General features: G+C 41.3%; 1 protein-coding gene across 1 annotated transcript; it reads left to right on the top strand.

The window, feature by feature from the left end:
• The first annotated feature begins 18,606 nt into the window (after positions 1 to 18,606).
• Positions 18,607 to 50,430, top strand: LOC118361746 (inhibitory synaptic factor 2A-like). The gene is made up of 4 exons (XM_035741931.1): positions 18,607 to 19,065; positions 26,428 to 27,613; positions 33,064 to 33,135; positions 47,965 to 50,430. The coding sequence occupies exons 2-4, from the start codon at positions 26,433 to 26,435 to the stop codon at positions 48,146 to 48,148; spliced, it is 1,437 nt and encodes a 478-aa protein (XP_035597824.1). The 5' UTR covers positions 18,607 to 19,065; positions 26,428 to 26,432; the 3' UTR covers positions 48,149 to 50,430.
• Positions 50,431 to 72,089: the final 21,659 nt, after the last annotated feature.

Below are 72,089 nucleotides of genomic sequence, written 5' to 3'. Positions count from 1 at the left end.
AGGGCGCGGTACATTGTGCTGACAATGCAGCACAGATATACTACAGATTATGCACGATCTCGGCATTTGAACTTGATGTTTATTCTGTTACAGCCTGATATAAGCAGAATGCAATATAATTCCAATACAAGAGCCCCTCAAAATTGTGCCCCCTCACCGGTTTCAACTACCACCTTAGTCTTTTTATCCTGGTGCCGGGATTGTTTTTATTAACTTATTATGCTTCTCTGTAATATGTGCTAAAATCTGGGTAAAAGATTGAAAGGAATGTGCCTCCACAAATGGTTCCTGAGTTAATTAACTTCTTATGGCTGGGGGCAGTATTGAGTAGCTTGGATGAATAAGGTGCCCAGAGTAAACTGCCTGCTCCTCAGTCCCAGTTGATAATATCTGCATATTATTAGTACATTTGGATAGAAAACACTCTGGAGTTTCTAAAACGGTTTGAATGATGTCTGTGAGTATAACAGAACTCATATGGCAGGCAAAAACCTGAGAAAAAAACTAAACCGCAAGTGGGAAATCTGAGGTTGGTCGATTATCAACTCAGCCCCTATCGAATACACAGTGGAATATTGGTCAAGTTGCACTTCCTAAGGCTTCTACTAGATGTCAACCGTCTTTAAAAACTTGTTTGAGGCTTCTACTGTGAAGTGGACCCATATGATAGCTGAATGAGTCAGGTGTCTGGCAGAGTGCCACAGGCTGGTCACACACATTTCACATGAGAGGTAGCTGCTTTCCTTTGCTTTTCTGAAGACAAAGGAATTCTCCGGTTGGAACCTTATTGATGATTTATGTTAAAAACATCCTTAAGATTGATTCCATACATCGTTTGACATGTTTCTAAAGGACTGTAATGGAACTTTTTGACATTTCGTCTGCAACTAGTGAACACGCTTCGTGAGTTTTGATTTGATTACCAAATGCGATAACAAAATTAGCTATTTGGACATAAATAATGGACATTATCGAACAAATCAAACATTTATTGTGGAACTAGGAGCCCTGGGAGTGCATTCTGATGAAGATCATCAAAGGTAAGTGAATATGTGTAATGTTATTTATGGCTTCTGTTGACTCCAACATGGCGGATATATGTAAATGTTTTCTCAGATTATTGCATGGTTTGCTGACACAGCGGTTGCATTAAGGAGAAGTATATCTATAATTCCATGTATAACACTTGTATTTTCATCAACATTTATGATGAGTATTTCTGTAAATTGATGTGGCTATGCAAAATCACTGGATGTTTTTGGAACTCCTGAACATAACACGCCAATGTATACTCAGATTTTCTTTATATAAATATGAACTTTATCAAACAAAATATCCATGTATTGTGTAACATGAAGTCCTATGAGTGTCATGTGATGAAGATCATCAAAGATTAGTGATTCATTTTATCTCTATTTGTGCTTTTTGTGACTCCTCTCTTTTGCTGGAAAAATGGCTGTGTTTTTCTGTGGCTTGGTGGTAACCTAACATAATCGTTTGTGGTGCTTTCGCTGTAAAGCCTTTTTGAAATCAGACATGGTGGCTGGATTAATGAGAATTGTATCTTTTAAATGGTGTAAAATACTTATATGCTTGAGGAATTTTAATTATGAGATTTTGTTGTTTTGTTGTTTTGAATTTGGCGCCATGCACTTTCACTTGCCTTTAATCCCGTTAACGGGATTTCAGCCCTAAGTTTTTAAGCAAGCAACATCCCATCGTGCTAAGGGTCATGTATTAAAATTCTGGGCAGGCCATTATTTTGTCTACCTACTATTTTGTCTATAGCTATGCCCCATAGGATGAAAATGCACCCATTCACAGGGCACGAGTGGTCACTGAATGGTTTGATGAGCATGAAAATGATGTAAGCCATATGCAATGGTGGTCTCAGTCACCAGATCTCAACCCAATTGAACACTTATGGAAGATTTTGGAGCTATGCTCGAGACAGCATTTTCCACCACTATCAACAGAACACCAGATTATGGAATTTCGTGTGGAAGAATGGTGTTGCACCCCCGCCCCCCCCTCTGAATCAGAGAGGTTGGGTTAAATGTGGAAGAAGGCATTCAGTTATACAACTAGCTAGGTATCCCCCTTTCCCAAACTACTTTTTGGTAGATAGTTATGCGGTTGAGAGATTGGGAATTGCTTGGTGGCTGGTAGTATTACAGAGAAACAACAATGTACAGGACAAATCACATGCCCCTGTGACCCCTATGGGTATCACGCCTCTGTTTTGTCTGAGTACCATTTAACATAGAAATGCTCTTTCAAGAGGATTCCCCAAAGAGCTACATTTGAATGAAAGTGGTTTATAACTCATAGAATTTCACTATAGGAAAAATTATTCTGGTATTTGCATTGAAAGGCAATTTTCAAAACATCTGAGTGTTCCCAGGCAACTAGGACCCCAAGACCAAAGGAGGGTTTTTCTGACAGAGATTAGTTGGCTAAATATGATAGCTTTGCTTGGTGTGCATAATATTCATTAAAACTCATTAGAAGCATATTTTTCAAAATAAACTGCAATTTTTTTTAAAGAAATGGCCTGAAGGGCCTCTGTGGTTCAAAATGAATTTTCCAGATTATTATTCTTTATTCATTGTATTATCCTTATTCTTTTTAATGATGGACCATTTGAGAATGTGTGCCCTGAACAAGTTATTGCCAATGGACACACATTGTAATTTGGTGCTATGCAAATCTCTGACATCATCGTACATACCAACGTGTCTTTGATGGCAGTTTTCTATGATGCAACATCATCTGGTCCACTGAATGAAACTTTGACAATCGGTTTTAAATCAAATACACTGTGATTGCACAACTTCAAGCTGGCCACTGAATATAACATCATTTTAGAGTTTTTCATATACATGCATCACTGCTGGACAGAAAAGTGACAAAATCACATAGAACCATGCAGTCGCCATCACTTTGGTTACCATTTTGTTGCACACTGAATAATGATTATGATGTCTGAAGCCCTGAAAACATATCCCACTAGCTTGTAACATATTAAGAAAGTGCTCCCTGCCAGTGAGTGTTTAGAGAAAAATTCTGGATACTGATGTAAAAGATTGTGGGAGCTGTCCATGGTGCTAATTTGGTCAACTGATGTGTGTGTATGCTGCTTGCAGAGTTATACTTTGTGTGCATGTTGCTTGTATAGAATGTGAGGTGCTGTCTATGGTGCTGATTTTCTTAGACGAGCTAAAGAGGAATTTAGTAAACTCCTTTAAGGAAAGGCAAAACAATGGTCTTATGGATTGTTTGTCTCAACACGGATATATGTCTTATGGTTCAGTTATAAATATAGATAAGAGTCAGGAAAAGCCAAATAATGATAATGATAATTGCATATGAATCAATCCTATTTGGGGACTGCTCTGCTGTATGCATAATTCTCCTCCGATGTCACATGAAATGTGTTTTTTATTTTTTTTAACTACCGATTTCAGCACCTAAAGAATAGCCCGCAATTTCACCCAATATTGTTCATTGTAATTGCGGGCTATTCTTTGGGTGCTGACATCAGTAGTTTTTTAACAAAACGTAATTTTACGTGACTTCCCAGACTGCACACACTCGTCGCCACTCTACTTCATCATAAATCATGGAGTTGAGTTGAATCGGCTATTCGCCAATGATGATACATAATATTCTCTTGCAACTCTACCCCTTGTGTGTGATGAACTTCGTCTAATTGCTGAGCTAGGAGAACAAAGAAGCATCATCCAGCACTAATTAACTTTCATACGCAGAGTACCAGAGGAAATTACTACCAGGAAAACAGTCAGACTGCCATAACTCTACTCCACTACTTCCTTGTTGCTTCTTCTGCACGGTATACATTGAGACATATATTTGGAGAATGAGTGGAAACTCTCATCAAGGATTCTTTAGTACAATCTGTTGTTCTCAGCTGAGCTGCGCTAAGCAGATCCTCAGTGACAGGTCTTAGAACCCGTTCTACTGGATTTTGCACACATATTCCTCACAGCAGTTGTATCTTTGAGCAGATAATCAATGTTCCACAATCATTCATCTTCTACAGGAGAAGAGAAAGTGAGAGTGAGAGTAAGAGAGGGACAGAGAGTGGCAGAATGACGCAAAATCTTACTCTTCAAACAGAACCGTGATGTTTATGTGCAGATAAGTTCATAAAGTATATTGTGTAATACTACTCCAGTCACAACAGTACTGTCTAATATACATGTCTAAGACGTATCTCATTCTCGCATCATGCTCTGATGATGAAGCCGCGAGGGTCAGCTCACAACAATCATCACAAATATAACATTTGGCCCAACCAGCTGTATAGTGTAAACAGGAGTATGTTATACTGTAGATGACGATACATGCATTACAAAAAACAATGATCTGCACTCTACTTCTGCCCTTGTTTTCTTGAGATCTCTAAGTGAAAGTAAGCTGTAACATACATCTTCAGACTTTAGACAGAGAGTAAATTGGTTTGTTGGAGCTCCGCCATTATATCAACTTCACTGTGGGTCACTCCAGAAGGCCAAAAGGATGTCAGCGAGGTGGTATAGTGAGCTCACATGGATGCGCCAGATTAAGTAACAATAATTTAAATTGGATTATAGATAACATCTCTACACATGAGAAAACTACAATTCAATGATGGAGCATTGTGTGTTTGTGTGTGCTTGCATATGTACAGTATGTACATGTGTGCGTGTCTGCCCGCCTGTGTGTGTGAGATGTGCACTAGTTTGTAAAATGTCATAAAATACAAAGATATTGTGTGTGAAGATGATACAGCATCTTCTCTTGCAATTCTACCCCTGGTGTGTGATGAACTTTGTCTAATTGCTGAGCTAGGAGAACAAAGAGGTGTCATCCAGCACTAATTAACTTTCATATGCAGAGTACCAGAGGAAATGATTACCAGGAAAACAGTCAGACTTCCATACCACCACTCAAGCACACAAACTTTTCTGACAACTTTAGTTTAATTAGTTATATTTTTATGCTGAACTACATGGATTCCCTTATAATTGGAATAGTCTGAAGTGTGATCATGATCATAAATAATGGTTTGAAGGAGATTTAAAGTAGGAGCAACAGAGCAGCATCAAGTCGTGATAAATACAAAGTGCCCTGTTGTTCACAAATAACCACATACACCTTTCCTTTCTGATCTAATGTAGTCTGCAATGAGGAGAGTGGACTGATCGAATGTTGTCCTCAATGAGGATAGTGGACTGATCTAATGTAGTCCGCAATGAGGAGAGTGGACTGATCTAATGTAGTCCGCAATGAGGAGAGTGGACTGGTCTAATGTGGTCTGCAATGAGGAGAGTGGACTGATCTAATGTGGTCTGCAACGAGCAGAGTGGACTGGTCTAATGTGGTCTGCAATGAGGAGAGGACTGATCTAATGTGGTCTGCAATGAGGAGAGTGGACTGATCTAATGTAGTCTGCAATGAGGAGAGTGGACTGATCGAATGTTGTCCTCAATGAGGATAGTGGACTGATCTAATGTAGTCCGCAATGAGGAGAGTGGACTGATCTAATGTAGTCCGCAATGAGGAGAGTGGACTGGTCTAATGTAGTCCGCAATGAGGAGAGTGGACTGATCTAATGTGGTCTGCAATGAGGAGAGTGGACTGATCTAATGTGGTCTGCAATGAGGAGAGTGGACTGATCTAATGTGGTCTGCAATGAGGAGAGTGGACTGATCTAATGTGGTCTGCAATGAGGAGAGTGGACTGGTCTAATGTGGTCTGCAATGAGGAGAGTGGACTGATCGAATGTGGTCTGCAATGAGGAGAGTGGACTGATCGAATGTAGTCCTCAATGAGGAGAGTGGACTGATCTAATGTGGTCTGCAATGAGGAAAGTGAACTGATCTAATGTGGTCTGCAATGAGGAGAGTGGACTGATCGAATGTAGTCCTCAATGAGGAGAGTGGACTGATCTAATCTAGTCTGCAATGAGGAGAGTGGACTGGTCTAATGTGGTCTGCAATGAGGAGAGGACTGATCTAATGTGGTCCGCAATGAGGAGAGTGGACTGGTCTAATGTGGTCTGCAATGAGGAGAGTGGACTGATCTAATGTGGTCCGCAATGAGGAGAGTGGACTGGTCTAATGTGGTCTGCAATGAGGAGAGTGGACTGATCGAATGTGGTCTGCAATGAGGAGAGTGGACTGGTCTAATGTGGTCTGCAATGAGGAGAGTGGACTGATCGAATGTAGTCCTCAATGAGGAGAGTGGACTGATCTAATGTGGTCTGCAATGAGGAGAGTGGACTGATCTAATGTGGTCTGCAATGAGGAGAGTGGACTGATCGAATGTAGTCCTCAATGAGGAGAGTGGACTGATCTAATCTAGTCTGCAATGAGGATAGTGGACTGATCTAATGTAGTCCGCAATGAGGAGAGTGGACTGATCTAATGTGGTCTGCAATGAGGAGAGTGGACTGATCTAATGTGGTCTGCAATGAGGAGAGTGGACTGGTCTAATGTGGTCTGCAATGAGGAGAGGACTGATCCAATGTGGTCCGCAATGAGGAGAGTGGACTGGTCTAATGTGGTCTGCAATGAGGAGAGGACTGATCTAATGTGGTCCGCAATGAGGAGAGTGGACTGGTCTAATGTGGTCTGCAATGAGGAGAGTGGACTGATCTAATGTGGTCCGCAATGAGGAGAGTGGACTGATCTAATGTGGTCTGCAATGAGGAGAGTGGACTGATCTAATGTGGTCTGCAATGAGGAGAGTGGACTGATCAAATGTAGTCCTCAATGAGGAGAGTGGACTGATCAAATGTAGTCCTCAATGAGGAGAGTGGACTGATCTAATGTAGTCCGCAATGAGGAGAGTGGACTGATCTAATGTAGTCCGCAATGAGGAGAGTGGACTTGTATCTGACATAGACTACCACCATCTCACCAGTCTCCGTCAATCCAATGATGCATTCATATTCTGAGAATCAGTGGGGATGAAAGCTATTCTCCTCAACCTGTGCAGCTCTGCTATGACATTATCTCTCATAGACTCTGAAGGTAAAGTTTACTCGTAACCAGATTAGAGAAAGACGCAGGCACTCAAGTGAAGGAACATCCTGTGTTGAGAGCTTCACCTGAGAAAATTGTACAAAGCATTTCATTTCATTCAGGAAAGGTTGTGATGCTCATTCAGGCAAAAATACGTACTATATAATTCAATTAGACTGAGTTCGTGAGTTTCAGGCACACACCGTGCATTCAGAAAGTCTTCAGACCTCGTCCCTTTTTCCATGTTTTGTTTCATTACAGCCTTATTCTTTAATAGATTTAATCAATTTTTTTTACTCATCAATCTACAGACTATATCCCATAATGACAAAACAAAAACAGGTTTTCAGACATTTTAAGACCGTTCTTAAAAATAAACGACAGAAATACACAAGTATTCAGACCCTTTGCTATGAGAATCAAAATTGAGTTCAGGTGCATCCTGTTTCCATTGATCATACTTGAGATGTTTCAACAACTTGATTGGAATCCACCTTTCGTAAACTCAATTGATTGGACATGATTTGGAAAGGCACACACCTGTCTATATAAGGTCCCACAGTTGACACTGCATGTCAGAGCAAAAACCAAGCCATGTGGTCGAAGGAATTGTCCGTAGAGCTCCAGGACAGGATTGGGTTGAGGTACTGATCTGGGGAAGGGTACCAAAATATATGTGCAGCATTGAAGAACCCCAAGAACACAGCGGCCCCCATCATTCTTAAATGGATGAAGTTTGCCAAAAGGCACCTAAAGGACTCTCAGACCATGAGAAACAAGATTCTCTGGTCTGATGAAACCAAGATTGAACTCTTTGGCCTGAATGCCAAGCGTCACCTCTGGAGGAAACCTGGCACCATCCCTACGGTGAAGTATGGGGGTGGCAGCATCATTCTGTGGGGATGTTTTTCAGCGGCAGGGACTGGGAGACTAGTCAGGATAGAGGGAAAGATGAACGGAGTCAAGTACAGAGAGATCCTTGATGAAAACCTACTCCAGAGCACTCAGGACCTAAGGCTGGGGCGAAGGACAACAGGTTGTTCCAACAGGACAAAGACCCTAAGCACACAGCTAAGATAACGCAGGAGTGTCTTTGGGACAGGTATGTGAATGTCCTTGAGTGGCCCAGCCAGAGCCCGGGCTTGAACCCAATCAAATATCTCTGGAGAGACCTGAAAATAGCTTTGCAACGACTCACCCCATCCAACCTGACAGAGCTTGGGAGGATCTGCAGAGAAGAATGGATGAAACTCGCCAAATACAAGTGTGACTCGCTGCCAAAGGTGCTTCAATAACGTACTAAGTAAAGGGTCTGAATAAGGTATTGATGTTCTTTATTTTTAAGACTGTTTTGTCATTATGGGGTATTGTGTGTAGATTGAAGAGGGCATTTTTTTTTAATCAATTTTAGAATAAGGCTGTAACATAACAAAATGTGGAAGAAGGGAAGGGGTCTGAATAGATTTTCCAATTGCACTGTAATTCTTCCTGTTCTGCGAGAATTGGATTTAACAAATGAATGTTTTCACTGCTAAGCAAAAATGTACTCAGCTGCAACTCAAACATGCTCTATTTTAAATGTGTATTCATTTATAAACACAGGTTCAGAATCACCTTCAAACAAACCAAAATGTAACTTTAGTGGAAAAGTACCAAAACACCTCTGCATTCTTTATTGTGAACAACAAAAGAATCAAACAAACATTGTCCTTAAAAGCAGAGCACATTGCGATAGCTTTTGCAAAGGGAAACTATACACCGTCCCATGCCACAGAGGTTCAGATCATTTTTTAAGTGTAGAGCTAGCCAGAGACAGGAATGGCTGTTGACACAGCTGAGGTAGTAAACAATGCCGTGGTTGTAAGACTATAATGAGTCCATCTGAGGCAGAGTCTCTCACCAGAGACCATTACAGTGCTACCCCACACCCCAAGGACACCAACGCTGTCATCACTGTTGTACGTGCAGAAGAATGACTATAACATCAACAGTGATATCAGCTCCATGGCCAGGGCTATGGAGACGCGTGTCTATATGGAGGAACAGGAATTTTACCTGACCAGGAAAAGGCTTCAACTAGGGTTCAGAGTTTTTCTTATTCAGGTCCCATAGTCAGGGAACCTCTGACTGGTTTGTATCACTGCATAAATCACCATGGCAAAAAGCCATTACTATCAGATCTGAGCTTTTAATCACCAAAATGAATATTGGCCGGTAGTTCTGCAGTTTCTGATGTGCCGCAGTTTCCACAAACGAGTTACTGGGTAAGTGTTTCTTCTTGTTTGTTTAAGCAGATAATTATTCCTCAAATGTTTACTCCATAAACCTAAACACTAAGTCTGTGTTCATATTCTAATCAGCTCTTCTTGTTCTGCACTAGTGGAATCCTTTAAATGAGTCTAATAACAAAGTCCAAAAGCATACCGTGCTGGCAAAACTGAGCCTTGATCCTTACTCCTTGATGAGGAACATGACACTAACATGATGAATAGGCAGGCTGACTCCTCTGTGTGTACATTAACAGTGCCTTCAGGAAGTATTCAACCCCTCTGCCTGAATTTAAAATGTATTCAATTGAGATAATTTGGCACTGGCCTACACATAATACCCCACAATGTCATTTTTCAAAATGAGTGAATCAAGTGAGGCACCATACAGATAATTGTATGTGTGGGGTAGAGAGATAAGGTAGTCATTCAGAAATCACGTTAAAAATATCATTTCATACAGAGTGAGTCAATTCAATTTATGTGACATGTTATGATTTGTTTTACTCCTGAACTAATTTAGACTTACCATAATAAAGGTGTTGAATACTTATTGACTCAACATACGTATATCATGAACAACGCTCTGCACTTTCTGGAGGACAGAGTTTTTAAATCAAATCAAATCCAGTCAAATGTGATTTTTTCACATGCGCCAAATACAACCTTACAGTGAAATGCTTACTTACAAGCCCTAAACCAACAATGCAGTTAAGAAAATACCCCCCAAAAAGGTAAGAGATAAGAATAACAAATAATTCAAGAGCAGCAGTGAATAACAATAACGGAATATATACAGGGGGTATAGGTACAGAGTCAATGTGCCAATGTGTGTGGGCACCGGTCTCGAGATAATTGAGGTAATTATGTACATGTAGGTAGAGTTATTAGAGACTGTGTATAGATAATAACAGAGAGTAGCAGCGTGGGGGGTGGGGGCAATGCAAATAGTCTGGGTAGCCATTAGAGTCTTATGGCTTGGGGGTGGAAGCTGTTTAGAAGCCTCTTGGACCTAGACTTGGCGCTCCGGTGCCGCTTGCCATGCGGTTGCAGAGAGAACAGTCTATGACAAGGGTGGCTGGAGTCTTTGACAATTTTTAGGGCCTTCCTCTGACATCGCCTGGTATACAGGTCCTGGATAGCAGGAAGCTTGGCCCTGGTGGTGTACTGGGCAGTACGCACTACCCTTTGTTGTGCCTTGCGGTCGGAGGCCGAGCAGTTGCCATACCAGGCAGTGATGCAACCCGTCAGCAAGCCTCCGACCTGTCATTCACCTGTTTTCAGATATAGGTTTCTACATTTTTCATTAAGTTGTTTTCATTCATTAGCTGGCTGGCTCACTTACTAACATTATGTGTATGATCTGTGTAGTAATATTATTCGAATCTCAGTATCAAGGCTTAGGAGAAGACCCAGATGCAGACAGTTTTGAAGTAACAAAAGATATTTACAGAAACAGGGGGCAGGCAAATGACAGGTCAAGGGCAGGCAGAGAACAGTAGTCCAGAGCAGAGTCTGGAAGGTACAGAACGGCAGGCAGGCTCAGGGTCAGGGCAGGCAGAATGGTCAAAAACTTGGAAAGCTAGAAAACAGGAACTAGAGAAAGACAGAAGCACAGGAAAAACGCTGGTAGGCTTGACAAAACAAACAAACTGGCAACAGACAAACAGAGAACACAGATATAAGTACACTGTGGATAATGGGGAAGATGGGCAACACCTGGAGGGAGGTGGAGACAAGCACAAAGACAAGTCAAACAGATCAGGGTGTGACACTCAGAGCCATTGCTAGTTATAGCCTAATGTTATCTAACTAACATTGAATCTAGTCGGTTAGATTTAGCCTCCTGCAGATTCATGCAGGGAGGTAATGTTATACATTGAGATTATGGTTTATAGTTTAGCTTGCTACCTACCTACATGTCTAAACAAAAGACTCCAGTATGCAAGTCACCATTTCACTGTACCGTTTACACTTTCTGTATCCTGTACATCCTGCTAGGTAAAGTCCCCCCTTATCTCAGCTCACTGGTCATCATAGCAGCACCCACATGTAGCACATGCTCCAGCAGGTATATCTCTCTGGTCACCCCCAAAACCAATTCTTCCTTTGGCCGCCTCTCCTTCCAGATCTCTGCTGCCAATGACTGGAACGAACTACAAACATCTCTGAAACTGGAAACACTTATCTCCCTCACTAGCTTTAAATAAAAGTGAAATACATTTTTCAAAAAATACATGTGACAAATAAACCATGATTTTATTTTATATAGTGTGTGTTTACCAGAGACAGTAATGTGAAGAAACATGACCTGCACCAAAGTCAAATTAGGATATAATGTTAGGCCAACGAGAGGGTGTCCAAGTTCTAAAATTCTTCAATAGAATGCCCTAATTTCATTTCATCACACTCACAACTGTAAGCTATTTTCTGTAATTAGTGCTACAATTAGTGCCCCAGATTTTTCTGCCATCTCCTTAGTTATCAGACTCTGCTTCCACGGGGCATTCTACTGATTTCAAAACTCTGTCCTCCAACAACTAGAGAGAAACACTTATTTGTGATATCTTTAAAAAAAAGCCATACACATACTGAGCAGCCCTTAGTTATAGACTGAAGCTAGCTATGGCAGAGTATTCCCAACTCATCTCTCGGGATGTCCAGCCTATCCGTTATCTCAGCCAATCATGGCTAGCGAGAACGTTCCTGAATTTTCCTAAGCTCATAATTTAACAATTTTATTCGTATTTATAGACGGGATACAAGTTTGCTATTAAGGCACATGAAAGTTCACATGTTCCAGAAGGCATTTCTACCAAAAAAAACAACACCTTTTGATAAGTTCAAATGCCTTGCCTGTGAAGCAGTGATGTGTGACATATACCTTGTTTCCTGAAACGAGTCGCATATTATGAAAGGCCTTATGAATCTGTATTACTGTCACGCCTTGGTCTTAGTATTTTGTGTTTTCTTTAATTATTTGTTCAGGCCAGGGTGTGACATGGGTTTATTGTGTTGTCGTATTGTTTTTTTTGTAGGCATTGGGATTATGGCTGATTAGGGGTGTGTCTAGCATAGGCTTGGCTGCCTGAGGCGGTTCTCAATCAGTCAGGTGATTCTCGTTGTCTCTGCTTGGGAACCATATTTAGGTAGCCTGGGTTTCACTGTGTATTTTGTGGGTGATTGTTCCTGTCTCTGTGTTAGTGTTCACCAGATAGGCTGTAATAGGTTTTCGTGTTTCGTTTGTTGTTTTTGTATATTATGTTATTTCATGTATCGTCTATACTACATTAAAGAACACGAGTAACCACCACGCTGCATTTTGGTCCTCTTCTCCTTCAACTGACGAACGCCGTTACAATTACATACTTTAAAAGTTGTTTATAAATTTGTGAATAACTAGCCTACTAAACGTTAACAAAGTGGGAGTAATGATTTTTAAATGATGAATAAACTATTTACTAAACCATTAAATTATTTATTACATTGGGAAGATAAAAAATAAATAAAGTGTTACCCCCCATGGAGTGGATAGGTTGGTGTAGAAGATAACTTAAAGGAGTAGTTCACTATTTTACAACATGATGTTAGATGGTACCTCACCCTGAAAGTAGGCTATGGCCCGGGATACTAAACTGTTTGACGCAGAAACACTAGATAAAAAAAAAAAAGATCATGAAAAATATTAATTACATTCCACCCATGAGGCTACTGGGTCATTTTGACTGCAGGAAATGGCTACACAGCCACTACAATCTTCAGCTAAATTTAGCCACCGCTAGCAAAACATCTATGAAAATTATGGGGCATGTGATCCCCTGTGACCCCAAAAATGTAGAATCAACTCAAATCAACTCCTTATTTTGTTTGATGTTACTTAAAGGTGATTTGGCCATAAAAAAAAAAATGTTCACATGCTTCAAAACTTCAATTAGTTTTTAGCTAGTGGTGGCTATAGTTAACTATGTTTAGTTGTGGCTGAAAACTGAACGATGGATTCATATTTATCCTGGCTCATAGTCTATATTCAGGCTGACGAAACATCTAATATCATGTTGTAAAATAATGAACAACTCCTTTAACTTAAAAACACAATTGTTGACCTCAAATTATACACATCTACATTTTACATTTTAATAATTTACCAGACACTCTTAACAGGAGGGTAACGTGCCGTGCCTCAAGGGCACAGAAATATTTTTCACCTTGTCGGCTTGGGGATTCGAACCAGCGACCTTTCGGTTACTGGTCACTAGTCTGTTACCATAACTAAAAATTAAGTATACACTTTTTTTTTGCTCTGGTCCCATTTTTTTTTTCCTTTTAAGGATCTGACATACCCACGACATACCCAAATCTAACTGCCTGTAGCTCAGGCATTGAAGCAAGGATATGCATATTCTTGATATCATTTGAAAGGAAACACTTTGAAGTTTGTGGAAATGTGAAAGGAATGTAGGAGAATATAACACATTAGATCTGGTAAAAGAGAATACAAAAGAAAAAAAAACGTTTTTTAAATTGTTTTTGTACAACCATCTTTGAAATGCAAGAGAAAGGCCATAATGTATTATTCCAGCCCCGGCACAATTTAGATTCTGGACACTAGATGGCAGCAGTGTATGTGCAAAGTTTTAGACTGATCCAATGAACCATTGCATTTATGTTCAATATGTTGTACCATGACTGCCCAAATGTGCCTAATTTGTATATGAATACATTTTCGAGGTCATAACTGTGCACTCTCCTAAAACAATAGCATGGTATTATTTCAATTGTACAGTGCTGTTAGATTAACAAGAATTTTAGCTTTCTGCCAATATCAGATATGTCGATGTCCTGGGAAATGTTCTTGTTACTTAGAAATTCATACTAATCGCATTAGCCTACATTAGCTCAATCGTCCCGTGGGGGACCCACCGATCTTGAAGAAGTTTTTTAACAACATAGGGAAAATGAATAATTTAGATAGAATTATAATTATTTCACCTAGGGATGTACATCTGAGAGATGCACTTGACAGCATACTTCCTCTCCTCTGAGCCTTTGAAGAGCGCAAAATTAAGTGCCAAAACAAGTAGAAGAAACACAATAACGTTGGCTACTGAACCTCAACAGAGTCCTCTCGCTCCCTAACTTCCCCTTATAATGTGCAAATACATTTTCCCTATTCTCTGTAAACCAGAGCTAAATTAGATCACTTTACAGTCGGTGTTTGCAGTGGCCTCCAAAGCGCAAACAGTCTCTGTGGGAAACCGACCATGAACAGTTAAAAACTTACAGTAATCTCCAAGGATAACTCATTTGAATAAAACATACACTCACTAGCCAGCCCTTGGCAGATCAATTAGTAGAGTGGAAGAGAGAAGAAGAGAGGGATATTCCTCATTTCCTCCCGCTTGTCTTTGCATTGTTCCAATCATTAAATCTAGTCAATTTTATCTGGGCTTCAGGCTGATTGGGAGATCTGTTTCTGGGAGCGAGAGAGCAGAGCTTAACAAGCATTCCATGGTGTGGCTTAGTCAGGAAACAGACAATTAAAGTCCAGGTAGCAGATAATGGACCCTATCAGATATTTATGTAGTTGGTGCTGTATCGTAACTAATATACATGGGTTCTAACTTGAAAACCACAAAGACTGACGGAAGGCCCTAAACGCAAGATCATAATTTCTTTGACAAGGTGGAAGAACAGATTGCATGTAGTCTTCTGTACAAGGTAAACTGGTGCGCACCAGGTGGCACTTCCTTTTTAGTATGGAACTGGCTGTGGCGAATTTCGACAATATTCACAACATATTGACTCAGATACAACCTTTATAGATTAAAAAACTAATTTTATCAATTACATGTGGAAAACTTATTTGAGTGAACATTAGCAAGCCAGCAGCAGATGAAATATAAAATGAATTATCTCCTCCCTCTCTCCCTGGTTATAGTTTGCGGCTATCAGTGTCTAGCTGGCTCGGTTTATGATATTTACTAGCCCATACCAGTGAAAAACGTAGGTAGGTTATCGACATATGGCAGTACACAAACAAAATCAAGCTCACTTATTTTGCCAGCAAGAAAGAAATAGCCACACTAGCTATTATTACCAAATGCTCTTCAGGCAAATCGCGAGTGGTACCATTAGTATGACAAGATGATAATACAGATCCTTCAGAAAATATTCAGACCCCTTCAATTTGTCCACATGTTGATACTTTACTGCCTGATTCTAAAATTGATTTAATAAAACATTTTCCTCAGCAATCTACACATAATAGCCCATAATGACAAAGCAAAAACAGGATTTAGACATTTTTGCAAATATATTAAAAATAAAAAAATATAAATAACTTACTTACACAGGTATTCAGACCCTTTGCTATGAGCCAGAAAATGTTGCTCAGGTGTATCCTGTTTCCATTGATCATCCGTGAGATGTTTCTACAACTGAATTGAAGTCCACCTGTGGTATATTCTATTGATTGGACATGATTTGGAAAGGCACACACCTGTCTATATAAGGCCACACAGTTGAAAGTGTTATGTCAGAGCAAAAACCAAGCAATGAGGTCGAAGGAGTAGAGCGCTGAGACAGGATTGTTTTGTCATGACTACACATGAGGATTACATTGGGTCAGAGCAGCTTGGCAAGGGCTGACAATCACCAGACCCTCTGCCAGACCCTTTACCACCTCCACACACTGGTCAAACATTTTATGCAGCAGAGGACTCCCTGGCTCTCTAGTATTGGGATGGGATGTCTTTGTCTAGAGAGAGGTTTACCAGCCCAAAACTCTAGCATCCAAAAAGTGAACACTGGAACAATATTTCTAACATAAAGAATATGGGAAATGGTCAGTGGGGACCTAAAGAATACTAATTTTGCTTTTCATTTTGTGATATAATTAAAAACTGTATGAACCAAGTACTGTAACTTAGGAAGGGCACCCCCTCTAGCTGTCAAGTTTCCATCCAATACGATTTCTATGTGATATGACAATTAATGAAACTATTTTTTGTAAGATAAGAATGTGATTTTAGGAGTCATAAGAGATAACTTCTAATCATATCCTTTGCACATTAAGTACCCACGCCCCGAATGAGGCCAGAGAGCTTGTCAGCGTGATGGAACTGTCCTTTTCGAACATAGTGCCTGACTAAGAATTAGCAAATCATACCAGAAGATGTGAGACTGTGGTCCACATGTTGAAATGGATAGAAACTCTGAACCTCAACACTAGATGAGAAGATAACCTCACCTACCATACCAGGAAACATGGAGTGTTAGCTACATGTGGGAAATGGATAAAACAACAAAAGGTGAAAAAGATAAACTCACCAGACTATACCTGCACATGAACAGATTGCAGCTGTCCGTGTAAAGGGGTTCAAACGCTGACTATTCACACAGGTTAAGAACAAGTTCTGAACAAAAACTGCCCATTGGATACCGGACAACTAAGAAGAAGGACATTGTGACATCTGATGGAACCTCAGAGCATGTACAAGTGGCATGTACAACGGCATTCAAACACGTAAATACATTCATTGCTTCTTATTCCAAAATGGGTGGCGTTTCGCGTGCAAAGTATATGATTAATGTGACAAAAGTCCTAGAATGTATCCACAATAAATATTCCTTTTTCTCCATCTCTCTATTTTACTCACCCCCTTTTCCATCTCTGTGTAAAACGCTATCATATCTTGGTAGTCCACTAGGGACTTTTGTCTCAGACATGTCGACATTTGGTTAGTTTTATCTGTCTTACTTAGATGGAAAACATGAGCTAAATGCGGTAGCTTTATAGCTAGTTAACATTAGCATTAAGGTACCAAGCTAGTTCTTTCACTTACCCTTATCACTTCCATGCTCACTGAAGCCCGTGATAATTCTCGGTTTCTGCTGGTACAGCTGGCTGTTTGAGATGCTTTAGAAGCCCCATTGATGGTAGGGACAACATCTACTTTGAGAAGCAACTTCTTGATGAAGCCCTCCTTCCATTGTTGATGACTCAGAAAGTTCTCAGGGATGAAATGTGCCCCTCAGATTGACGAGTAGATGTCCAATTTGCCCGCCTCATTCTCACACATTTTAAAGAATCTTTTCATTCACTGTGTGACGTTCACCACGGGATATTGTGGGATTGTTTCCAGAAGTTAGTGCTGATTTGGAGAAAACCTCAAACCCAACTTTTAGAAAAAGATTACAATATTATAACAATTGATTGAAGAGTTTTATCATTTGTGAATGTTATCTTTGGGTGCCCTAAGTTACCATTATATGCATTTCTGGCATTGAGAAATAGGTGCTACACTCCCAGTCAGCAGATTACCATTCCGCCTCCCCCTCATCTCTTTGCACGACAAACGTTATTTGGAAAGCTTTTCTGCAGGTTGCTTACTCAAGCAAAGCACAGGCAAACTTTTAGTCACACTGGCTGAGAGCTCTCACAGCAGCCACTTGTGGTGCCTTAGTGTCTCATTTCTGCTGTATTTCAACCTTGTTCTGCAGTAGCTTACCCAGCAGAGGAAAAGAAAACATACAATGGTGGAGGATTTTATTGTTTTGAAGATCCTTTCCAATCACATATCATCATCTTGATATATCACATATCACCCTCATGATATGCACACCAACATTTCACTGCACAATATCTAGCGTGTATCACAGCCAACTGAGTAAAGTATTTCACAACCCACAGACAGAATGGAAGTATTGCCTGTGCACTGACCTTGAATGCAGAGAAAAATAATAGAACACTTTGCACCAATCAAGAACTCAAAGGGAGATGGGCTTTGATATACTGTAGGCATTGTTTTTCTTGCTAGTATATGCAAATCCCAGTAACATGGTAAAACGACTGCAAGTCAAGTTCTCTTTGTGAGGTCAGCGATCGGCGGTAGACATGCAGAGTTGGATACAGTTGATTAATTCTTCTTTGGTGTCCACATCTCTTCCTCTCGTTCTCTCCTTCCAGACTACATACTAATACTCTCTCAATTCCTCTCTCTCTTTTTCTTCCTTCCCCCTCTGTCTCTTCTCTTCTCCTTTCACAAACAGGGTGTCAGATATCTAAAAGTAACAAGGGAAGGAGACATCCAATTAAAAACACAATGCATTATTATTTCAGAGCCTTCCCCACAGGCAATCTGGGAAGCCGTTCAGATGATATAACAGCTCATCAGACCCTATGCCACTACACCAGCTCAGAGGACACGATAAGGAGGTTTTTACTGTTAATGCGTGAGCTCACCAGCTGTGGCAACTATGGACTTTCCCCAGCAGCTTGCGCTTTCCCCTCTCTCACCCTCCCTAGCTCTCATCCTCCCTCTTCCCCTCTGCCTTTCTCTCTCTCTCTCTCTCTCTCTCTCTTCCTCTCTCTCACTCACAAACACGCACACTCCCAAATGCACAGGGATTGCAGCAGCATGTACTGTACGAGTGCCTATTGCCGGTGAGTGCAGGAGCGGCAGAGGACGAGTGTCAGTGATGCTTGAATGAGGTGAAAGAGAGAGAGAGAGAGAGAGAGAGAGAGAGAGAGAGAAGTAGGGAGGACTTCATTGTGGACCTTACGGAGTTGGAGGCCGTTTTCTTTTCTATCCTGAACCTTTGCCGATGTGCCACAACTATCCAGCTGTCACTGCAGTGGCTGTCTCTTTGGTACCCTATCCTCTCTCTGGACGGAGCTCTCTATGCCACTACATGAATGGATATGCACCAGCTCAGTGGGAGATCTCTGCTTTCTCATCCTTTGCTCCACTGATTTGTTTCTCAAGGTAAGTGTTGAACACTTAAGTCTGTATAGTAATAATGATGGGAAGTTAATATAGAAACATAGGAGAATCTGCACTTAGTGTCAGTTTATCAGCTTTGATTTGTCAAGATACAGCAGGTGCCCGAGTGGTTTGAATGTCTTTACTGTATTTGCTCTGATATACTGTATGTCCGGTTGCTTTATTGTCTAGACGCTGATATGTGGAGGATTCAAAGGGGGCATTCTAGCCAACCAGCAATGATGTTGTCTTTATGTTATCTGTTTCACTTTTGGCTGATACTATCTAATTTCCTGTTTAGAAAGTGTAATGAACAGATTACTGAACAAGGAAATGTTAAGGTGAATATTCAGTTAGATTTTACATATTGATTTAGTCTTGTAGCATTGATCGATTGCACTTAAGGGTTGACCATTATTGCTCTTTTCAATGGGCTAACACATGTGATCATTGGCATTGTATCATTTGTAGGGATATCAATGATAGTGCTCAAGTGCTTGTGGCAGTGAGATGTAGTTGGTGTTCAGTGTTGAACACATACCATAGCTACAGTAGTGCTGCTGAAAGTACAGTGATTATTATGAGCGATAGATGTGTTCCTCAAGGCTTCATGTGACGAGGAGATGAGGATCCCACCTGGGACTCGCAACTTATCATGAGTAATGACGTGCGATCTTGACGCTCCCGGCAGAGCACTGCATCACATAGAGGGCAGATCAGATTTTCTCTCTCTCCTCTCTCTGTCTATTAAATACTGTTTCATAGTCATCCCACCCTTCTCTCTCTATAGCCCCGTTTATACCTGGTGCTAACATGCATCCTTTGTCCTGATCTTGTCCACATTCTGATTGTGCCCAAATTTTGGGGCAGGTGTAGATGATTAAAAGACGCATTGTGATCTGATTGTGATGAGATCTTCCGGACCACCTCCGGAGGTAATCAGGGATCCAATGTATCTGGATATCGATCAAGTGTAAACAAAGCTGGATGGTCAAGCCAATTAAATCATTATGCAAGCCTCTAAAATAATTGACAGGTAGCACCACTAATGTATTGCATCAATAATTGTCAATAATTCATATTTCTTTCAAAATAAATACAGGAAGACAACTGGAAATCTGGTCACAATGCAGACATAGTGGACAGATAAGAAACACATTTTAATACCATGTGTTGATGTGACACTGGTTGGATCATATTGATCAGATCACAAAATCCACATTAGCGCAAGGTGCAAACGAGGCTTCTGAAACCAGTTCAGAGGGTTTGTTGTCCCCCTGCCTCATTTCAAACCAATCTCTGTCTCTACAGAAACCTCTATCTTAGAAACCAGCTTATGGTGTGCCCAAACCATCTTCTATCCTAGGCCCCCACCTCTGTCTCTATCAGTCTAATCAAATATTGGATTCTCTCTTGGCTCTGTTTATGAGAAACCAACCACTTAGTTCCTTCATCCTTTACTGTTGTTGGAGCAATTCAAATGATCTTACTCTTTCTTTGAAACATCAGCAGCCATACCCTCGTCAGTGAGTGAGTAAAAAGGGTGGCTCACAGTAACCTGTAAATATGGTACAATTGGGCAAGGAACAGCTACTGTAAGGCATGGGAACATTAACCAATCTGCCATCTCACTCTCTCCTGCTTCTGGGAAACACCCCTCAGCTCCTCACAGCTCTCTCTCCCTTGTAACCATGTCAATGCGTCAGGTGTAATGCACTTCTCCTTGTCATGGCGATGCTAAACTTACTGTTCGGAAAGATCCATTTCATAGCACTGGCTTTCAGTGAGATGATGAGAAAATTGAGGCCTTTTTAAAAGCTCCCCTACTCCTTTGTAAAAGAAAGTGCAGTGCAGTGATGAATCTTTTAAGCCAATGCCATAAAGCACACTGTCTCAGGTGTATCCTGCAGCCCAGCAAGTTACTAAGAATTCACCAGACAGACAGAACCGAGATATGAGGATGTGCATTACTGGGGGATACCTAGCCTATAACTTGGTGGGAATGTCAAAAAATATATAGTAAATACCACACATATACTACAGTGTGTAGTAAAGTATTCTACAGTATACAAAAAAAATGATATAGTAAGTACTAAACATGATCGAGGGATACTGCAGTGTGGAGTATAGTATTCTACAGTATACTACAATTTGCTACAGAATTCTATATTAAGTACTATAATATTCTATAGTAAACTGTAGTATTTTTTCATGTGGGGAAGGCCAGTATGATAATGATAAGAAAACCAATTCTTACAGATGTCCCCACATCAGGCACATTATTCTCAAATCACATATTCTGCAATGGATGGCGAAGTACTTCTGATTAGGTAAACTTGCATGATCAAACAGTAGATACAAAGTACCCAACAAAGAGTTATGGCCCCTCCTCTTTTGGCATCCTAGTATTAAAAAAAGGGTGCCAATATGCTATGCAACACACACATCTGGCGTGTGTCCTCAGATATTCCCAATTATAAACTGGGTGGTTCGAGCCCTGAATGCTGATTGGCTGAAAGCTGTGGTACTGTATATCAGACCGTATACCAAGGGTTGACAAAACATTTATTTTTACTGCTCTAATTACACTGGTAACCAGTTTATAATAGCAATAAGGTACCTCTAAGGTTTGTGGTATATGGCCAATATACCTCAACTAAGTGCTATATCCAGGCACTCTGCGATGTGTCATGCGTAAGAACAGCCCTTAGCCGTGGTATATTCGCCTTATACCACACCATGTCAGGCCTTTTATCTTAATTATCTCTCTCTGTATAATGGGTTTTTCCAAGATGGTGTCATGGGGGAATTGGTGCATTGGGGCAGTCGATGCTCCTCAGAAGAGCAAGGGGAGGACCATCCTCCTCAGTGAATCTAATAAATAAATATTGAAAGTTATATTTCTTTGATAATATTGAGAAACAACCTAGGTTTACAAGTAGCTTTTCCTTTCACCATGTAATTACCATGTGCCATATCATATTCCGCGATTAGGTTCTTCAGTAGATAATACTAATGATCTTTACTCCACAAATAGAGTTGTGAGGTACTGTATGTTATATAAATTAATTTTGTTGTGTAAATAACACTTACATGGTGCTGTGAGCAGTGCTCGGACTGTGCCATACACACTCAGTAAAAAGGGTATGGTTAGAGTACAGTATTCTTCCCTGGGGTACAAAAATATCTAAATACACATAATGTGCCTTCAGAGGTACACATAATGATCTCACATGGTACTGTTTGGTTCATTTAAGGGTACATGTGTGGCAGTGGAGGCTCCTCAGAGCAGGAAGGGGAGTACCATCCTCCTCAGTGAATTTCATAAAAAATGAAAATAGCAAAACATTAGAAGTTGTATTTTTGAGATACAACTGTACTAAATATATTCACGTTACCAAAACAATGATTTTAAACACTGTTTTTCAGTGAAGGTCTACAGCAGCCTCAACAGCACTCTGTAGGGAAGCACCATGGTATAGCCGTAGGACAGCTAGCTTCCTTCCTCCTGTGGGTACATTGAATTCAATACAAAACCTAGGAGGCTCAGGCTCACCCCCTTCCATAGACTTACACAGTAATTATGACAACTTCTGGAGGATGTCCTCCAACGTATTGGAGCTCTTGCAGCATGAACTGACATGTTGTCCGCCTATTCAGAGAATGAATATAGAGCTGAAAGCATAAGCTACAGCTAGCTAGCACTGCAGTGCATAAAATGTGGTGAGTAGTTGACTGGGGCGGCAGGGTAGCCTAGTGGTTAGAGCATTGGACTAGTAACCAAAAGGTTGCAAGTTTAAATCCTGACAAGGTACTAAATCTGTCGTTCTGCCCCTGAAATGGCAGTTAACCCACTGATCCTAGGCTGAAATTGAAAGTAAGAATTTGTTCTTAACTGACTTGCCTAGTAAAATAAAGGTTAAAAAAGACAGAGAAAGACAATAGATTTCTTACAAAATGAAAGAGAAGCGAGAGAGAGGGCAATAAAGAGAGAGCTGTCTATATTTTTACATTAAATTTCACTTACTTAGCTGGTGGCTGCAGCTAGCTTGTTTAGCCTACTCAAACACCCGGCACAAACAGAGAGGGATGCTATGTTAGCTATCCAACACTGGCACTCTTCCAAGTCAAAGTACATTTTTGGTTTAATTTATTTATTGCCACCGGGGCCCGCCGGTGTAGCTGCTAAGCTACTTTATCACAATGATGTAGGCTGTGTGTAGTGGTTAATGGTTATGATACGAAGGTTTGGTTTGGAAAGGTTTTTTCGCCTGGCCACAGACAACTGAGAGCATGTGGTTGCTATGAAAGTGAATTGTGTTTGTGTGTATTCATTCCGACGATTCTATTGAAAAATGTTTCTTATAATGAAGCAAGTGGAATATAACGGGGATAAACTTACCTGAATTTGTCCAATAAAAACACTTCTTTGCAACTGTTGGACTAATGATTACACTCTAGATCAGCTACATGTAGGCAAGAGTGTGCAAGACAGTATTGATGTGTCACTGCTTGTCACCTTGACTACAAAAAAAACCCATCTCGACCAATCATGGGCTAGGTTGTAGCAACGATGGGTATAGGGAGTATAATGTACTAGCCGAAACCTATCAATGTTACATTGAGCTGGGTGAATAGAATATGAATGACAGCCATCCAATATGCTTAAACAGCACCAACCACCACTGTGTTGGGGAATTAGTATGTGGTGTCACAACATAAATAGTACGGATTGCTATGATTTGATGCACTGAGAAAACATGCCTTGGCAGCAGATAGACAGCAAACTGCAAGTGAGATATGGTTTTCCATTCACTGATGATATGCATCACGTGTGCTGTGTCAAGGTCAATGACATTGATAGTGCTGCTATCAATGCCTCTGTAATACCATTACTATACCATTTATGAGAGTGGATAGGCTGCATTTTAATCCTACAAACACGCCTTATCAGGAGAGCATGTCAATCACTACACCTCAAGAGAATCTCTCTAGAAGCATGTTCACATGCTGGAGCTGGACGCAGAGCTGAGTATCGTAAGTCAGCAATGTTATAGATTTGCTAGCAGGGATAGTGATACATTCATATATATATATATTCATATATATATATTCATATATATATATATATATATATTTTCTATCTAACATTTCTGTATGAAGAACTGAAGGGCAATTGTAACAGACAGCATGGTCTGCCAGAGTTCATAAGGAGATTTAAGAGGATTGCTTTTGCAATTTTAGAGTCAATGCATTATTCATAATCCCCTGGATGGTTGGGGCCAAACCAGGGAAGAACCTCTGGTCATTAGCAGTGATAGGTAGCCCTGGGAAGTAGGGAGTGAGTATGAAGAGGAAAAGTAACTGGTTATTCAGAGGAGCTGTGGCGGTGACACATACTCAGTTGTCTTTAAAATGATCATATGACACTCCAGGTTTGCTCAAGAACCTTGAGGGAATGAGGATTTTTTTTAAATATACAGTATATATTCTCTATGTGTGAATTAGCATTTAGCTTCTTTACATGCTTTGTCTTGTGTTTGAATATAAAGTAAGGACCACTAGAGGGGACTTTGTATGGATCTAGATACAATTCAATGGTTTGAGATGGCAAGAAGAATATATCTAAAAAGGCTTCCCTTTCATCTGTAGTCTGAGATACAAAAAAAGGTCATAATGTCTACAAGGCTACAAAGTAAAACACCTGGCACGATTCCCAATGCATTCAGTTGGCCCTTTTATCAGCCCTTGTCCAATGCTATCTTAATATTGTGTGAGTGAGAGGACCTGAAGTACTGACAGACTCTCTTTAAAACGTTGATAATGGGGCTTCCTTTCTTCCTTTTATTCAGGTGACATTAGGGGTAGTGTGGTAGAATCAGTGCTCATATATTGCCCACATGGACTAATCGGCAGCGTAGCCTAGTGGTTAGAGCGTTGGACTAGTAACCGGAAGGTTGCGAGTTCAAACCCCCGAGCTGACAAGGTACAAATCTGTCGTTCTGCCCCTGAACAGGCAGTTAACCCACTGTTCCCAGGCCGTCATTGAAAATAAGAATATGTCCTTAACTGACATGCCTAGTTAAATAAAGGTAAAATAAATAAAAAAAAATAAAAAATGGACAGAAGGCAATGCTAAGGCTAATACAGGCTCTTAGATAACTCCAAAATATCAATGACATACATATTATTTTTCTACATAACTTCATAACCTCATTACAGTCTGTTTCATTATAAGCAATTGTGTTGGGTAGTGCTTTGGACTTTGGACTTATAAGGAGTTTGAGATGAAAAAACAGTATGTCACCAAGCATACTGATGGATTGACTACGTCTCAAAATGATTGAACGTGATTGCTTTCAGAGAAGTGACTATGCCATGAAGGGCCTACATTTGTTTAGTAACAAATGATGCGTTCAGGTTTATTTATCACATAGTGTCTCATCGTATAAAGATGATGAACTAGCTCGGCTCTGATATTTCCTTTTAACACAATTTCATTCCCTAAAACTGCTTTCCATGTTAGTCCGTTGGTAATCAAATCTATTATAAATCTCATACACTATTCCAATGACACAAAGTCAAACATTATTCAATGCACTACAGGCCCTTAAATACGACAGCTCTGAATGTGGAATATCTATAGAAATATTTATTTGGCATAACAATAATAACATAAAATAAGTCTGTGTCTGTGTGTGTCTCATCTGTGACATAAATCGTGATTTCGTATAAATTCATCTCTGGGCCTGGTTGCATAAAACATTTAAAGTTATCTTTTCCCTTAAAGTTTCATTAACTTTAAGTCAGTTGCACAAAACATTTTAAGGTGAATCCCCCCCTTAAATTGAGTGGCAAAGTTAAGGATCCACATGATGTACCTTAACTGTTTCATTCAGTATCGATTTCAATGTAAACGTCATTTGTGGAGTTGAATGTCGCTTTCGTCTGCCCTGGTTACAAAAGGAAAACATTAACCAGCTAGCTACTTACCTAAACAATGGAAGGTGCACAAACCATGGCTACAAAGCTAGCTGGCTAGTTAGCTATCTACTCTTTCAGCCGTACATGCTTTCAAACTACAGTAAAACCCCTTAAGTATGCTCTTACCTAAGGGAATAGTTGAGGGGATCTATTTAACACCCTTAAACAATTATCTTAGATAAGGGACAATTATTCCTTAAGGTGGACCCTTAAGGAAAACACTTAAGATGTTTTATGCAACCGGGCCCTGACAGTCTAGATGTTAGTTGCTCAGTAACAGAACAAAGAAAATAAAAATAATCTGCTGCCTAAAGTAAATGTACTGTGATTAAACCCCAGCATATTATGACATACACTGTATATTTCTCTCCCTTCTCACAGAAACCATGGTGAGCAAGGAGAGCAGCAGGGTTGTGCTCTCCAACTCAGAGTCAGATTCAGAGACAGGCCCGTCACATAGCTTGGAGGCACAATACGGTCCTGACGGCAAACAGCAGGTGAAGAAGAGGAACAAAGCCTTACAAGTCCGCTTCAAGGATATCTGTGACGCCCAGAACGAGCAGCGGGCAGGGGGGCGAGGAGCAAGGTCCATTTCCTGTAAAGTGGCATACAGGAAGTACATGGCGATGCCTGCGCGGCGCTCCATCCCCAATGTGACTAAGAGCACGGGTGTTCAGACGTCACCAGACCTTACGAAACACTACCAGACTTTCCCCTTCGAGCGAAAGAAAGGACACACCATCAAACACACGGCCTTGGTGGAGGACTACAAGGGTCAAAACAATGGGTTTTTGAGTGACTTGAAAGGTCAGGACGAGGCAGTGAGTTTAGAGGAGTGCTCATCATCTCAGGGTGCAGGGAAGCATGTGCGGCAGACACAGGCACTGCTCCACCACAGGGACGACAGCAGTGGCACAGAGGATCTGTTATCCGGTGCCAACTGCGTAGACGGGCGTGCATGCCCGGACCCCTCTCTCCTCACAAAGGACACAGAGTGCTTTGCAAATGACCCAACTCCCATGGGAGAGCCGGAGAACCAGGCTTCTGGCGTGAGGACCAAACACAAAGTATTATCCAAAGTGGACACGACGGGTGCCAACCCTTCCGCCAAACGCCAGTTGGCAAACTGCGAGGAACTCTTACAGGACACAAGATTAAAGGTCACAAGTCCTGTTGCCTGGAACTCCTTGACGCAAGTGGAAAGTCTAGGCCTAGGGAGTCCGTCGGTGCACCACAAACGCAAGAAGGCCATGCAGCCCAATGGACAACAGTCTCAGACACTGCCCCACCCCCACAGTGCTGGCTGCTCTGTGGTCAAGATAAAGGCACATCAGTACCAATCAGGGACTTTACCAGCCCCAAGGAAAACACAGTCGGGCCTGGAGGATCAGGCTTGCCCTCCAGAACGGCAGGGTGCCTGTCAGCAGATAGTGCCCTTACCTGGGAATGGGGATATTAAGGGAAAGCTCCAGGCCATGGAAAACCTCATCAGCTCCAGTCAGGAGACCATCAAGGTGTTACTGGGGGTCATCCAAGAGCTGGAGAAGGGCGAGGCTCAAAGAGAAGGGTGAGTTGAACCATCCACCATGCATCAAATGTGCCCAAATTCCTCAAGGTGAGAGTTTGACTCTGGTTCTTACTTCATAGGAGGGTGGTTTGAAAATAAAATATATAGATTTTTAAAGATTTATTTTGCGGAATTGCCTTCTTGAACATATTAACATGTGCCTTGATTACAAACTAGTATGTGATCTGTAAATATGGATAAAATATTTAAATTACGAGCCTAGCTTAGCCAAGGAGAAAGCACTGAGCTATATAGGGAGAAAGACAGGATCCTTCATGGTCAGCCATGATTGGCTGAGATAATGGAGGGACTGAAGATGCCAAGAGATGAGTCCTGATTGGTCTGTCATGTCATAGGCGTCTGTCTATAACAGAATGGGGGCTTACATGGTCAGTTTATAGATAATCTTGGCTATCACAGATTTTTGGAAAGATATACAGTTGAAGTCGGAAGTTTACATACACCTTAGCCAAATACATTTAAACTCAGTTTTTCACAATTCCTGATATTTAATCCGAGTAAAAAATCCCTTTCTTAGGTCAGTTGGGATCACCACATCATTTTTAAGAATGTGAAATGTCAGAATAATAGTAGAGAGAATGATTTATTTCAGCTTTCATTTCTTTCATCACATTCCCAGTGGGTCAGAAGTTTACATACCCTCAATTAGTATTTGGTAGCATTTCCTTTAATTAAATTGTTTAACTTGGGGCAACATTTCAGGTAGCCTTCCACTTGCTTCCAACAATAACTTGGGTGAATTTTGGCCCATTCCTTCTGACAGGACTGATGTAACTGAGTCAGGTTTGTAGGCCTCCCTGCTCGCACACTCTTGTTCAGTTCTGCCCACAATTTCTATAGGATTGAAGTCAGGGCTTTCTAATGGCCACTCCAATACCTTGCCTTTGTTGTCCTTAAGCCAACTTGCCACAACTTTGTAAGTATGCTTGGGGTTATTGTCCACTTGGAAAACCCATTTGTGACCAAGCTTTAACTTCCTGACTGATGTCTTGAGATGTTGCTTTAATATATCCACATTATTTTCCTACCTCCATGATGCCTTCTATTTTGTGAAATGCGCCAGTCCCTCCTGCAGCAAAGCACCCCCACCACATGATGTTGCCATCCCCGTGATTGACGGTTGGGATGGTGATCTTCGACTTGCAAGCCTCCCCCTTTGTCCCTCCAAAAATAACGATGGTCATTATGGCCAAACAGTTCTATTTTTATTTCATCAGACCAGAGGACATTTCTCCAAAAACGTATGATCTTTGTCCCCATGTGCAGTTGCAAACCGTAGTCTGGCATTTTTATACCGGTTTGGAGCAGTGGCATCTTCTTTGCTGAGCGGCCTTTCAGGTTATGTAGAGATAAGACTCGTTTTACTGTTTATATAGATACTTTAGTACCTATTTCCTCCATAATCTTCACAAGGTCCTTTGTTGTTGTTTTGGCACCAAAGTACGTTCATCTCTAGGAGACAGAACACGTCTCCTTCCTGAGCGGTATGATGGCTGTGTGGTCCCATGGTGTTTATACTTGTGTACTATTGTTCGTACAGATGAACGTGGTACCTTCAGGCATTTGGAAATTGCTCTCAAACAGGATCCAGACTTGTGTTGGTCTACACTTTTTTTCTGAGGTCTTGGCTGATTTCTTTAGATTTTCCCATGATGTCAAGCAAAGAGGCACTGCGTTTGAAGGTAGGCCTTGAAATACATCCACAGGTACACCTTCAATTGACTAAAATGGAGTCAATTAACCTATCAGAAGCTTCTAAAGCCATTGCATAATTTTCTGGAATTTACCAAGCTGTTTAAAGGCACAATCATCTTAGTGTATGTAAACTTCTGGCCCACTGGAATTGTGATACAGTGAATTGTAAGTGAAATAATCTGTCTGTAAACAATTGTTGGAAAAACTACTTGTGTCATGCACCAAGTAGATGTCCTAACCGACTTGCAAAAACTATAGTTTGTTCACAAGAAATTTGTGAAGTGGTTAAAAAACGAGTTTTAATAATGACTGCAACCTAAGTGTATGTAAACTTCCGACTTCAACTGTAGCTATGGAAAAATTGTTGCTACATATGTCAACAACATTGCTGCCCTGATTTTAGCTGGTGCTATAGACAAAGCTCAGTTGTGAGAGATTACTTTCTGTAGTACAATTCCATGCTGACTCGTGTGTTTACATGTCAATTGTTGAAGAGATGGGTGGCGCTAAGAGAGTGTGAACAGTGCTGAATGGTCGTATAGAAGGAAGAGCTCTCTAGCCATTGTGATAATTGCAGCAAAACTTAAAAGGGCTTTTTCTCAAAGTGGGTATCTAAGTTTATTAACTTTAAAAGCTGCATTACTTTCCCATTACTTTCTCCAATTGCAGTGTATGCCAAACCATTTTGTACTTTTCAGGTTCAGACATTAACAGGGCCAGTAAAAACATGTTGGCAAATGGATCTCGTTGTGCCAGTAACTTTTCAGAGCATTTTCGCATTCCAGTTCAACATTAACCTGCTCTGTTGCAGTCTACCATTGAAAACCATTAAATACTGCACACATACAAGTTATGCTTATGGTTTTTGAGGTATATGATTGGACACTCATTCAAGCACCACCATGTTCCCACGAGTCACAACTTCTCGAGGGCTCGAGCTGTACGTGAGTTGACGCAAGCTGTCCAGAGCAAAAAGAAGCACCCATCAATCTACACGAAGAGCTTATTTATTTTAGTTATTTTAAAAAGTAAACTTTCAATAGTGAACATACTGTACTAGCAATATGCTGGCTACTTTTGATAGTGTGCTAAAAGAAGGATACAAAAAGACACCTATAGCATTCGTCTTGGGTAGGCTACTGTAGCCATGTTGATATCTGTTCTGACTTAAAGGGTCAGCATCCTATTTTCTTATGTAAAAAAAATCTCTGAATTACAGACAATAGTGTATGTTAGAAATAAAAATTAATGAATTAATACAATGAATTAAACAATGCAATAAAAAAAATTTGAGTAATGGGCTCCAATGCGTTTTAAAACTACACTATGACAATAATTACTCTACACCCGCAATAGCATTTGCTGAATATTTTTATGTAACCAATATAATTTGATTTGATGTCCCAAAAAGTCAAAATTCTGTCTGGGCCAGTAGATTTTTGGCCAACTGAGAAAAAAAGTAAACATTGGACCCTGGTTTTATAAACTGTAGAGAACAGTTTGTCAAAAAAATTCAATAATCCTAGGATCCTGTAACCAGTCACATATGGAATTGACATAACTGACATACTCAAGTGAGTACATACATTGTGTGTGTGTGGTTCAGTCATCACTGAGATGTGATGTTCTTGGTAGTCCTGCAGCCCTTCAAACTGCTGTGGTATGTGTAGGCTAAATTGAGCTTGTGAATACATACATCAAGGCTATCTGTGTCATCTCATTCCAATAGCAAGGAAGTAAGTGGTCTCTGATTGAACTGTAGATATCATTAAGTATATTTGCTCAGTTGTACAGAGGTACTAACAAGTGCATAAATTTTATGTGCCAACTCCAAAAGGCCAAACCTCTTCATCATTAGACAGAAGGCAGAAGGCTGTCTGCTCTGCTCCATCACTACAATCCAGAGTGGCACAAAGCAAATTGCATTAAGCCTTCGCCACAGCCACCAGAGAACACGGTACCCCTGATGTCGCTCCTTGAAGCCTAGTTTAAAAGGACCAATTATCAACGCATCATAAAGCACTGGCTTTCATCTCCTCTGAAGTATGGGCTCATATGGCCCTTTAGTATGTTTGACCACTATTATTAGAGCCTGCTCGTCACCACAAGGCCCCAGTATCTTAGCTCCCTGCCAAGCCATTCTAAAGCTGTCTGTCTTCAAAGTGATGGTCACAGATTTCCGGTGGAACGGAATAGTGTCTGAAAGCCAGTCTTATTCTCACTGGGATAAAGGCATTACAGTATGTGGATGTATTTCTCAGGTGAAAGCTCTGCTTCTAGAGCACACAGTGATGTGGAAGTCAGCGCTATAGGGACAGTGAGGATTTCTTATTTGCACAGTGAGGACGAGCAAATAACACCGGAGTGAGCCTGTGCCAGCAAACAGTGGCACAGCTTAGAGATGACTTATAGTGTCAGAGCTTAGAGAATTACTTTCCGACACAGTGTCCTCACATAAAGTCATCTGGCCTAACACAACATTGGTACATTGCTAGATTAACTGAAAATACAGTTCAGTGAATACAATTGTAGTTTAGATTTACAGTAGACGATGTTGTGCTAGAAATGTGATGACCTTGATTATGATGGTAACACTCAAATATCTCAACAAAAAACCCCCCTTCTTTTTGTGTGACTCAAAGAGTTATTGTGTATTCAGGCGCTCAACTCCACATTCAAGAGCAACCTCTAAGGTGACATGGACAGATGAACTTGGTGACCTTGCATTCCCATCTGCAATTTTGATCCATCCAAGACAGATAAGGTCATCCTTATGACATGGTGAGCAGCAGAGTTCAACCCCTCTAGTTCTCATCCATCATCCCCCAGTGACAATAAGCAATTATATGTCCTGGTGGACCCAGTTGCCCCTTCTGCTTTCCAGATGACCCCTCCCTACCAGTGGAGGCTGGTGGGAGGAGCTATAGGAGGATAGGCTCATTGTAATTGTTGGAATGGAATAAATGGAACGGTATCTAACACATCAAACATATGGAAACCACATGTTTGACTCCTTTCCTTTCATTCCATTCAAGCCATTACAATGAGCCTGTCCTCCTATAGCTCCTCCCACCAGCCTCCACTGTTCCCTGCACATCATGAATGAGAAATCCCAACACTGCCACCAACGTATGTTACATCCCAACGTATGTGACATGAAGGACGGGACTGTTGACACTATGAGACTACTAGAGAGATGTATATAGATGCCATCAAATATCCATGCATGCTCAGTTCACACTTATGTCTGATTACTGTAAGTATGCCTCAGGAGCAGAATGTACATACAATTGTGCCGAGCAATCTAAGTAATGACAAGACAATACAGGGCGGAGACTGGGCTTTAGGGCTCTTTGGAATGCCATAAAGAAGACAGACAGCATTTGTCATGTTGATTGTCTTTTGCCTCCCTGAATCTCATTCTTTTCTGAATACATTCAGTTGGATGGAGCACAGAGAGATCACATATATTGATTTTTCTTTAGTATTCATAAACATGGTTAATAATGCATTAGTTCTGTTAGAAAGTCTGGTGAAAACAATATTATGAAAACCACTTGTACACTGTGTCATAAGGATAGAGATGAGCATATTACATATAGTGAGTATGTCTATTACCTGGCCAACCCAATCTCACAAAAGACTAGCATTATTAACACAAATCCATGTCAGTTTGGAAAGTAGATAAATGAAAATGAAATAAATGCATCATCCATTCGTTCACCTCTCCCCAGGCTTTCCTACCGAACGGGACAGGACACAGCCAACTGTGACACGTGTCGAAACAGTGCCTGCATCATTTATAGGTGAGTACTTGTTTACAGCTTGTTTACAGCTTGAAAGGTTACTTACACCTGCAATGGAACAACATAGCATGAGAGATGCTTATATGTACTGTATGTGTGAGGTGATATACTGTAATGTGGCAAACCAAGTGCTAAGAGTCAATTAAGTAGAATGTGTTTTCTGGTAATGAGTAGAATAGAATAGTTTACTGAACTCAGAGGATATAATTATTATCACTGCATGGTGTTAATGGTATTGCATGAAGTATTAATGGGCGTAGCTCGATTGTGAAACAATAATGACAATTGATAGAATATTCTGGCAGAGGGAGATCAATTTATTGAGCACCATCCACGTGAATCTGAGGTGGAAATAGATACCAGGAAATGGTGTGACTGAGATCAATGATAAGTTCACTGAAGGAGAAGAGCACTCCTATCTGGGTCAGATCAATTATGAAAATAAACTATTGATATCCTATTACAATTATGTATAGACATCTTCAACTCTTATTTCAGAATCTGGTGAGTATTTAAATAGAGGAATGTAGTGAATGTAGAAAGGAATTAACACATACACCGAATTAGAAGCAGCAAATTGAGTTTAATTTCTAGATGCAGGTTCTGCCCATATAACATTGTCATGGTTGAAGATAATAAAATAAAGAAAGAAAACTATTGATGTTCTGACTTCTCCACTCGTCTGAGAGATCTAAATGATCCTCAGGCAGGTTGCAAATGTGTTCACACTGTGACTCCATTTTTCCCAAGAGTCTAATTCCTTCACTTTGCCTTCAGAGACAAGAATAAAAACATCCATCTCAGAGATCGACTCCAATTTAAACATTATACAATATTACAGAATATACGGAAGCATACCATCTGAATCATGGCACTGAGCCTTCAAAGTTTGTCACCATCAAGATGTTAGTTGTTTTTGTACCCTAGTGTGCCAGCAAGCACCTTCCATTCAGCAAGCTGCTTCTTCAGCTGTACGGCTTGTTCCAGCCTTACAGGCTGGGAAAGACTCACAGGGGCAAACATAAGATAGCAGGGTTTGTGATGTCGCAAATAAACACCGTACCAGAGACTGCTATAGCAGAGATCTAAATTTAAAAAGTGAACCAATTTCAACAAATACATTCATGTCAATTTTTTGCACTCATTATCGTCATCTTAGGAAACGACTCATGCTTAAGTACATACACTATATCCATGAAAAAACAGCATAAGGGAACTTCTAAATAATTTGATCAGGTATAGACTCTAGTCTAGTCCACAATTACTAGAGTTGATATTAGATGTTAGATAAGGCCTCTAATGCTAACAGAGTGACCTGAACATTGACTGGTTATCATCTAGTTGTCCTCTCAAGAGGAAGCTTCTTACCGTGACTAATGGCTGGAACATGACCCAAGTTATCACTCAACCAACTTGAATGTATATCAATTGTAATGGATCTGTGATATCCACTTATAGTTGAAATCGGAAGTTCACATAGACTCAAGTTGGAGTCATTAAAACTCGTTTTTCAACAACTCCACATATTTCTTGTTAACAAACTATAGTTTTGGCAAGTCAGTTAGGACATCTATTTTGTGCATGACACAAGTAGTTTTTCCAACAATTGTTTACATACAGATTATAATTCACTGTATCACAATAACAGTGGGTCAGAAGTTTACATACACTAAGTTACCTGTGCCTGTAAACAGCTTAGAAAAATCCAGAAAATGATGTCATGGCTTTAGAAGCTTCTGATAGGCTAATTTGCATAATTTGAGTCAATTGGAGGTGCACCTGTGGATGTATTTCAAAGTCTACCTTCAATCTCAGTGCCTCTTTGCTTAACATCATGGGAAAATCTAAATAAATCAGCCAAGACCTCAGAAAATAGATTGTAGACCTCCCCAAGTCTGGTTCATCCTTGGGAACAAGTTGCTGAATGTACCACATTCATCTGTACAAACACTAGTACACAAGGAAACACATCATGGGACCACACAGCCGTCATACCGCTCAGGAAGGAGACGCGTTCTGTCTCCTAGAGATGAACATACTTTGGTGTGAAAAGTGCAAATCAATCCCAGAACAACCGCAAAGTACCTTGTGAAGATGCTAGAGGAAACAGGTACAAAAGTATCTATATCCACAGTAAAAACGAGTCCTATATTGACATAACCTGAAAGGCCGCTCAGCAAGGAAGAAGTCACTGCTCCAAAACTGCCATAAAAAAGACAGACTGCGGTTTGCAACTACACATGGGGACAAAGATCGTACTTTTTGGAGAAATGTCCTCTGATCTGATGAAACAAAAATAGAACTGCTTGGCCATAATGACCATCGTTATGTTTGGAGGAAAAAGGGGGAGGCTTGCAAGCCAAAGAACGCATTGCCAACCGTGAAGCACGGGGGTGGCAGCATCATGTTGTGGGTGTGCTTTGCTGCAGGAGGGACTGGTGCACTTCACAAAATAGATGGCTTCATGAGGTAGGAAAATGATGTGGATATATTGAAGCAATATCTCAAGACATCAGTCAGGAAGTTAAAGCTTGGTGAAAATGGATCTTCCAAGTGGACAATGACCCCAAGCATACTTACAAAGTTGTGGCAAAATGGCTTTAGGACAACAAAGTCAAGGTATTGGATTGGCCATCACAAAGCCCTGACCTCAGTCCTATAGAACATTTGTGGGGAGAACTGAAAAGTTGTGTGCCCAACTTATTTTGGGAAGCTCGTGGAAGGCTTCCTGAAACGTTTGACCCAAGTTCAGCAATTTAAAGGCAATGCTACTAAATACTAATTGAGTGTAAGTAAACCTTTGACCCACTGGGAATGTTATGAAATAAATAAAAGCTGAAATAAATTATTATCTCTACTATTATTGTGACATTTCACACTTCTTCGGGATCAGTGTCTCTTCCACGGGACGGTTGAGCTAACTTAGGCTAATGCGATGTGCATGAGGTTGTAAGTAACAAGAACATTTCCCAGGACATAGACATATCTGATATTGGCAGAAAGCTTATTTTTTGTCAATCCTTCTGCACTGTCCAATTTACAGTAGCTATTACAGTGAATGAACACATGCTATTGTTTGAGGAGAGTGCACAATTTTGAAGATGAAAAGTTTTTAATAAACTAATTAGGCACATTTGGGCAGTCTTGATACAACACTTTTGAACAGAAATGCAAAGGTTCATTGTATCAGTCTAAAACATTGCACATACGCAAAATCGAAATTGCACTTGGCTGGAATAATACATTATGGCCTTTCTCTTGCATTTCAAAGATGATGGTACAAAAGATATACAAAACAATGTTTTTTTTCTTTGTATTATCCTTTACCAGATCTATTGTGTTATATTCTACTACATTCCTTTCCCATTTCCATAATGTCAAAGTGTTTCCTTTCAAAAGGTACCAATAATATCCATATCCTTGCTTCAGGGCCTGAGCTAGATTTGGGTATGTCATTTTAGGCGAAAATTGAAAAAAGGGGGTAATCCTTAAAGAGAATGATTGCTGTTTTGACTTTTGTGTGGAAGGGGTGGAAAATGATTGTTAAACATCATTAATGATCAGCTACCAGGTATTGACAACCTAGATGGGAAACTACTGAGAATGGTAGCAGACCTTATAGCCACCACTATTTGCCATGTCTTTAAACAAAAGGAGTGTGTGTGTCCACAGGCTTGGAAGGAAGCTAAAGTAATTCCACTGCCTAAAAATAGTAAAGCCCCTTTTACTGGGCTCTAACAGCCCACCAGTCAGTTTTCTGCATGTTTTCAGTAAACTGATGGAGAACAAATACAATTCTGTTTTTCAAAGAACACGTTCACTAGTGACTTTCAGCATGTATGTAGTGAAGCTCTCTCAACTTGTACTGCACTGACTCAATTGACTAAAAAAATAAAAATAAGATGATATTTGGATGTGTATTGTTAGATTTCAGTGCAACCTTTCAGTGCAGCCTTAGATGTTATTGACCATAATTTGTTACTGAAAAAACAAACTTATTATGATTTTACATCACCTGTCATCACATGGTTGGAAAGTTACTTATCCGTTAGAACTCAGAGAGTATTCTTCAATGGAAAATTCTCTAACATCAGATATGTACAGTATAGAGTACAGTATCCCTCAGGGCAGTTGCCTTGGGCCGTTACACTTCTCTTTTTTGTTTTACAAATGATTTGCCACTTGTCTTACAAGAAACTATAATGACAATGTATGCTAATGACTGCACACTCTACACAGCTTCATTAAATAGTACCCAGAAAACACCAGTCCCAACAGCAACAATGAAGAGGTCACTCCAGGATGCAGGCCTTCTAGGCAGAGTTGCAAAGAAAAAGCCATATTTCAGACTGGCCAATAAAAATAAAAGATTAAAGATGGGCAAAAGAACACAGAAGGCTGGACAGAGGAACTCTGCCTAGAAGGCCAGCAACCCAGAGTCGCCTCTTCACTGTTGATGATGAGACTGGTATTTTGCAGGTACTATTTAATGAAGCTGCCAGTTGAGGACTTGTATTTCCCAAACTAGACACTAATGTACTTGTCCTCTTGCTCAGTTTTGCACCGGGGCCTCCCATTTTTCTTTCTATTCTGGTTAGTTCCAGTTTGCCCTGTTCTGTAAAGGGAGTGGGACACAGCGTTGTACGAGATCTTCAGTTTGTTGGCATTTTCTCGCATGGAACAGCCTTCATTTCTCAGAACAGGAATAGACTGATGAGTTTCAGAAGGAAGATTTTTGTTTCTGGACATTTTGAGCCTGTAATCGAACCCACATGCTCCAGATACTCAAATAAGAATCTGATGCTCCATATTTATTGCTTATTTAATCAGGACAATAGTTTTCAGCTGTGCTAACATAATTGAAAAAGGGTTTTCTAATGATCAATTAGCTAATCCAAGTTTACAATTTTAAAAGGCTAACACAACGTGCCATTGGAACACAGAAGTGATGGTTGCTGATAATGGGCCTCTGTACGCCTATGTAGATATTCCATTTAAAGAATCTGGTGTTTCCAGCAGCAATAGTCATTTACAACATGAACAATGTCTGCACTGTATTTCTGATCAATTTGATGTTATTTTAATGGACAAAAAAATAGCTTTTCTTTCAAAAACAAGGACATTTCTAAGTGTCCCCAAACCTTTGAATGGTAGTGTATACTAAATAATATATGTGAAATTTGTTTTGAAATAGAATGGACCATTATCATGCACCTGTTTCGAAACAGGGGCATCAACGCACTTAAACTGCGAATGGAGGATGCTTTTCCCGTGGTTCATTTTCATGCCAGCCAGGTAGGCTATACTCCTGTTGTAAAAATAAGCAATTTGCTTAATATTAGGAAAGTTGAGAAGTAAATATTGTAAGCCTATAGAAAGCTGATGGGATCCTTCTCTGTTTAGTAGATGCCATCACTCTTGTTTTCTCGCACAATTGCATAGCCTATAGAAATGTTGCTCAACATGAGGTCATGGGCTCTCAGGAAGTGTTTGATTAGATTTTTGATTACATTTGTATTGATGTCAGAATGATTAGAGTGACAATTGAGTGCTGAGGACCAGGCATTTAGCAAGTTTGGTAGGCTACTAATGACTAGCATCAGCATCAGACCTTGGAGAAGCCTAATTACTGTGACTAAACGGTCACCTGGAATTTGTAGGCCTTCATGACTGATGATCGCTGGTGTGGGGTCCCGAGCGCTCTGGAGCAGGTTTTCATCAAGGATCTATCTGTATTTTGCTCTGTTCATCTTTCCCTCGATCCTGACTAGTCTCCCAGTGCCTGACACTAAAAAACATCCCCACAGCACGATGCTACCACCACCATGCTTCACTGTAGGGATGGTGACCTGCTTACTCTAGACGTGATACTTGGAATTCAGGCCAAATAGTTTAATCTTGGTTTCATCAGACCAGAGAATCTTGTTTAAGTCCTTTAGGTGCCTTTTGGACAACTCCAAGCGGGCTGTCATGTGCCTTTTACTGAGGTGAGGCTTACGTCTGGCCGATCTACTGAAAAGGTGTGATTGGTGGAGTGCTGCAGAGAGGGTTGTCCTTCTGGAAGGTTCTCCCATCTCCACAGAGGAACTGGAGCTCTTTCAGAGTGACCATCGGGTTCATGGTCACCTCCCTAATCAAGACCCTTCTCCCTCGATTGCACAGTTTGGCCGGGCGGCCAGCTCTACGAAGAATCTTGGCGGTTCCAAACTTCTTCCATTTAAGAATGATGGAGGCCACTGTGTTCTTGGGGAACTTCAATGCTGCAGAATTGTTTTGGTACTAGATCTGTGCCTCGGCACAATCCTGTCTTGGAGCTCTGAGGACAATTCCTTCGACCTCATGGCTTGGTTTTTGCTCTGACATGCACTGTCAACTGTGGGACCGTATATAGACAGGTGTGTGCCTTTCCAAATGTGTGCCTTTCCTTTCCATGTCCAATCAATTGAATTTACCACATGTGGACTCCAATCAAGTTGTAGAAACATCTCAAGGATGATCAATGGAAACAGGATGCACCTAAATTTAATTTGGAGTCTTATAGCAAAGGGTCTGAATACTTATGTAAATAAGGAATATGTTTATTTTTTTTATAAATTAGCAAAAAATGTCTAAACATCTGGTTTTGCGCTGTCATTATGAGCTATTCTGTGCAGATTGGTGAGGGTAAAAAATGCATTTAATACATTTTAGAATAAGGCTGTAATGTAACAAAATGTGGAATAAGTCAAGGCTTCTGAAAACTTTCCGAATGCACTGTGGACCCCAGGAATAGTATCTGCTGCATGTGCAGTAGCTCATGGGGATCCTAATAAACTAAACTAGAAGTTAATCTCCATTTTAACCTGAGTTAACGTAATCAGTACCTAATCAATGAATGTTCTCATCCAGACAAAGCCTCTCATTTAGTTCAGCCCTGTTCTCTTGTTGCGTAAATAATGCTTCATGTAACAGCCATGGTGTCAGAGTAAGGAAATTGACATGCAGGAATGATTCATGTAATGATGTGCTTTTTCTTGTACCTTAGTCTCATGAGCAATATGTTCTCTTAGTGGTTAGCGCGTTGGACTAGTAAGCGGAATGTTGCAAGTTCAAACCCCCGAGCTGACAAGGTCGTTCTGTCCCTGAACAGGCAGTTAACCTACTGTTCCTAGGCCGTCATTGAAAATAATAATTTGTTCTTAACTGACTTGCCTAGTTAAATAAAGATTTAAAAAAATAGTAATAATAATTTCTTAAGCGATGATCTATAATCTGAGATAACTAATGTGACAAATCACACTTGCTAGTACAGTATCTAACTGAAGACTAGTATGGCACGAAAGAGGATTTGAAATGATTCAATTCCTACCATAAATGCTGCTATGCATTGCTTCGTGTAGTCTTCCTGATTTACAAACTACAGAAATCTAATTAGTTCATGTAATAATAATAATATATGCCATTTAAAATACACTTTTATCCAAAGCGACTTACAGTCATGTGTGCATACATTCTACGTATGGGTGGTCCCGGGAATCGAACCCACTACCCTGGCGTTACAAGCGCCATGCTCTACCAACTGTGCTACAGAAGGTATGAGCTGTTGTATGCTAACAAAGTGATTACAGCCATTGATGTCTCACAATGATTCAACAAGAATGCTCCTGCTTATTTGTGATGCTATGCATTTGGTGTGATATCATTATGGGATTACTTCAAATAAACACAGTTTCCACACTAATACAAGAATGCATGTCATAACAGGAAGAAACAGAACAGATACAGGATGTAGGCTTTTACGTGGGTAATACTGTATGTATGTAGGCAGCCTCATGTCCTTTGGGTATGTGGAGTATATGTACTAACTAAAAGAACAAACGATGTGTTGAAAAACACTTGTAATTCTGGGAATATAAGAGGGGATAAACATATCTACACACTTTGCTCCTTTATTCATGAACCTTGGTTGGAGATATGTAAAGATGTTACATGATTTATGAATAGCTTTGCTTCAGTATAGGTTGATTGTAAGTGAAATCCTAAAGTGGTGTTTGATTTAATTCACAAGGTCACATAGAAGGAAGCAAATAATATACTGTTTACCAACAATGCAGATGACTTACAGTACATCACACCATAAACACTATTGGGACAGATATACATAAATCAAACAAACAAGGACTAACTAAACAATATACAGCAAGGAAGGATAATGGGCAGAGAAGGAGCCAGAAAGGATTAAGGGCAGAGAAGGAGCCAGGAAGGATAAAGGGCAGAGAAGGAGCCAGGAAGGATAAAGGGCAGAGAAGGAGCCAGGAAGGATAAAGGGCAGAGAAGGAGCCAGGAAGGATAAAGGGCAGAGAAGGAGCCAGGAAGGATAAAGGGCAGAAAAGGAGCCAGGAAGGATAAAGGGCAGAGAAGGAGCCAGGAAGGATAAAGGGCAGAAAAGGAGCCAGGAAGGATAAAGGGCAGAGAAGGAGCCAGGAAGGATAAAGGGCAGAGAAGGAGCCAGGAAGGATAAAGGGCAGAAAAGGAGCCAGGAAGGATAAAGGGCAGAGAAGGAGCCAGGAAGGATAAAGGGCAGAAAAGGAGCCAGGAAGGATAAAGGGCAGAGAAGGAGCCAGGAAGGATAAAGGGCAGAGAAGGAGCCAGGAAGGATAAAGGGCAGAGAAGGAGCCAGGAAGGATAAAGGGCAGAGGAGCCAGGAAGGATAAAGGGCAGAGAAGGAGCCAGAAGGATAAAGCAGAAAAGGAGCCAGGAAGGATAAAGGGCAGAGAAGGAGCCAGGAAGGATAAAGCAGAGCCAGGAAGGATAAAGGGCAGGAGCCAGGAAGGAAGGGCAGAGAAGGAGCCAGGAAGGATAAAGGGCAGAGAAGGAGCCAGGAAGGATAAAGGGCAGAGAAGGAGCAGAAGGATAAAGGGCAGAGAAGGAGCCAGGAAGGATAAAGGGCAGAAAAGGAGCCAGGAAGGATAAAGGGCAGAAAAGGAGCCAGGAAGGATAAAGGGCAGAGAAGGAGCCAGGAAGGATAAAGGGCAGAGAAGGAGCCAGGAAGGATAAAGGGCAGAAAAGGAGCCAGGAAGGATAAAGGGCAGAGAAGGAGCCAGGAAGGATAAAGGGCCAGGAAGGATAAAGGGCAGAGAAGGAGCCAGGAAGGATAAAGGGCCAGGGCAGAAAAGGAGCCAGGAAGGATAAAGGGCAGAGAAGGAGCCAGGAAGGATAAAGGGCAGAGAAGGAAGGAAGGATAAAGGGCAGGAAGGATAAAGGGCAGAAAAAAGGAGCCAGGAAGATAAAAAGAAGGAGCCAGGAAGGATAAAGGGCCAGGAAGGATAAAGCAGAAGGAGCCAGGAAGGATAAAGGGCCAGGAAGGATAAAGGGCAGAAAAGGAGCCAGGAAGGATAAAGGGCAGAAAAGGAGCCAGGAAGGATAAAGGGCAGAAAAGGAGCCAGGAAGGTAAAGGGCAGAAAAGGATAAAGGATAAAGGGCAGAAAAGGAGCCAGGAAGGATAAAGGGCAGAGAAGGAGCCAGGAAGGATAAAGGGCAGAAAAGGAGCCAGGAAGGATAAAGGGCAGAGAAGGAGCCAGGAAGGATAAAGGGCAGAGAAGGAGCCAGGAAGGATAAAGGGCAGAGAAGGAGCCAGGAAGGATAAAGGGCAGAGAAGGAAAACTGCTTTGATAGAGGCAAAACTATTTTTTATCTTTATCAATGCACTGATCACAGAGAGACAACAGCTTTACGCTGACCCAGGTCTAGAATGCATGATAATTATTCTCAAAACTTGAGATTATCCATAGATAGCTCTCAATCCTTAAAAAGGAAAATACATTTTCCACTGGAAGTGCCAGGATGTAACCTAAACACAGCCGTTCCATGAAAAGTCTATGCAAATGATTCATTTTGTTATTAGAAAAAGGCCCGTGGAATATATACAAAGGAAATGATTATCATTCCATCTGTGTTCAATAGGTTTTTCAGCTCCTAAATTGTGTGCCTCTGCATTTTGTTTTGACTGTCCTTGAATAGGACTTGGGAAATGAAAGCAAGACGACCATCTATCAAGTGCTATCTGTCTCTGCCAGCGCAATGGGCAGTAAATATATCAAAAAACTTTGCAAATGGTCTAGTTCGTTTTTTTCTCTGCAGTATCCCCTTACTCCATCTTGCTGATTTACACACTGGATTGAGTGTCACACCCAATCCCCCCAATATATATTTTTAAAGTCTACAAGGCGAATGATGATTCTTTCTATGAGTGTTTACCATTTTCTTATATCATTCATGTTATGTACTTCACATGTTACAGTGTATACTTTGTTTAGCCATTCGTTTTTTTACTATTCTTTATTTTCTGAGTTTTTTGTTGATTTCTTGAACTGTTATGTTAGGACTGTGGCTTTCAGCTGTGTGAATAAAAATAGATATCCAACCTAAAATGGACAAACAGTAGAGGTTTGAGTAGACCATTCTTTGTTATGACAGGCCTATTCCTGCCAGGGCCTGTGGTGGTGACTCATAGTGCTGATAGGGCAGCCAGCAATAATCACCTTGCTGGGCAAACCATTCTTTGCTTCCACTTAATGAGCTGGCCTGGATACAGTGAGCAGAATTAAAAAGAGCCAAACTAAAAAAAAAGGCTGAACCAAACGGCCAATTATTCCTCAAACTTGGACAGTAACTGCTCATTGCCAAGATTAGCAGCAGCAGAGAAGTGGCCTCTAATTCCGAACAGCAAGTCAGTTCCAATATGGCTAATCAATCCATGGCTTGGGCTCCTGCAGGTGCCCAGTTGAGCTGAGGTAGTCAATCTACAAGCCCTACCCAGAATTCAACTCCCGCCTGACACTCCCAGCCCCTCCCTCTTGTATACTGCAGCATCCAGTGCATGCTACTGATACGAACAGAGCAGAGAGAGAGACAGGGGGGATGGAGAGGGAGGGAGATGAGAGAGAGAGCATAAAGGCCTCACTGCTGTAGTCACATCACATCCCATTGAAAAGCAGGCTGGGGAAACAAATGCAAAAAAAAACCTGAGAAAACAGTGGATGTAAAGATTATGGCCCAGAGTGTCTAACCTCTGCTCCATACAGTTCCCAGCCATGCTAATGTCCTTCTGGAGCTTAGGGCTCTATTCAGTCTGTATCGCTGAAGTGTTATTGATTGCGCAATAGAAATGTAAAGGTAATTTCTGATTGAGCCGACATATGCTGTGTTTACCATGAATGCAGTCACCACCAATTCGGCAACATTGCCTTTAAATTTCAATCATGCTGTAACAATGAAATTCTTCGATACGAATTTAATAGATTCCTTAGACTACTTAGTATGGCTCTGCAGTAACATCAACAGTAAACAGTCTAGGGTCTTTGCCCATATTCCGTACCAGGGGAGCACAGATGAAAAGCCTGATTTCTGATGCACACCCACACGGATTGGGTTACTAGTTCTAGTTCATAATGCATTACATACGTAGGTACAAGAATCAGAATGAAAAAAGAAGGTGAGGGTTGAATCTTGTTTGCAGAGATTTTTTATAAGGCTAATTTGAGGCTAATAACGACTTCACAAATCAGTGCTAATACAGTTCCTGGTTGTATGAGTTGGGTTTAATGAAGATGTTCTATATTTACTCTTAAGAGCAAGTAGCTAACTGGGTTAGCGTGTATGTCCCCTGCTTTTAGCAAAGATGCAGTAGTTTCATTGGTGTTGAGAGGGCTTGTAGTATCGATGTGTTCAATAAAGTATGTGTTGTGTCCGTCATTCTGTGTGCACATGACTGTGTGTTACTGTAAGGCAGTCAACCATTAAATAGAGCTGGACCTTAGCTGACATTTTAACAAAGAAGGTACTATCAAAATGGCACCTTGTCAGTCAAAGATATATATGTTCAGTGGTTCCAAGTGAGTCATTTGTACTCTGGTGATATAAATAAATAAATGTAGGCAATTGAAGTATATTAGTTGGATATTTTTATTTTTTATTTCTTGGGGGGGTGCCTGCACCATTCATGTCGGTAGCCCAGAAGGAAAGACAAATAAGGAGCATTGCATAATATACTGTATTCTGGAGGTGATATGGGAAGGGGAGAAAATATTGAGAACATTTACATCTTCATTTAGCAGATTATCAGAATAAAACCTACAGTAATAGTAAAGTAATGTGCTACCACACCATCAACATTATAGAATTAGAAACCAACCAGAGAAGGAAGACAGTGAGAGCATGTAGGAGACAACATCTGCCATCACCACCCTCCAAGGAAGAACAATCATTAAACAATGTTCACTCCACCGGGATCACAGCTAAACAATCAGGCACCAGTGATCACACACACAGCTATTCACAGACCGTAGCTAAACAGATGATTAATCTGCTTGTGAATGATTGAAAATGCTATACCCCATCTCTAGCTGTCCCAATCTGTTGAGAATGAGATGATCTGAGATCCGTGGTCTTTGTTTACTCAGTCACCTGCTCCCCGGGGCCACCCGCACAGTACAGTGTGCCTCGGGCTCCCTGATGAGCCAATTGTCCACAGCATACAGTAATTGCAGCTCTCTGCCAAGTGATTCATTGCTTAATATGTGCCAAGACCATTCCATAGTGTGCTGCGCTGTTGTGCTTTGTGCTGTTTTCTAGCGAAAGCTTGGCATCAACAAGAGCCCTGAAATGCTGAGCTTTCAGAATGGCTCTAGAAATACTGGGTAATAAGAGGACGTCGTCTGTACATATACAAAGCGTGCAACTCATTTCAAAGTTGTGGCAATTCAATCTTGATGGAAGTAAGAAGCAAGTGACCGATGTAAAATCTCAACAACCCAAAACAGAGGTACAGTATGTGCTGGCACATACTACATCATTGAAGTGCTCATCATTTCACAATCCTGTTTTGGGGGAAAAGTTCAAGTATTAACTACCTGTATATATTCAAGATTGTATTTATAGTCACATGTATATTCCTGTAATCAGACCTTTATTGATTGATTCAATCTTCTGCAACGCCAAATGCCTGTCTGGCACCATGTATCATTTTCTCTGAAGGTTGTCATAGAGTTGAATAACTGACACTTATCTTAAGGGTATGGACACTTCCTAAGATTAATGCTGTCATTTCTGAGCAGAGCATCTCCTTCAGAAAACTAATTGGACTGCCTGTCATGCCGGTGATTGTGAAAAGGGCTGAACAGGGCATTGTACATCCATCTGTCTGCCTACACTGTGTATACTTATGTTTGACCTTGGAGGGTTTCATGTCATTTCAGAAGGTTTGACTCCTCTTTAACTTCCATCTGTTTGACTGGCAAAAATATGCCGCTTCAAATTGTTCTACACTTTCAATAAAACAATTTAACAACGATAAATAAGATCAGTCTTAGACAACATTGTGTGATAAGGTTAATGTTACTTGCCTGTTGGAAAATGACACTTTCTGCTAATGCTACTATTTCTAATGTTGCTTCTAGTACTGTACAACCACACGTTGCAATCTTCGAGAATGGATGTTTTTGATTAAATTGCAGAGGCCTGGGAAATATAATGACTCCGGGGGAAATATTTTTTGTCAACGTATTAAATTGGCAGTCAGGTATGACAGTAAGAATCCTACTTTACTCATTCCAAAATAGTATTTTCCATATTTATTACACATGCCAATGGTAATACGTAAATAAATAGATTAACTTAATCAATAGCTATAGATGTAGTACGTCTGGGCCTGCTCGGGTTGTGAATGATTTAATTTGGTTGGGATAAAGCTCTGTGCTTCTCCCAACAGTGAGAGATTTAGTCTCAGTGCCTGAATGGAATCGGATGATGGCAGCCAGGGATTACAGCAGAGGATGAGGAAATCAGACATCAGAAACTACTCACATCCCGACTACTAGATGGACATACATGTTAGGGAATACCCTTCACTATGCACTGAAACATACAGATGCTCATACTTTTTATATACATTAGTCTGATGTCACATCCAGTACATTTCAGTGTTAGAGGAAATTATTTGTGGTGCTATGACAATTATCAGACTGTACTGTGCGCTTCCCAAACAATCCATCTGGAGTCTATGGCTAGCGACTACCCTGGATTATCAACGGACAAATTGAATGCCGGCGAATTGGCAGTACTCCTGAATCATATTATTAACTTAAAATCACTTTTATGGGATCAAAATCCAATGTACCAGATTGTGCAGAGTCATGGTTCATATTTGAGCTCCTTCATTCATGTTCAATTTGTGATACCCACAATTAAGACTGGTTTGAATGTTATTCAATCTCTTAAATCCTGGTACTCTAAAAGCTAAACCGAAATAGGATTGAACCATCTTTCCACAGTAGCTTCAACTTCTAGTATTTTCCTTCTCTAAGAGAAGGAAAATATCACAGAACATGTGTGGCACCTTAATTGGGGAGTATGTGGACACCTGCTCGTCGAACATCTCATTCCAAAATAATGGGTATTAATATAGAGTTGGTCCCCCCTTTAATGCTATAAGAGCCTACACTCTTCTGGGAAGGCTTTCCATTAGATGTTGGAACATTGCTGGCGGGGATTTGCTTCCGTTCAGCCACAAGAGCATTAGTGAGGTCGGGCACTGATGTTGGGTTGGTCAGGGTTCTGTGCAGGCCAATCAAGTTCTTCCCCACCAATCTCAACAAACCATTTCTGTGTGGATTTTGCTTTGTGCACAGGGCCATTGTCATGCTGAAAAAGGAAAGGATCTGCTGCCAAACCGTTGCCACAAAGTTGGAAGCATAGAATTGTCCAGAACACCATTGTATGCTATAATTTAAGATTGTGTTTTATTATATATTATTGTGTTAACTCAATGTTATTGTGTTGTTTGTGCTGCAGTGTGGAGCTGGACTTCAAGCAGCAGGAGGACAAGTTACAGCCCCTGATTAAGAGACTGTGCCCCTTGGACAACTCTCAATACCCTGCTCTGCCTTACCCCCACGAGGTGTTCACTTCAACCCCCAAACGCAAGTCCAAGACAGAGTCCAAAAAGCATGGTCGCTGGAAACTCTGGTTCCTTTAACTTAGGGAAGAGCTTGGCTTTTGGAATGGACTTTTGGATCTGTTTTTACACATCTATCTTCCCTCAAAGGGATCTATCACAACAGTAGATGTTCTGCTCCAGGGAACGGATAATCTGATAACAGTAAATCATCTAAATCAGGATTCTAAGTTGGAACTGCACTAGAAATCAATGGGTGATTATTTTTAAACAATCTTAGCTCTGCCAAGCCTTCAGTGTTTGGTTCAAAACCGGAGAAGGTCAACTTATACCCTGGCTAAAGGTTAGCAGAACTACATGGTGAGACTGGATATATTTTTGTCATCATGAAATGTAGCCCACAATATGAAGATGGATATTATTTATTTACCGGGCAAATGTTTCTCTCACTTTTTAAAAATGATTTCCAATGGCACACCGTTTTGGTCTCTGCTTGACCAGAAGAGGAATCACCATGTGGAAGGCCTGTTTCTCTAAAAATATACTTTAATCGTACATCAGCCTGTTGGAAAAGCACAAACATTTGGAGACTGAGAACATCATGGAAGAAGAAGTTATATACAGTACATTACACTATATTAGTGAACTGACTCTACATGAACCCTTCTTGCCTCTTCTCTCCAGTCTTGAGAGAGCCCAGTTACTCTCTCTCCCTTTTCTTCCCCTTTCTCTCTTTCCCTTTTTCTGTCTGTCTGTCTCACTCTCTCTCTTTCTCTTTCTCTGCACACAGACATGCACTTCAGGAGTATGTAAAGGAAGATTGCGATATATGGGATCCTAGACTGCTTTGTTTTTTGGAAACAGGATATAGTCAAGGTTATAGTTCTGTTCTAATAGCTGTTCTAATCCATCAATGTGCAGAAATAGTGGTTGAATCCAAGATTTGACTATTGCATATAGACAAAAATATAGACTTATTTTAACATATTAAAGTTTGTTGATTATATTATATAACATATTAAAGTTTCTTATTACTGTGTTATTCAACATGCAGCAGACTATTTTATGAAAATATGATTGAATTTCAGTTGAAAAAGTAAGCATGGTTTTGACACTTCTTTATCACTTCCCATGCACAAAGCTGTCATTGCCTTTCACTTACACACATGTTAACATCTCACTAACTTACTCTAACCCACAGAAAGGAAATATACTGTAAGGACAGGACGAAATGCATCAATATTCTCTCTGGAATATGCATTTCACATTATAAACTGGGTGGTTCGAGCCCTGAATGCTGATTGGCTGACAGCCGTGGTATATCAGACCGTATACCACGGTTATGACAAAGCACTTATTTTTACTGCTCTTATTAGGTTGGTAACCAGTTTATAATAGCAATAGGGCACCTCGGGGCTTCGTGGTTTATGGCCAATGTACCACGGCTAAGGGCTGCATCCAGGCACTCCGCTTTGTGTTGTGTGTAAAGAACAGCCCTTAGCCGTGGTATAATGGCCTTATTGCTTAATTCTAACTCACTTGGCTCAACTGATCATCATCACAGACCATATGGTCCTTCACGTAATGCCATAATTCTGCAACTCATCAATAATTTTGATTAACGTTGATCAGCACCAAACACCTTTGCTTACTATCTCCTATATGATTACATTAGGGGTGGAATCAACTCACGACCCAGAAGTAGCAATCCATGTACTGAACTTACAACAATAAAGAAGGGCTATTTACAGTATACATAAGCATGTAGGGTATTCAATCTTTATATTTCTAGGCCTTTGACGAATAGTGACTTTGGATCAGATGGATTCATTTGAACATAAACCATCCACTTATTGCACCTAATATTTATAGATAATAATTTAAATCTCACAGAAAAAATGTCACACTGACAGCAAGTGATTCAATCACACATTTGATCTTCTTGACTGGGTTACCAGGTCCTTCAATATTACTGTACAGATGGAGGAACTTAATTTGAGCCAGTTTGCTACTGAAAGAAAATACACCTGCAGAAATAGGCAATGTGAATGTGGATTATAATTAATTACATTTTTTGTAGGGATTGATAGATTTTTCATTAGGGCAAATCAAGTATGACATTTTAAAGTGGAAATTACAAACTTTAGAAGCCATTTTAAACATCAAATACACAAGTGTACATTTCTTGCTGTGCAGGAAAGTTCTCCGCAACAAAACAGCGATCAAATGAAGATCCTACATCTGTAGCATATTGAAGGACAGACACATAGCTATACCTTAAGGAAGTGCAATTCATTGATTTGCAATATTATGCATTTTGTACTGTTTTTACCTTAAAACAAATGCATTTTCAATAAAACCAATATAATTGTAAGAGGTGTGCTGACATTATTCTAAAGTATACTATGTGAATTGCAAGGCACTGACAATATGATGCAACACAATGTTGACGGAACATACAGTTGAAGTCGGAAGTTTACATACACTTAGGTTGGAGTCATTAAAACTAGTTTTTCAACCACTCCGCATATTTCTTGTTAACAAACTATAGTTTTGGCAAGTCGGTTAGGACATCTACTTTGTGTATGACACAAGTAATTTTACAGACAGATTATTTCACATATAATTTAGGGTATCACAATTCCAGTGGGTCAGAAGTTTACATACACCAAGTTGACTGTGCTTTTGAACAGATTGGCTAATTGACATAATTTGAGTAAATTGGAGGTGTACCTGTGGATGTATTTCAAGGCCTACCTTCAAACTCTTTGCTTGACATCATGGGAAAATCAAAACAAATCAGCCAAGACCTCAGAAAATAAATTGCAGACCTCCACAAGTCTGGTTCATCCTTTGGAGCCTGAAGGTACCACATTCATCTGTACTCTGGATAAGAGCGTCTGCTAAATGACTTAAATGTAAATGTAAATGTACAAACAATTGTGCGCAAGTATAAACACCATGGGATCACGCAGCCATCATACCGCTCAGGAAGGAGATGAGTTCTGTCTCCTAGAGATGAACATACTTTGGTGCGAAAAGTGCAAATCAGTCACAGAACAACAACAAAGGACCTGTGAAGACGCTGGAGAAAAGAGGTACAAAAGTATCTATAAAACGAGTCCTGTATCGACATAACCTGAAAGGCCGCTCAGCAAGGAAGAAGCCACTGCTCCAAAACCGCTATACAAATCTAGACTACGATTTGCAACTGCACATGGGGACAAAGATTGTACTTTTTGGAGAAATGTCCTCTGGTCTGATGAAACAAAAATAGAACTGTTTGGCCATACTGACCATCGTTATGTTTGGAGGAAAAAGGTGGAGGCTTGCAAGCGAAAGAACACCATCCCAACTGTGAAGCACGGGGGTGGCAGCATCATGTTGTGGGGTGCTTTGCTGCAGGAGGGACTGGTGCACTTCACAAAATAGATGGCATCATGAGGGAGAAAAAATATATGGATATATTGAAGCAACATCTCAAGACATCAGTCAGGAAGATAAATCTTGGTCGCAAATGAGTCTTCCAAATGAACAATGACCTCAAGCTTACTTCCAAAGTTGTGGCACAATGGCTTAACCTGTTAAGTCGACCCTCTACTTTTTCGAACAGGCCAGGAATATAGTATATGCATATGATTAGTATGTGTGGATAGAAAACACTCAGACGTTTATAAAACTGGTTAAATCACGGCTGTGACTATAACAGAACGTGCGTTTCATCGAAAAGTGCAGGAATATCTGATCACTGAAAATGGAAAAAAAATATCCATCCGCGACTTCAAGGAATTGTTCAAAGTGAATCGAATTAAATGAGGCCGAGGTTGCAGTGCCTACAGCTTCCACACGTTGTCTAGAGTCTTGTCATTTGATTCGCAATTGATTCTTGGTCTAACTGAATCAAGGGAATCGATTCCCTCCGGTCTCCGACCGGATGTTTTGGTCGAGCTCTCTCCAAGACATTTTTTCGAAACAGACACCTATAGAATTGACATCGCCTCCTGATGAATTTTATCGCTTATTAACGTGTACTAATACCTAAAGTTGCATTACAAAAGTATTTTGAAGTGTCTTGTGAGAGTTTATCGTCGACTTTTTGAATTTTAAAAAATGACGTTATGTTATGAAACGCTATTTATTTCCGTTTATCACACTGTCTTCATAGATCGATATCTAGGCTATATATGGACCGATTTAATCGAAAAAATACCCAATAGTGATTATGGGACATCTAGGAGTGCCAACAAAGAAGATGGTCAAAGGTAATGAATGTTTTATATTTTATTTGTGCGGTTTGTGTAGCGACGACTATGCTAATTATTTTGTTTACGTCCCCTGCGGGTCTTTTGGGGTGTTACATGCTATCAGATAATAGCTTCTCATGCTTTCGCCGAAAAGCATTTTAAAAATCTGACTTGTTGCCTGGATTCACAACGAGTGTAGCTTTAATTCAATACCCTGCATGTGTATTTTAATGAACGTTTGAGTTTTAACTAATACTATTAGCATTTAGCGTAGCGCATTTGCATTTCCAGAGCTCTAGATGGGACGCCTGCGTGCCAGGTAGGACCAAGACGTTAAGGATAATAAAGTCAAGGTATTCGAGTGGCCATCACAAAGCCCTGACCTCAAACCTATTGACCATTTTTGTGCAGGACGGAAAAGCATGTGCGATCAAGGAGGCCTACAAACCTGACTCAGTTACACCAGGTCTGTCATGCTCAACTTATTGTGGGAAGGTTGTGGAAGGCTACCCGAAATATTTGACTCAAGTTAAACAATTTAAAGGCTATGCTGCCAAATACTGAGTGAATGTAAACTTCTGACCTACTGGGAATGTGATGAAAGAAATAAAAGCTGAAAATCATACTCTCTACTATTATTCTGACATTTCACATTCTTAAAATAAAGTGGTGGTCCTAACTGACCTAAGGCAGGGACTACATACAGTATTTAGACCATCTGAGAACCAATTGGTACATCAACATGCTACTGTACAGCTCCTAATCCATGCTTCCTTCCTTGTCTTGTTGATAAAGACTCCTAGCATAAACAGGGCTCAGCTGCAGTGTTGGATTGCTTTCAGGTCTGCCTAGTCACTCTCAGAAGTCTCTCTCTTTCTCTAAATGTGATTGGCTCACTCTCTGGCAGGCCCACAACTGGCATGCCCTGAGGCTGGCCAGTTTCCAGCCTGCCACTTGCTGCCCAGATGCCGTCAGCTTGGACGACTAAACTCAAGGGTGTAATTTCCCTCTCCCTTCCTCTCTACCTTCCTATATCGCTCCATCCCTCACTTCCCCCAGTTACAGTACAGTGAAACCATGGTTACCATGGTGAAACAGGTTGGATCATTGACACAAGCTCAGTGGCTCAGGTCCCTAAGAACCATTATAGTGTCTGAGTTAAGCAGGGCTTTTTTACGTGTCACCTTTCCATGCAAAATAAAATGGAATAGAATATCGCCCTTCATCATCCACATCCCCACAACTGGAGGTTAAAGTCGGGCAATGATGACATGTCTACCCATCCTCGCTCTATCCACTACCAGGATATCTAGGGCTCTATTCATTCAGATCTGCTTTAGCCGACATCCGCATAGCGGTTGTTTTGACAGTGTCAGAGGTAGAATTGCATTAGTGCTGTCCAATCCACAATTGGTTCATGGCATTATACCTAAAGCAGACATTGCTATTGGCTGCACAGAGTCGGATTGAAAGGAATCCCATAGAGCCATTACAAGTTTGAACAGCATAATGTGAAATGTAATTTAGGGAAGAGTGGGGTAAATTTAGCTATTTTTTTTACAGTCAGCATCACTCCATCAAGGGAAATATAGCATTCTTTCTACCAAGGACATCTACATATATTTCAGGATGTTGTGTAACCCTGGAAATAATCAGAATAATGTATATGTAACCGATGTGAAATGGCTAGCTAGTTAGTGGTGGTGAGCGCTAATAGCGTTTCAATCAGTGACGTCACTTGCTCTGAGACCTTTAAGTAGTTGTTCCCCTTGCTCTGCAAGGGCAGTGTCACGGTTTTCATATGGTGAAGGAGAGTCGGACCAAACTGCAGCGTGTATATTGCGATCCATGTTTAATCAAACAACGTAAACACGAATAAACAAACACTACAAAACAATAAACGAAACGAAACCCGAAAATAGCCTATACATGTGTCAACTAACACAGAACAAGGACATCAAGACACTCAGGACAATCACCCACAATACAACCAAAGAATATGGCTGCCTAAATATGGTTCCCAATCAGAGACAACGATAAACACCTGCCTCTGATTGAGAACCACTTCAGACAGCCATAGACTTTCCTAGAACACCCCACTAAGCTACAATCCCACTAAGCTACACACCACATACAAAAACCCATGTCACACCCTGGCCTGACCAAATACATGAAGAAAAACACAAAATACTTCGACCAGGGCGTGACAGAATCCCCCCCCTAAGGTGCGGACTCCCGAACGCACCTCAAATCAATAGGGAGGGTCCGGGTGGCGTCTGTCCATGGTGGCGGCTCCAGCATGGGACGTGGACCCCACTCAGTAAATGTCTTAGTCCCCTCTCCTTGCGTCCCTAGATAGTCCACCCTCGCCGCCAACCATGGCCTAGTATTCCTCACCCAGAACCCCACTAGACTGAGGAGCAGATCGGGACTGAGGTGAAGCTCGGGGACTGAGGGGAAGCTCGGGAGTGAAAGGAAGCTCAGGAGTGAAAGGAAGCTCAGGAGTGAAAGGAAGCTCAGGAGTGAAAGGAAGCTCAGGAGTGAAAGGAAGCTCAGGCAGGTTGATGAATCCACCAGATCCTGGCTGACTGGCAGATCCTGGCTGACTGGCGGATCCTGGCCGACTGGCAGATCTTGGCTGACTGGCAGTTCCCGGCTGACTGGCAGATCTGGAAGAGTCTGGCTGACTGGCAGATCTGGAAGAGCCTGGTTGACTGGCAGATCTGGAAGAATCTGGCTGCTCCTTGCAGACTGGCAGCTCCTTGCAGACCGGCAGCTCCCTGCAGACCGGCAGCTCCCTGCAGACTGGCAGCTCCTTGCAGACTGGCAGCTCCTTGCAGACTGGCAGCTCCCTGCAGACTGGCAGCTCCCTGCAGACTGACAGCTCTGGCTGCTTCATGCAGACTGACAGCTCTGACTGCTCCATGCAGACGGACAGCTCTGGCTGCTTCATGCAGACTGACAGCTCTGACTGCTCCATGCAGGCTGACAGCTCTGACTGCTCCATGCAGGCTGGCAGCTCTGGCTGCACTGAACAGACAGGAGACTCCGGTAGCGCAGGAGAGGAGAAAGGCTCCGACAGCGCTGGAGAGGCGGGAGACTCCGACAGCGCAGGAGAGGCGGGAGACTCCGACAGCGCAGGAGAGGCGAGGTGCACTGTAGGCCTGATGTGTGGTGCTGGCACTGGTAGTACTGGGCCGAGGACACGCACAGGAAGCCTGGTGCGGGGAGCTGCTACCGGAGGGCTGGGGTGTGGAGGTGGTACTGGATAGACTGAACCGTGCAGGCGCACTGGAGCTCTTGGTTGAATACTCTCGGTCGCCCTGCCAGTGCAGCGAGGTGGAATAGCCCGCACTGGGCTATGTAGGCGAACCGGAGACCCTGAACGCAAGGCTGGTGCCATGTAAGCCGGCCCAAGGAGACGCACTGGGGACCAGATGCGTAGAGCCGGCTTCATGGCATTTGGCTCTACGCTCAATCTCGCCCGGCCGATACACGGAGCTGGAATATACCGCACCGGGCTATGCACCCGCACTGGGGACACCGTGCGCACCACTGCATAACACGGTGCCTGCCCGGTCTTTCTAGCCCCCCGGTAAGCACAGGGAGTTTGCGCAGGTCTCCTACCTGGCGTAGCCATACTCCCTGTAAGCCCCCCAAGAAATTTTTGGGGCTGATTCCCGGGCTTTCATTCACGTCGCCGTGCTGCCTCCTCATACCAGCGCCTCTCCGCTTTTGCCGCCTCTAGTTCCTCCTTGGGGCGGCGATATTCCCCTGGTTTAGCCCAGGGTCCTCCCCTGTCGAGGATTTCCTCCCATGTCCAGAAATCCTTATTGCGCTTCTCCTCTTTGGGCTGCTCCTGCCTGTTGACACGCTGCTTGGTCCTGTGGTGGGTGATTCTGTCACGGTTTTCATATGGTGAAGGAGAGTCGGACCAAACTGCAGCGTGTCGATTGCGATCCATGTTTATTTAGACAGACGTAAACACGACTAAACACGAACACTACAAAACAATAAACGAAACGAAAACCGAAAACAGCCTATACTTGTGTCAACTGACATCGAACAAGGCCATCAAGACACTCAGGACAATCACCCACAATACAACCAAAGAATATGGCTGCCTAAATATGGTTCCCAATCAGAGACAACGATAAACACCTGCCTCTGATTGAGAACCACTTCAGACAGCCATAGACTTTCCTAGAACACCCCACTAAGCTACAATCCCACTAAGCTACACACCACATACAAAAACCCATGTCACACCCTGGCCTGACCTAATACATGAAGAAAAACACAAAATACTTCGACCAGGGCGTGACAGGCAGTGTCTTTTGTGGTGCGATGGGTAACGATGTTTCGGGGGTGGTTGTTGTTGATGTGTACAGAGGGTCCCTGGTTTGAGCCCAGGTTGGGGCGAGGAGAGGGACGGAAGCTATACTGTTACATATACATTACAGTTCTGAAAATATAGCTTTTTGGGGAGGATAAATCTGCGGGACAGGGTAAATTAATCCGCCGACAAATTTCTGTACTGACTAAAATATGACCACTAACTTTTTACAACTTTAGTGCCCCAAAACAATTCAACACTATCCCTTTTTGGTCTTTTACATTTTTTAAGCATATTTTAACACAGGCAAAACTTTTAACATAACCCATGCACATTCATTTTCTCAACTTGCCATTGACTCAACTTACCTGAAGGCAAACATTTTGACTATATTAACCCACACAGCAACAAGCATGCACTTTCATGCTAGGTTTAGGACCTCATATTGAAGCATATAGAGACCCAAGCTGATGAAAAGAACAAGCTTAATGTTATCTACTTTGGTTTAGATACAAGTATCATGAAACCTCAACACAATAAATTCATTAATTTGACTTGGTGAAATCAGTTATTGGGACCTAACTTCCTTGTCACTTTTTCCATGTGGTTTCTTCCTTCACAGACTCTCATTAAATTATGACCGCTTACTAACTATTCGGTCAAAGTATGCATTTTGTGTATGGTTTCAAATTTAGTAATTATTTTTATAGCTTACACTTTCTTGTTCTGGACTTCTGACGCGAGAAGGACGGGTGTGGTTTTGTAACAATGATCAAGAGCAGCGGCTCACCAATTTGACAGCTCCAATGCAGTTACACCTCAAACACCTCCAAACTCCAAAACATCAGCTATGAGGGTGTCGTCTATTGCCCGTTAACGCATGATCTGATTGAATCTAGTCATAAAGTCTACTGGATAAGGGAAGACCTCTCAAACTGCATACTGATGTTTAGAGTTGAAATGTGAAGCAATGCTGAGGCATGTTGCCAACTGCAGTTTACCACATCAGTGAAGGATTTGTATTGGCATCAGCCAGGTCCTCCTATCCTGTTAGTGTCCTGTGTACATCACAGTACCATTCACTTTCAATCTCTTTTACCAAGCTGACCCAGTACCGTGACCACTAGTGCTATTAACCATAACACACATCAGTGAATAAACATTATTTTTGGGGGGCCATTTGAGACCCCATACGAAAGCATGGCTGGTAAATCCATTTGTTCTATCTACTGTAAAACAGCCTACATCACACCGAAGGGTTTCTACTCAAGCATAGAATCCCTTAATCCCATAACTACGGGCAGGTTAAGATGCACTTTGGGTAGAGTTGGAGACCCACAATGGAGGTAATAAGGCAAAGTGGTTTACAATTCAATACCTATGACATAAATCACCACTATAATGTCACACAACAAAGCATCAATGTTTTCCCATTTCTGTCTGGTATGCTTTTTTTCATTTGATTTGAACCTTTATTTAACTAAGCAAGTCAGTTAAGAACACATTCTTATTTACAATGACAACCTACCAGAGAACAGTGGGTTAACTGCATTGTTCAGGTGCAGAATGACAGATATTTACCTGGTCTGCTCAGGGATTCGATCCAGCAAACTTTCGGTTACAGGCCCAACACTGTAACTACTAGGCTACCTGCCGCCACCCATATTTTAGTGTGGAGATTCATGTCTAAGGTTGTCATTTTTCCACAACCATAAAGTTGTGTTGTGTCGGCTTAGTTGATGGTGCCACATCGTTTGCTTGGTTATTCCTAGTAAAGTAGATCATCTTACACAAATGCCCCAGGGAGTGTTGGAAGTGGGTCAGCCCTTGCCAGAACTTGATTTCCAACTAATTTGAGTAATAATATTTAGAATAACTATGTAGTGTTTACCTAAGCAAGAAAACTGAAGTTATAGTCAAGCATTGGATGACACTGGCACCAGCAGCTCCAGGCCACTGCCCTTCCTAAAGAGTATACGTGGTGCCACCCAGAGAGCACTGATCTCAAAGACATGACTCACACACAGTCAACACTGATATGGATACATCACTATCTTTTGGTTACATATACAGTATATACATATATACAGTACCAGAGGGTAGAAAGGTTGTAAAGAGGAATGTTTCTACAGAGGATTTGTGCTCTAGTCAACCGTTTTCCACACTACCTTCAGCGGCCAGCCACTGTTCAAGCCCAATTCATAATAGACCGCTAGTCTGCTACCAGAATTGACTTGATCCACACTGAAATGCAGCACATGATTGCTTTCAAAAGTTTGGACACACCTACTCATTCAAAGGTTTTTCTATATATTTACTCATTTCTACATTGTAGAATAATAGTGAAGACATAAAACTATGAAATAACACATATGAAATCATGTAATAACCAAAAAAGTTAAACCAATCAAAATATATTTGATTTTTGAGATTATTCAAAGTAGCCACCCTTTGTCTTGATGACAGCTTTGCACACTCTAAACATCCCTTAAAACAGCTTGGAAAATTCCCGAAAATTATGTCATGGCTTTAGAAGCTTCTGATAGGCTAATTGACATCATTTGAGTCAATTGGAGGTGTACCTGTGGATGTATTACTCAGTGCCTCTTTGCTTGACATCATGGGAAAATCAAAACAAATCAGACCTCCACATGTCTGGTTCATCCTTGGGAGCAATTTCCAAACGCCTGAAGGTACCAAGTTCACCTGTACAAATGCAAGTATAAACACCATGGGACCACTCAGCCATCATACCGCTCAGGAAGGAGATTAGTTAAGTCTCCTAGAGATGAACGTACTTTGTTACGAAGAGTGCAAATCAATCACAGAACAACAGCAAAGGACCTTGTGAAGATGCTGGAGGAAACAGGTACAAAAGTGTTTATATCCACAGTAAAACGAGTCCTATATAGACATAACCTGAAAGGCCGCTCAGCAAGGAAGAAACCACTGCTCCAAAACCACCATAGAAATGCCAGACCACGGTTTGCAACTGCATTTGGGTACAAAGATCGTACTTTTTGGAGAAATGTCCTCTGGTCTGATGAAACAAAAATATAACTGTTTGGCCATACTGACCATCGTTATGTTTGGAGGAAAATGGCGGAGGCTTGCAAGCGAAAGAACACCATCCAGCAACAGCATCATGTTGTGGGGGTGCTTTGCTTCAGGAAGGACTGGTGCACATCACAAAATAGAAGGCATCACGAGGCTGGAAAATGATGTGGATATATTGAAGCAACATCTCAAGACATCAGTCAGGAAGTTAAAGCTTGGTCGCAAATGGGTCTTCCAAATGGACAATGACCCCAAGCATACTTCCAAAATGTTGGCACAATGGCTTAAGGTCAACAAAGTCAAGGTATTGGAGTGGCCATCACAAAGCCCTGACCTCAATCCCATCGAAAAGTTGTGGGCAGAACTGAAAAAGCGTGTGCGAGCAAGGAGGCCTACAAACCTGACTGTTACATCAGCTCTGTCAGGAGGAATGGGCCAAAATTCACCCAACTTATTGTGGGAAGCTTATGGAAGGCTCCCTGAAATGTTTGAACCAAGTTAAACAATTTAAAGGCAATGCTACCAATTACTTATTGAGTGTATGTAAACTTCTGAGCCACTGGGAATGTGATGAAAGAAATAAAAGCTGAAATAAATAATTCTCGCTACCATTATTTTGACATTTCACATTTTTAAAATAAAGAGGTGATCCTACCAGTCCTAAGACAGGGAATTGTTATGGTCTTCATGACAGATGCCCAGGATTAAATGTCAAGAATTGTGAAAAACTAAGTTTAAATGTATTTGGCTAAGGTGCATGTAAACTTCTGACTTCAACTGTATGTTTCGGGCCATGTTAGAGAGATGGTAACTCTGCAGATCCACCAAGGCAGACCAACAGCAGTCATAGGACAAAGTCACCTAGAGGGGGACAGCCAGTCGGAGTCTCTATCAGCTGGCAGTGGGAAAGATGCTGTACATGCAGAGATGCAGAGGAGGAACGACCAAGGAGAAATTAGGAGAGTGAAGAGGTGAGATCAGAGGGGAGATACGCTTTGGTTAGAACCCATATTGAAATATCACTGAAAATTCAACTTGACTTTTTATATAGAAAGAGAGGCTTATCTGGTCAGAATGGGGCCATACCTGCATGGTCGTCATGACAGATGCCCAGTAGAGCATCAAAGCATTGAATGGTGGAACTCTGTGTTTCCCCTGACATAATCATTGGTTCATCCCCTACACCCTCATACAGCAGCCCTCCTGAAGCATGGGGTTATCACTCCATGTACGACAGCACTATACAGAGTTACACTATATATACAAAAGTATGTGGACACCCCTTCAAATTAGTGGATTCGTCTATTTCAGCCACACCTGTTGCTGTCAGGTGTATAAAACACACAGCCATGACATCTCCATAGACAAACATTGGCAGTAGAATGACCTGACTGAAGAGCTCAGTGAGCTCAGCAACGTGGCACAGTCATAGGATGCCACCTGTCTAGAAGCAACAATGGCTCAGCCACAAAGTGGTAGGCCACACAAGCTCACAGAATGGGGCCGCTGAGTCCTGAAGCACGTAGCGCATAAAAATCATCTGTCCTTTGTTGCAACATTCCCTACCAAGTTCCAAACTGCCTCTGGAAGCAACGTCAGCACAAGAACTGTTAGTCAGGAGCTTCATGAAATGGGTTTCCATGTCCGAGCAGTCGTATACAAGCCTAAGATCACCATGTGCAATGCCAAGCGCCAGCTGGAGTGGTGTAAAGCTCACCACCATTGGACTCTGGAGCAGTGAAGTGATGAATCACTCTTCACCATCTGGCAGTCCTACAGAAATATCTGGGTTTGGCAGATGCCAAGAATACGCTATCTGCCCGATTGCATAGTGCCAACTGTAAAGTTTGGTGGAGGAGGAATAATGGTCTGGGGCTGTTTTTCATGGTTCGAGCTATCCTCATTAGTTCCAGTGAAAATAAATAAATGACATAGCATATAATGCCATTCTAGACAGTTGTTTTTCCAACTTCGTGGCAACAGTTTGGGGAAGGCCCTTTCCTGTTTCAGCGTGACAATGCCCCCATGCACAAAGCGAGGTCCTTACAGAAAGTGTTTGTTGGGATCCGTGTTGAAGAACTCGACTGGCCTGCACAAAGCCCTGATTTCAACCCCTGTGGGATGAATCTAGTGGAAAGCCTTCCCAGAAGAGTGGAGGCTGTTATAGCAGAAAAGGGGGAACCAAGTCCCCCGAAAAATGATGTCCCTCCCACCTCTAAAACCAAAGTTGCGCCCTTGCTGAAGAGATCACAAAGACAGAAAGAGACAGAAGGAGAATCAGGGTTACAATGAGAATGTCAGAGAGATACAAAGTCTGTGAGAAATACATAGATAGAGCAAGATAAAGAGAAAGAAAGACACATATACTTTCCTGTATTCCTGAGCTTGAAATCCTCTCCATCAAGAGAGAGACCAGGAAGAAGACTCTACAGCTTTCTCCCCTAGTGAAAGAGAATAGTGTATCCGAGTTCCTATATTCAAAACCACATGAATATTGTATGGAAACCACATAAAAACAGAACCGAAAACAGGAATTTATAGGAGATCAATTCAAATGTACTTGTCATGATAGTGTATCTGTCATATTCACGTAATCTTCATGTCCCTGAAATGACAAGTTTATGAAAGAATGGGAGGAAGGGGAGGACCATCCTCAGTGAAATATCATTAAAAAAAAAGAATTGTGAAACATTAAAAAGTTATCATATTTAAATAAAACTATATTAAATATATTCATATGTCACCAAATAATTGATTAGCCCTTTTTTTTGCAATGAAGGTCTACAGTAACTTCAACAGCACTGCCTGGGGTAGCGCCATAGTACATTGACATCAATACAAAACCTAGGAAGAATTTGGATACATTGTTGGATAGAGATAATATGAAAGGTGATAGTTGAGCATTTTTTGGTTATTATTCAATTCAAATTACAGTAGACTGAATAGGTATATTATAAATTGTTTTATTGGTTCTAAAACTTGATTTTTGTGTCCAGTTAGTGCAATTGTCTTGCTAATTTCAGTAGCTAGCTACTGTACCAGCGCGAGTGTGAAGTTTTCTACACCAGAATGGTAGAATGACCAACGCTGCCGAAAATGTTGTGGACTTTTTGTTGAAGAATCCCTTTCATTCTCTGGCGTACACGGAAAAGATGCGAATTAAAAGCGAGGGTCGACCGCTGTATGAGATCAGTTTCATGAAGAAAGATGAAAAGGTGAGCTCGTTCAATATCACCTGGTATCAAAAGTATAGCTGGTTAACAGGGAGCCTGTATTATTGGTCTTGCCTGCGTTTTTGGGCATGCAATAATTTGCTTTTAGAGGACATGACAAGATGGACAGTTCCGCCGACAAGGAGTTTTGCCGAGGTAATTGAACGTTACGATGCTTTTACTTGCTGAACATATCAAACTTTCGACTGTCATTTCTGAGATGTCGAAAACAATTCCGAATGATTTGATAGCTTCCACCGCATCATCCATTAAAAGATTAAAGAGAGTTTGACGCAGCACATTTTTTTCGTGTGTGCTCAAGTAGACTTTCCACTTTCCTCCGGTATTTATTTCCCAAAGATGATAACACAATCACCCCGGACAGACACAAGCAAAAACTAATGATATATATGCTGCAGCAACCTAGACTACACCTAAACATTCGAAATCTGAAATGGTGTATGGGATGAAAACAATACTATTTTCAGTCTAATCAACTGTAGGTTACTAATTAGAGCAGCTGCATACAGCCTATGCGCCCTGTCCATCTGGTCAGGGTAAACTAATTGGTTACGTTATGTATTTATAGTCCATTTGTGCGCCAAGAGAACATGTGAATGTGGTCAAATTTAGTTTATATTCCAAATTGGGCTGGCTAGGCTGCCTATACGTTTTTAATCCAAAATGATTAACTGTAATGAATGAATCAACATAATAGTGATGATGGATGTGAGTAAATGTTTTACAAGGCCTACAGTTGCATAGGCCTGCATAATGCAAACATACATAACGCAAGCTCAGCCCTGTGAGTTCTATTGTCTATCAGTTGTGGTCTGGGTAGAGGAAATCCCCTTCCTAATCTAGTCTAAATATAATTTAGGGCCAGGAGTTTTTTTTTTCTTCAGTTTTTAAAAATCATGTGATCTAATTATGATCAACTGGTCCCATCATATCCCATATAAAACCTTTTTACAAATGATTATTCACTGTCATACCTTATAGGGTCCAGAGTTTTCCTAGTTATGTTAACATTTAAGGAAAAACTGGATGATCAGGGCTTTATTCAGGAAAGTTTCTTGGGCTACTTTGCTGTGTCAAGTGGGCGAGGTGCTGTGTTTGACTTTATGCATTTTGAGATGTCTGAATTTAAGTTTATAGAGAAAGTCATTGTCCAAACCTACGATGGCGCAGCTGTAATGGAATGTATCTGCTTTTTGTCTGCTATATGTCCCCTCCTGTTCCCTGATTAAGAGGTGATGACTACTCCACTCTACGACCTTTGTCAAATTTCTCCTGACATGAATTGAAGCCATGTCTCATGTGCCCGCACATCCACTGGCACATTGAATGTTTCCCCTCCAAGTACTGTGAGTACCCCTATACATTTTCACTCATTTCTTTATTACATTTACATTTAAGTCATTTAGCAGACGCTCTTATCCAGAGCGACTTACAAATTGGTGCATTCACCTTATGACATCCAGTGGAACAGCCACTTTACAATAGTGCATCTAAATCTTTTAAGGGGGGGGGGGTGAGAAGGATTACTTTATCCTATCCTAGGTATTCCTTAAAGAGGTGGGGTTTCAGGTGTCTCCGGAAGGTGGTGATTGACTCCGCTGTACTGGTGTCGTGAGGGAGTTTGTTCCACCATTGGGGGGCCAGAGCAGCGAACAGTTTTGACTGGGCTGAGCGGGAACTGTACTTCCTCAGTGGTAGGGAGGTGAGCAGGCCAGAGGTGGATGAACGCAGTGCCCTTGTTTGGGTGTAGGGCCTGATCAGAGCCTGGAGGTACTGAGGTGCCGTTCCCCTCACAGCTCCGTAGAGTCAATCACATACACATACACAATCACATTATTACACACAAATGATTTTCCTCCTTGCTTGGACTACCTCATTCTTAGCTGTTTTGTCTAACTGTGTAGTGTGTTGTGTTATTGTTTTTGTCATCCCAGTCAAATCCTGTCCTGCGCTGGTCAAGCCTTTGAACACCTCAACTCAAGCCCTCATTCAATCATTTGCTGTGATCCCTTTCCAACACTTTAAGTAGCCCTCGCATTCCTATTCCCCATAATATGGTACTATAAATGTCTTTATTAAATGCTTTAGGTTAAAATAATTAGTATTTTATGATTTTTGAAACACACTTTGTCGTCTTCTTGCGTTACGCTCATATACTGTAGGTCACCCATCCTCCTCAATGTTTCAAGTCACCAGCCTCCACTGATGTCAATACATTTGTTTCCTAAACAGTACATGGTCCTGTGGTGTTAATATAATTGATGGTAGAGGATAAGGGTGTAGTGGCATTTTGGGGAATGGGATGAAAGGAAAGTGTTCAAGGGGGTAGAGCTATGGGGTAGTGACAGACCAGGGGGTAAGGTTCTAAGGCCCAGCTCACCCTGTAGGTCATTTAGTCTCCATTTGGCCAGAACAGAATCTGCATAGGTCAGGATGGGGGCAGGCCGAGTCTCTGGGAGACCAGCCAGTAGGGCAGAGCCAGCAATTTGCAAGTTTAATCAACACAAACAATGCCAACAATCAATGGGACATAGTTCAAGTCTGAGGTTAAAGTTAATGCTGCAATGTTTTTTTACCTGGGCCGGCAGGTATTGCCCCTCCTGCCAGACATAGACCAAGGTGAGCCAGCCTCAGCTTCCGATGGCCCTTTAGGTGATGGGAACTCAGCACGGGCGTCTGTTTCCAACAATGTGTCTTTTAGTATGTGGTCTATCAGCAACACAGGTACAATCACAGACATCAGCATGGCCATCACAAGCCCAGACACATACAAAGTCACATCACTGCTGAAGCCAAAATTAACTGTATTTGATTGTTGGCTGAGATATATGTGGTTTCTCACCTCTTTTACCAGGTGTCGTAGCTGATGTGTTTGGATGAGGGGTGTGAGGTTGCTGGCCAAGTCCATCCATACCCGGTAGTACTGTGAAAGATCTGTCTAAAATGGGCAAATGTCATACAACTAGATATGACAGTACACTGATTTATCTGTGCACTATACACCAAATAAGAAGGTTTTGTGCTCTCGAAGTTCAAAAGTTCAAGCAAAATATATATTTTTGTCTCTACAATCGGAATGTATTGTAAGTTAATAAGGTGTGATGGAATACAAATCTACAAAAAATCTACATTTGAGAGTAGAACTTGATCTAGTGTTGACATTGAGCACACTCTTTCCCATGTAAGTCAGTAGAGACCAGAACATACCAACTGTCATGTGCTCACAGCTCAGTGTGTGCTGGAGGGAGAAAGATTGATAGGTGTCCATATAACATGAATCAAAGCAAACCTATTTATCAGTTTAAAACCCTGGTAGCACATGGTATTTGTGGATCAAGCGTCACTGGAGGAAATACCATGGGTAACTGAGACTGAGAATAATTCCAACCTTCTCATATTATTGGTGCGGAATCTACAGACTGTGGAAGGAAGTAGGTCCTCTGTTGCTTTTCATATCTCAAAACCAAAACCAGGCAGTTATTTGAAAGTTGACTTAGCTGATCTAATTTGTAGAGAGCAGAGAAATCAAGCTTGCTTCATCATCAAAACAAAACAGCCCTTAAAGGAAAATTTACCGATATGGTAATAAATAAAATGCCAACAGATGAAAACCTGAAGTCTCACCATTAATACAATTCTGTTAACAGTAATTGCAGTCATTTTGAGACATTTTCTGACTACATGCTGAACTCAAATGACATGTATAAAGTTAGAAAAAGATGCCTTACTGCTGGCTGCTTGAGGAAGAATCCAAACTCCTAAAACACAAAGAAACAGTCCAGGTCAATCTGCAGTGATGTGCTGGTGTAGCTTTACTGTATCTATCACTCACTTACACTTTATGTATTTACTATTATTGAACACATCCCTTTAATCATGATTTCTGACATTTTTAAGTCCAATCCTAGAATGCTGTGTACAATATCATGTGACACCAAGCAGTTCCTCAAATCTGGGATAGGATCTGTGTGTGTTTCCCAGAATTAGGAACCTTATGATTGTCATATTGGATTTAGATTCAAAATAAAAAGAGAGACAGTTTGTCAAGATGAGACTGAATTTTAAACCTGACCCAAATGACTTAAAAAGTCAAAGCAATCCTTACAGCTCCTGAAATAATAATGGACTGCTTCGGAACAGCAAGCCTTAAAAGCTAGCAGTCGCCCTGCCCTTTGGTTAATGTTGCAACCTCGGACAACAATTTCCCAGAAAGCCCAATTCCCCCTTCTAACCACTTGTGAAATCCCCTCACAATGATCTCAAACTGTGTTTCTAATACACAATTAAATAAAAAACAGACAACCCCTTGCTTATCTGGAAACGTGGGTATGTTGTGGTGGACTGTCATTACAATTGCTTCACGGAAACCTGGTAAACGTATGTTTAGTGTTGCTAGCCACGGAACGGTTCTGAATTCACTGTCAGCTTGCAGTCAACGCTATAACTAGGCAGGTTCTGTCAACGCTACAACTAAGCACGGCAAACCTGCCTAGTAAAAGCGCATTGGTGATTTCTCGAGTATCATCAAAATAAATCAATCATAGCACATTTTTAGACTCATTCAGCAGTTTTTGCCTGGTTAAGTACAATACATTGGAAATTAATGTTGAAAGTTAAATTTATATTCCTAAAACTTTGAAAATTAGGATGTCGCTGCTTCCTGTTGACAAGACATTTTGATAAATACCTCCCAAACACAGTTTTAAAGTGACCTAATCAATATGCAAAAACAGTTTGATGTATTGAAAACATAAACATAATATATAATAATAATACGTTCTCTCTACATATAATGTCAAGCAAAAAAAAGAAACGTCCTCTCACTGTCAACTGCATTTATTTTCAGCAAACTTCACGTGTAAACAAGATTCAACAAGTGAGACATAAACTGAACAAGTTCCAGAGACATGTGACTAACAGAAATGGAATAATGTGTCCCTGAACAAAGGGGGAGGGGGGTCAAAATTAAAACTAACAGTCAGTATCTGGTGTGGCCACCAGCTGCATTAGGTACTGCAGTGAATCTCCTCCTCATGGACTGTACCAGATTTGCCAGTTCTTGCTGTGAGATGTTACCCCACTCTTCCACCAAGGCACCTGCAAGTTCCCGGACATTTCTGGGGGGAATGGTCCTTGCCCACACCCTCCGATCCAACAGGTCCCAGACATGCTCAATGGGATTGAGATCCGGGCTCTTCGCTGGCCATGGCAGAACACTGACATTCCTGTCTTGCAGGAAATCACTCACAGAAAGAGCAGTATGGCTGGTGGCATTGTCATGCTGGAGGGTCATGTCAGGATGAGCCTGCAGGAAGGGTACCACATGAGGAAGGAGGATGTCTTCCCTCTAACGCGTACCATTGAGATTGCAGGCAATGACAACAAGCTCAGTCCAATGATGCTGTGAAACATCGCCCCAGACCATGACGGGCCATCCACCTCCAAATCCATCCCGCTCCAGAGTACAGGCCTCGGTGTAACGCTCATTCCTTTGACGATAAACGCGAATCCGACCATCACCCCTGGTGAGACAAAATCATTTATCTTTGAAGAACTTCAGATATTTTCACTCAGGAGACTCCCAGTTAGATAGCAAATGTTCCTTTTTTCCAAAAATATTATTTTTGTAGGCGAAATAGCTCCATTTGTTCTTCACGTTTGGCTGAGAAATCGACCGGAAAATGCAGTCGCTACAACACCAAACTTTTTTCCAAAATCGCTCCATAATATCGACAAACATGGCAAACGTTGTTTAGAGTCAATCCTCAAAGTGTTTTTCACATATCTATTCGATAAAATATCCACCGGGACAACTGGTTTCTCATAAGAAGCGATTGGAAAAATGGCTACTTGTTATGCAAGATTTTCTGCGGGAGCCATCATGCGACCACTTGCTCAATGTGGTCCCTTACGGCTATTCTTCAACATAAATGCGTAAAAAGACGTCACAATGCTGTAGACACCTTGGGGAATACGTAGAAAGCGTAAGCTCATTCGTAGCCCATTCACAGCCATATAAGGAGTCATTGGCATGCAGGCCTTTCAAAAAATAGGGCACTTCCTGGTTGGATTTTTATCTGGGTTACGCCTGTAACATCAGTTCTGTTGCACTCACAGACAATATCTTTGCAGTTCTGGAAACGTAAGAATGTGTTCTATCCAAAGCTGTCAATTATATGCATAGTCGAGCATCTTGTCGTGACAAAATATCCCATTTAAAACGGGAACGCTTTTTATCCAAAAATGAAAATACTGCCCCCTAGTTATAAAAGGTTAATTAGGCTTTTGGAACCACATACTCTTCAAAAAAGACCTACTCAAAACACAACTCATGGAGACATATCTGACACAGTAGTGCTTTGACAGCTCACGTGTGGAAGAATGAGGGAGGGAGCTGATCATGGACTATAGTATATGGAGGGGTGAGCACGCCTCCATTTACATACAGTGGGGCTTACAGAAAATGTTTGACCTCTGTCATTGCCAACAAAGGGTATATAACAAAGTATTGAGAAACTTTTGTTATTGACCAAATACTTATTTTCCACCATAATTTGCAAATAAGTTCTTTAAAAATCCTACAATGTGATTTTCTGGATTTTTTTTCCTTCTCATTTTGTCTGTCATAGTTGAAGTGTACCTATGATGAAAATTACAGGCCTCTCTCATCTTTTTAAGTGGGAGAACTTGCACAATTGGTGGCTGACTAAATACTTTTTTGCCCCACTGTAGATGGGGCTGTAGCAGAGCAGGTCGAGAGCTTCAATTTCCTCGGTGTCCACATCACAAAGGAATTAACATGGTCCACACACAGAGGGCATGATAGTGCCTCTTCTCCCGCATGAGGCTGAAAATATTTGGCATGGGCCCTCAGATCCTCAAAGTTATATAGCTACACCATTGAGAGCATCTTGACTGGCTGCATCATCACTTGGTACGGCAAGTGCAAGGCACCCGACCGCAAGGCGCTACAGAGGGTGGTGAGTAGGGCACAGTACATCACTGTGGCCGAGCTTCTCACCCTCCAGGACTATACCAGGTAATTTCAGAGGAAGGCCCAAAACATTTTCAAAGACTCCAGCCACTCAATCCGCCATTACCGCACGGCACAGTGTCAGTGCACCAAGTCTGGAACCAGCAGGACCCTGAACAGCTTCTACCCCTAAGCCATTAGATTGCTAAAAGCTAATCAAATGGCTACCCACTGCTGCCTATTATCTATTGTGTTGCCTAGTCACTAATCCTACCTGTTTTTTTTTTTTTTTACCTTTATTTAACAAGGCAAGTCAGTCTTATTAACAATAACGACCTAGGAACAGTGGTTTCTTAGGCCTTGTTCAGGGCAGAACAACTGATTTTTACCTTGTCAGCTCGGGGATTCGATCTAGAAACCATTTGGTTACTGGCCCAACGCTCTAACCACTAGGCTACATGCCACCCCATAGTACATAGCTACCTCAGTTATCTTGTACCCCTGCACATCGACTCGGTGCTGTGTATAGCCATGTTGTTTTTAATTGTTATTCAATGTAGTTATTCCTCGTGTCACTATATTTTTAATATAATATTTTATTTTTAAATCATTGAAAAAGGACCCGTACGTACGTAAGCATTTCACTGTTAGTCTACACTTGTTTACAAAGCATGGGACAAATACAATTTGATTTGATAGAAATCACCTAATATATGGCCATTTGTTGAATTTCGACAACAATTGTGCTAGGTTTATCTGAGAGACATCGTTAGCTGTCAGGGAGAATTTGAACAAGCTGCCTCATATTCTGTGCACTTTGCGCAGCAGTGTATTTGGGGAAAACACTGTGTCATTACATGCATTGTCAGGCAGTGTGATTACTCAGAGACATATCTGTCACAGCAGTGCTTTGACAGCTCACATTGTGTGGAAGAACGAGGGAGGAAGATGGAGGGAGGGAGAGAGCTTAGGGCAATGCTTCAGTGTCAGCTCAGCTATACAGTTCATTAAGAGCACCCACCCTGTCATATAACCTGCCAGTTCAAGTCTACCTCTTCTGTCTCCCTTATTCTCCTCGCAGTAACATTTATAGTAGCATTTTGTCCCAAGCTCACAGGAAAAGACTTCAGCAGGCTGAGTTATACTACACTTATCCATGATGTCTTTCCGTCATCACACAACATCTTGTGATGCATTCATTTTAATAGCAGGTGGCCTTGTCTAAATAACTGTCTTTGTACACCCTGTACCTGACATGTTTTAGCCTCACATATGCAGAGTTTGACAAGAGTTTGATATGAAGAGTACCCATTGATTCTGGATGAAAGTGCATGTGGGTGTGAAAGAAATGGATATGAGAGTAAAGTACACCGCCAGACAAACAGCTTATAGTTCCACTTTAATACACAGCATACAGTAAATGGAACTGACAATGATACACAACGAGAGGAGTTTTCTCACCTGTCAACCTATCAGAGTGAACATAGCCCAGACTGAGAAGAGGAGAACCTTTATAACCAATTATATCAGCTCCATCAACCTTTGTGCCAGGTGTTGCCTTTGCACCAGTGAGAAATAGGAGAAGGAGCACAATGGGTGAGACCAAGAGCAGGAAAGAGGGATAGACAGCGAGAGAAAGTTGTTTAGTGCAGTAAAAATGTTCTGCTCCCCTGAACTTTGGCGTGTTTATTTTGCAGTAAAGCTCTGAAAGCCCATTGCATATTTACTAAAAGCATGGGCCTCTAAGAAATGCTCCCCTCTAAAAATCCAGTGTGTTGCTTTGGATGCTAACCAAAACAGTTTATGATTGGCTTGTAAGCTATGTGAGGTGGATACATTTTTAGTTTAAAAGAATAGCGTCCTTCTCGACAGTGGGATGAGTCGTCACCAATATGTTTTCTTAGACAAGACATCACTAGTGTTATAAATAATACATTATATGTTGTGGTAGGTAGGAGTGCATGAGATTACCCTTCATTGTGCTGCAGATGTGACACTGTGCATGACAGTCTTATAGCCTTCCTTGCAAACTGACATCTGCCACTGTGCCAGCTAACCCTATCTACCTGACACACTTCAAATTGCTATTGGGCTCCATTTCCATAGCAACCAGGTGTGTCATATCACATATTCTATGCTCAACCTGTCAGTCTACCTCTGTGCCTCAGGGATAAATGGA

Source organism: Oncorhynchus keta, chromosome 2 (assembly GCF_023373465.1).
Source record: "Oncorhynchus keta strain PuntledgeMale-10-30-2019 chromosome 2, Oket_V2, whole genome shotgun sequence".
Lineage (NCBI taxonomy): Eukaryota > Metazoa > Chordata > Actinopteri > Salmoniformes > Salmonidae > Oncorhynchus > Oncorhynchus keta.
Note: the sequence above shows the minus strand (reverse complement) of the source record. Positions and strands in the feature narration are given on the sequence as shown.

Bases quoted from the DNA above. Each gene is read 5' to 3' on its own strand.
- LOC118361746 (XM_035741931.1), top strand. From the start codon at position 26,433: ATGGTGAGCAAGGAGAGCAGCAGGGTTGTGCTCTCCAACTCAGAGTCA. The intron at 27,614-33,063 runs GTGAGTTGAACC...ACCTCTCCCCAG, and splicing joins GGCGAGGCTCAAAGAGAAGG to GCTTTCCTACCGAACGGGAC. The intron at 33,136-47,964 runs GTGAGTACTTGT...TTTGTGCTGCAG, and splicing joins AGTGCCTGCATCATTTATAG to TGTGGAGCTGGACTTCAAGC.